Consider the following 72,089-nt stretch of genomic DNA (forward strand, 5'->3'; position numbering starts at 1 on the left):
CCTCATTGTTCTTGAGGTGTTTTATAGTCTATCACTGATCATAATCAATTACACAGACTTCTAGAGCCACTCTGTTGAATCTGTGGCTGGTAGACCTTTAATGCTCCTTCACTACAAGGTGCACATTCTCAGCTTCCTCCGTGTACTTGATCAGTGCTCCACTGTATTGTCAATGACATAAAATGAGAAGTGCTTCTATCACCTTGGGTTTCAGCCATGTCTTAGTGAACCAGAGGAGGCAGCAGTGCCAAATGCATCTCTGAACTGTGAATCTGAATCTTGGCCCTGAGATCATTAAATAGTTTTCCATGGTCTTGATGTTGGCTAACAGGATGCTGGGCAGGGGCACAGTGTGTGAAGAACCTCAGCCTGGTACTGACACCGGCTCGTTTTCCTCAGGGCTGCTGACCTGGCCATCATGGATCTGGTGTTTAGATAAACATCAGTAGGGAAGTGAATTGTTAATGTTAAGAGGTTAATGTAAGGATCAGTCCGGAGAAAAAGAAAAAACAACAACAAAACAATTAGCCAAACTCACAAACTTACTGGCACCAATCTATTAAATTCTGTGTTTAAACCTTAAGTACATATCTGATTACACTGAAAAAAATCTACTTTTTATAAAGAAAAATTATTATTATTATTATTATTATTATTATTATTATTATTATTATTATTATTAAGAGAGTGTGATGTGGCAGTAATGTGTTGTGTTCTCTCCTCCAGGTTGACCCTGTGTATCACACAATACAGTGACACAGAGCTAACTCTCTCCCATCTCAGAGTATTAATATTATACAACATTTTGCACGGTTTGTCTTTACGGTGTCATTAGGCGATGTATTGGGATAATTTATCTCTTCTTGTTGCTTTCGTCAGGAGGTTACAACTTAACTGGACTGAGACAGATCATTTAATTAGATTTTTTTGATTAATTATTTTGTTCAATATAATTATTATGTAACTTAACATATATACTGTACAATATTTTTCTATTATTTATATCCTAATATATTGTGTTTAAATATATTTAGTGTATTTACAATTATATATTTATATAATATATACATTTTCCAGCTCTTATTTTTTCATCAAAAATAAACCTTCATTTTTACACAGTTTGGAAATGTGGTCTAATATCATCATCATCATCATCATATCTCTGTTTAAAGATTCTTCACATGATTCTTTATACATCACTGACAGTGCAGGACAACATTTCCTAAACACACACATGAAAACACACCATCATGGGCTTCACTTACTTACTCACTCATATTTTATATGGCTTTATCCTGTATTCAGGGTCACAGGGACCTGGAGCCTATCCCAGGAGTCTTAGGGCATTAGGCGGGGTACACCCTTGGACAGGGTGCCAATCCATCGCAGGGCACACACACATACACTCACTCACACTCTACGGGCAATTTAGGAATGCCAATTAGCCTGTGGAAGGAAACCAGAGTACCCGGAGGAAACCCACCAAGCACATGGAGAACATGCATACTCCATGAATCGAACCCGGACCCTGGAGGTGCAAGGCAACAGTGCTAACCTCTACACCACCGTGCATCATGGGTTTATTTAAATTAATTATTATTATTGTAGGGTAGTAGACAAAAAATGACCATAAAAAGGCATTATTTGGACATTGTGAACTGCTGAAGTCGCTTCTTTGTAATTTTTAATAAACTCTCTAAGTCTTTGAAAATGGATGGATTTTGTAAATGGAGAAAATACAAACTAAAAACTGGAACTTCTAGTACCGATGGTACTTCTACTCATTAACCCAATGAACCATTGTAGGAATACTGTATATGAATTAAATGAAACTTTAGAACACTTACAGTGCTGTATTTTTACAATTGTTTTTTTTTTTTTTTGCATATTTGTTGCATTTAGATGATTCAGATCATTAAACAAATGTTGCTATTACACAAAGCTAACCAGAGTAAATACAAAGTGGTTTCTGTGGTAGCGGTTATCATGTTCGCCTCACACGCGAAAGGTCCCCGGTTCGAAACCGGGCAGAAACATGCTGAGGTTTTGGGGCAGTGGCGGCTCAGTGTGTTAAGGCTCTGAGTTAAGGAAGATCGGCCGTTTGAGCCCCAGCTCCGCCAGGTTGCTGCTGTTGGGCCCTTGAGCAAGGCCCTTAACCCTGTCTGCTCCAGGGGCGCCGTAAAAATGGCTGACCCTGCGCTCTGACCCCTGCCTACTAACAAGAAGCTGGGATATGTGAAGAATAAAGAATTTTACTGTGCAGTAATGTATGTGTGACGAATAAGGGCTTGACTTAACTTAACTTAAAATGCAGTTTTTCAATGATGTGTTCATGTATTAAGAGAAAAATGCTGTCCAAACCATATCCACACTCTCCTTACACATGACTGCACCAAACCCCAAACTTAACTCAGCAGAAGACCAGGCTGCATACAGGAACAGAGGCGGAAAAGATGCCATTATGGTGTATAAACAACAGCAATTCACACACAATGGGCATTTTTGGGAGTGCAAATTAGAGGAAGAGCTGACCTGAACCACAAACACCTGAGCACTGGTCCAGCATTACCATCTGCAGATCCTCAGAAAGAAGAATCTGACTAATACTGCTGGTGTCCTTCTACTGCTGCTCCATAAAGCTGACCGCTGGAGGAGGTTTACAGTTCCTCCTGCCTCAGCAAGGTCCGTAGGATCCTAAAGGACTTTAAACAATCACCCATCTGTTTAAACCATCAGGCAGATGTTACAGAAATATTAAAATATGAACAGACAGACTGAAAAACTTCTATCCTAGAGCTATCATTCTCTTACACAACACAATGTCTGAGTAACTTTAAGAAAGTACAACAAATTAAGTCAATGTTTTCATGTGAGTAGTTTTAGTAGTTAATGCTCTGGGCTTTTGTGTGTAATTAGTATTTAGTGTTTACCTAACACAGGTATCACATCATTTTGGAATTGTATTAAATTTTATTGTACTAGTACACCGACAATAAAGGAAACCTTGAACCCTAAAGCAACCTGGCATGCTCCAAGCCCAGTCACAGTCAAGCTAGAACGTAGAACAGTCTCTCCTATTCCAAGTTATAGCTCTAGCGAAATTTGGGTTCTCATACTGTAGCACAGTTTAAGTTTTGACCCAGTGCCCATGCTAATCTCCCAGTACAGTGCCTACCTCGTCACCATGGCAGGTTCTGGCCCAGAATCACTTATTTAGCTGATTTTGATCCTTCATTTCGCTGGACCTCTCTAACTCATCCTGGAGTCCTGCTTCTGGTTGGAGACTTCATCACATGGATGCCCCCGTGTGGTCTGCCTGGAATGCGTGTGGTGACTGGGGTTGGTTCCACTTTTCCATGAAGGTGGTCCTGTCCTCGACTGATGCAGACAGCTGTTCTCTGAGGACCTGTGACTTCAGTCGCTCAATAGTTCAGGACTGGAATTTCTCACAGTCTACCTGAGCCTCCAGGAACAAACTGGACTTTAATCTTACACATCTCCTCTTATACTGAACTTCCAGTCTCGCATATTATTATGCACATCAATCCCTGCTATCTGTTTCACCCAGATGAGGATGGGTTCCCTGTTGAGTCTGGTTCCTCTCAAGGTTTCTTCCTATTACCATCTCAGGGAGTTTTTCCTTGCCACTGTCGCCGTCGTCCTAGGCTTGCTCATCAGGGACAATCATATAATTTTGATTCATACACATTCACATTTCATACAAACTTAATTCTTTTGATTGTGTAAAGCTGCTTTGTGATGATGTAAATCGTTAAAAGCGCTATACAAATAAAATTGAATTGAATTTCCATAGTAACAGCTCAATTACAGGCACAGTAGACACTTCACCAATATAGATTATTGAAACAGTTGTTGATGTGATTATGTTTTCTGACATACACACACACACACACACACACAAAGGGTTTGTGACTATTAATGGTCCCTGTATTTATAATAATAATAATTGTTGGTTATTTTTCATGTTTTGTTTCCTGCACTTTATTTCCTACTACTGTTCATTCATATGGTATCTTTCATGCAGTGCAACACTCAGGCCATCTGTACAAGGGCTTTTAAACTGCAATATTTCTTAAGAGATCACAGAAATAATAAATTACAAAAGAACTTCATGAAGACGCCCTAAAGACAGCTTTATTATAAGGACTTTAGTAAATTATTCTTGAATATGTTGTTGGTGATAATATTTTCAGGTTGTAATGGGTCCTGCAGTCCTATCTGTACCCACAGAGATATTTTCGATATGACCAATATTTGATCAAATACTGTACAAGGTGATATATAACAGGAAACATGATTAAATTGTGGCTGTCTAACAGTAAGCATTGTGTCACTCTGTATAAGTCTGTTTGCTTTGTCTGTGTGAGTTGGTATAGCACACGGCTGTCTGTGTTCAGGATGTTCTCTACTAGCATTGTCTCTCAGTCTAACAATGGACGTAGGACGTGTGAGACTGCACTTCTCATTTTAGTTTGTCAAAACCACAGGGTACCTGTTCACTACTGCAGAGGCTGGCACATTTACACTCAACGCTGACTTTCTCAATTCCACTCTGACCACAGTGCTGTCACTTTTATAGAAATCTCTCATCTACACACACTGACTTTCTTTTTCAGAAGTGTATCCAGTTTACCTTCGATTTCATGTCATATGTTCATTAGTGTGACAGTGTACACTAGACTATACGATATTATATCACACACATTCAGATGTTGAATATGAATATGAATAAACAGCATGATAGTGGACGGATACTGTGTCCTATATTACTACAAATTCATCCCTAATATTTATATTAAACTCATTCTCCACTGAAAACCCCTACACACCATAAGTCAAGAGTACAGTGAAACCTTGAGCATAATTTGTTCTGGAAGTGTGTTCGTAAATTTAAACACTCGTAAACCAAAGTCAATTTCCCCACAAGTAATAATGTGAATTCAGATTATTCGTTTCACAGCCCAAAATGATTTACGTGTACATAAAAATAATTAATACAAAATATAAAGTAAAAATAAAACACATTACCCTGCACTTTAACTTACAAAAAAGTAAAAATAAATTGCGTGTTTACCATAAGTGTTACCAGTAGTGTTTGTGCTGTTTGTTTGTGTGTGGGTGGGTGTGACACAGTAACCCTTCCTTCTTGCTTATTTGTGCGGGACGACTTTACTCACACACACACACACTAATGGAAACATCGCCTCATCAGGAAAATTAACAAAAAATCTCTCTATTAACTCTCGTGTGAGCGACACACTAACGGACCCACTGCTGTAAAGTAAAAATAAAACAAATTAAACTGCACTTTACCTTTAAAAAGAATCGCAACAGAGCAGTGTTTCCATTAGTGTGTGTGTGTGTGTGTGTGTCTGTGTGTGTGTGAAAGAGAGAGGAGGAGGGGTGTGTGTGTGAAGGGTCATGGTGTCTAATGACCCAGCAGGGGAGACGATTACCCACAATTCTGCAGCAAAAGAAAGAGAAAAAACGTTGGCTCAGTTGTGATCACGTGACGCTCGGCATCAAAACAAGAAGCGCATGTGTGGTGCATGATACTCGGTGCTCGTAAACCAAGACTTAGTTTTTCAAGTCAGAATTTATTAAAAATCTTTGCTCCTCTTGCAGTAACTCGCAAACCGCGTTACTCGTAATCCGAGGTTCCACTGTATCGACAAATATAATAATGTATCTAAAAAACGAACACAAAAATGTCTGATCTTTTATGTTCTTATTGAGAACAACCAAAAAAAAATCCTTAAGTTAATGACCTCAAAAAAGCTAATTGAAGTCAGTTGTTAGCAGACAGTACCTGGACTCATGTTAAGAAAATGGAGGTGAGAAAGTTTGGAGGTGTGGGCTAGTTTATGTGAGCTATGCCTTTCCAAAATAGCTTTTAGAGGATCTACGATAAAGAGTTGTTCATTGTACATGAAGCTGGAAAGGGCTACAAAGTGACTTCAAAGACGATCTACAGTTAGGGAAAAGGAGACACTTTGGGACTGTGGCTACGCTATCAAAAAGTTGGCATTTAGTCCCGACCCAAAGAGCACAATGAAGAGGTGGCACAGTGAGGTAAAGAAACAACCCAGAGTGACAGACAAAGATTTGAAGGCATCATTAGAACTGGCTAACATCTGTGTTCAGAGTCTACAGTATGTAGAACACTGAACAAGCAGGGTGTCCATGGCAGAACACCACAAAAGAAGCCACTGCTTACTTAAAGAACATTACTACAAGTCTGAAGTTTGTGAAAGAGGACACTGACACTCCACAGTGGGACTGACAAAGTGTTTAGTGCACTGATGAAACTGAGATTTAACTATTTGGAAAGAACACGCAGCAGTACATCTAGAATAAAAAGGGGACTGCATGTCATGAAAACATCATCCTACCCACAAAGCAAGGTTCATAAAGTCACGTGGTTGGTGTGGAAGAACTTGACGGACTCCTGAACTCAACCCAATAGAAGACCTTTGTGATGCATTGGAGCGGAGACTCCGAGCCACGCCTTCTCGCCCAGCATCAGTGTCTGACCGCACACATGCTCGTCTGGTCAGGGGTAGCTCAGTGGTTAGGTGATTAGACTATGGTTCGGAAGGTCACTGGCTCAAACCTCATGTGTTAAGTTTTTATGGTAAAAAAAAGTGTTATTTATACATATATAACCAGAATACCACTTGAATACCATATGTATATATATATAAGAGTGAAAGCCTGTAGTGTGTGTGTGTGTGTGTGTGTGTGCAAGGCTACTATGGTTTGTGCAAATTGTGCAAATGATTGTTCATGATTATTATTAATAATATAATTATTATTTTCTGATTGTGGAAAGGCTGATTGGAATGAATGTCCAACCACAACCTCACAATCACCAAGTTGCCGCTGTTGGGCCCTTAAGCAAGGCCCTTAACTCTCAACCCTCCAATGCCTAAATTTAAATGTCTGACAAATGTCTAGATGGAAGAACGGTCAAAAATTCCCATAAACACTCTACTAAACCATGTGAAAAGCCTTCACAGAAGAGTTGAACCTGTTATAGCTGCAAAGGGCCAACATTATATTAAACCCTGTGAATTAAGAATTGGATGTGATTTAATTTCATATTCGTTTAAAGAAAATACGTTTGGCAACATAGTGTATTTGTATAGAATATAAATATAATATAATATAATATACAGAAATACAAGTTGATATGCTGTATTTTACAGGAAACATGATTGAACTGTTTTAAATGAGAATCGTGTGTGTAAGTCTGTGTGTGTGATGAACAGACTGTGAGTTATTACACCACACTACTGTCTGTGTTCAGGATGTTTTCTGGCAGCACTATCTCTCAGTCTATCATGTCAGAGCACACCACTTCTTTAAGTTCGTCAAAACCACAGAGCACCAACTGCAGCAGTCACAGTTTACACGCATCTGTCTTTCTCACGGCTCCTCTGACCACAAGCTGTGACTTTTAGTCTCTCATCTACACACTCTTATTCCAGCATGAGGTATTTTTCTTTAATAGTACAGACTGCTTCTCCAGATCCTAAGTATGTAACAGATGTACATGACGAGAGTGTGTTAGGTGGTGCATGTAGCCATGGTGTGTGTCACATGTACTATAATAAGTAGTGCAAAGAGCAAATTTTAAATAAATCATAACTTGGCTCAGTTCTAATAATTGCTGTTGCATGAGAGGTATAAAACACTTCTGCAACAGGAAATGAATCAATCGTAGGCTGATAGTTGACTGTGCTTCCTCATAACATATTATTGTAGATTATTATTAATTGCATTCTTTTATTTCCGTATGGCTAACTGTTTTGGTTTCTAGCACACATGGTTCAACAATTTCCAAATTCACTATAAGGGTATCGTTTGGGACTTTACTTAAACTTTACAGGTTTGGTAAGAGTAGACAGAGAATGTGTGTGGATGTAACCATTAATAATGAGCTAATGAATAAGACAGTAATGAAACAGAAGGGATGAAATCAAAATATGGAGATCATAGAGACACATAACACAGTAAACCTGGAAGCAGAAACACTTTTGTCATAAGGCTGGACCGTAAATAAGGAAACAAAATAAAAGTCCTAACACCATCCGGAGGACAACCATGATGATAGTCAGTTTGTTCCTGCCTTAATATTCTTTAAAACAAAACAAACAAACAAACAAACAAACAAACAAACAAACAAACAAACAAACAAACAAACAAACAAACAAACAAACAAAAAAACACTCAGTATATTGCAATCTCACTACAAAACCAAAACAAAAACTCTGTCCTAACAAAAACTTTTATAAAAAAGAAACGAGGAATGTATTCCAGAGCAATATCAAAACAGGTGTACATAATAATGACCCCCTGAAAAGTCAAAGGTGGGGAGGGAGGTCCCAAATGACACGAGAGGAGGAAGAAACAACCATGGCGGGGAGAGTAGGGGGGTATGACCAAGGCAAAGATGTGTGTGTGTGGGGGGGGGGGGGGAAAGGGGGTTGGTTGATAATAACAGCAAAGCTGAAACTTGGCGTCCATTTAAAATAACACAATTGACACACAATCAATTGGCACAATCTGGTTTTTGAGACATTGACCTTTGGTATGGGTATTTGTATAGTGACGTCCTTACCACACAGGGGACTTAATGGACACCGACCTAAGACTCTGAAGTCTTGCTTTTCCGTGCCCGCAGGACGCAAAGCCCCTTTGGCTGTTAGCTAACCTGCTCATTTTTTTAAAGAAGGTTTCTGTCTCAAATGCACGTCTAAATACGATCTTAAATACAGATCATTGAATTGTTCTCGATTAGCAGGATGCTGCAATAGTAGTATGCTAATGCAGCATCCTTTCTCACTTGTGCATCATGGATCTGGTGTTTAAAAAAACATTAATAGCCAACTGACGTATGGATCAGTACAGAAAAAACAAAACAAAAAATCAAAAACAAAAACAAGCACTTTGCATCAGGCTCACTGGCTCCACCTTGTGTCAGATTGTGTAATTTCACATGATCCATGTTAAGTTTGAAACTGAAACAAGAGCATGTGATTTTATATTATGCCACATATTTAATTCTTAAACTGAATTATATAGAATTAATACTACTACTACTACTACTACTACTACTACTAATAATAATAATAATAATAATAATAATTAATATTTTAGTAATGTGTAGGTTATGACTTGACTGAGACAGATCTTTTAATAAGACCATTGGAAACATACATTTTTATTTAATATAATTAATGTGTAACTTTTACATATATTTCTTATTATTTCTATTCTTATACAGTAGATTAGAAATAATAACAGTATATTTTATATACTGTATTTTGTACATTTAAAATTATGTTTTAACATTTTTAAGCTCTTTCTGACTAAAATATATATATATATTTTTTATAACAAAAATAAACCTTGGTTCTTATGCAGTTTTTGGAAATGTTGTGTAATATCATCATCGTCTCTCTACTTAAAGACTCCTCACATGATCCTTTATACATCACTGACAGTGCAGGACAACATTTCCTAAACATACACACACACACACACATACACACACACACACACACACGGAAACACATAATCATGGGCTTGAGCAGGAAGTTGTGATGGAAAGAAGGACAGATGAGAGTCAGTTAGTGTAATATTCACCATGGATGAGGTCCTGCGGCTGTGTGTCTGCGTCTCACTCACTTTATTCATCACTAACGAGGCCGTCGCAGGTAGGAAATTAACTTTAATTGGGTTTGAGGCATTTTGGTAGAGCTGCAGTGACTCAGCGCTCTTCTTAAATTTCTGAACATTAAAAATTGGGCTTTCATTATATGGCTGATGTAAATGTGTTCGAGTCATGTGCGACATTTAAACATATGTCAAAGTACACAAACAAAAAAAACATTAACAGTAAAGCAGTAAAAATAGAGAATAAACAAACGTTACAGATTGTTCTTTAACACAGAAAAACAAGTTAGAAAAACATTCAACTGGGGTAGGTCGACATGATCTTTTCTAAGACACACACACACACATACACACACACACACACACACACACACACGTCTGCATTTTTAAATAGGTTTTTAATTATAAAAATAGCATTCTTCATGTAAATTAAAAAATAAAATTTTAAATACAATAAGATATAAAAATTTTTTTAAATAATACCATAGATGATTTATTTTTTTATTTTTATATTTATTTATTTATTTATTATTTTTTTAAAACACAGAAACACAAGTGGTAAAAAAAGAAAACAAGGAACAACAAAAATGAGCAATAGACATTGACTATTTTTCCACAAATAAACATATTATTAGGGTTATTATTATTATTATTATTATTATTATTATTATTATTATTATTAACAATAATATTAACAACAATACTACTACTACTACTACTACTACTACTACTAATAATAATACATACACCTTTGATGTTTTACTGCTTGAGACACAAATATTAAATGTAAACAATTATCTATTAATCATTAAAGAAAATAGTGGACATTCAGGTAGCAGTTGTGATCTACATTTCTTTTATTTTACTTTTACTTTTTACGGTATTAATACATCATGTTCACTGAAAAGGAGAAAGCAGTTACTTGTGCAATGTGTGCATGTGTGTGTGTGTGTGTGTGTGTGTGTGTGTGTGTGTGTGCATGTGTGTGTGCGTGTGTGTGCATGTGTGTGTGTGTGCGCGCGCATGTGGTCCTACTGATTAAGAGAAAACATAAACCTCACAGGAAACACACAGTCATGCTTCTGTGTGTCTATCTGCCGTCAGGGCCATAAGTATTTGGACAGTATAAGACATTTCAAGTGTTTTTCTTTTTGTGAATTGTGATGATTATGATGATGATTACGGCTCACAGCTAATGAAAACCCAAAAGTCAGTATCTCAGAAAATTTTAATATTGTGGAAAAAGTTCAAAATCGGAGACTCATGATGTCCCACAATAACCAGCTGGTTAACTTTAGGACTGGACTGATGCTCAAAGTCCCTTTTTTTAGGTGAAAGCAAATTGTGCATTTCATTTGGAAATCAAGGTCCATGTGTCTGGAAGAAGTGAGGAGAGGCACAGAATCCAAGCTGCTTAAATTCCAGTGTAAAGTTTATACAGTGTGTGTGTATTGAATCAAAATAATATGATTTTTTAAATAGAAACTTTGTTCTATAGAATTGTCTATATTGTTGTCCAAATACTTATGACTGTTTTTGTGACTCCTGTATGCATGTGTCTTTATGAACCATACATGTCTCCATTCACTGTATGTTAATGTGATGTTAGTGTTTGTTATGATTTTCATGTTAAAACAAGTTTCTGTTCTTTAACTCGAAAAATTCATTGTTACAGCTTTATCTCTGAGTGTCGCTACAAGCACAGACAATGGAGACTCCTTCCATAAAAATGATAGAAACGCCCTCCTACAAAAAAAAATTAAATAAATAAAATACATCTCCATAATTTTAAATATACATTCATGTTTTAATCTGTTTAACTGTACACATCCCCATGAATGAGCTGTTACTATGGAAACCATAAGGTATTAAATAATACTGTAATGCATTAATATGAACCTGTGCTACTGTCAGAGCTATTAAACACTCAACACCTTCTGACCAATCAGAGCACAGGACCCAAGCAGCGCTGTGCTGTAGTGTAGTGTGGTACAGTGTGGGGTGGTTCAGTGCAATGTGGTGCAGTCAGGTGTGGTGTGGTGTGGTTTGATGTGGTGTAGTTTGTTGTGGTGGTGTATGGTGGTTTGATGTGGTGTGGTGGTGCAGTGTGGTGTGGGGGGGAAACAGTAGTTTGGTTTGATGTGGTATGTTGTGGTGTGGTGGTGTATTTTGTTGTGGTGGTGTAGTGTGGTTTAATGTGGTGTGGTAATGTCGTGTGGTGTGGGGGGGATACAGTAGTGTGGTTTGATGTGGTATGTTGTGGTGTGGTTTGATGTGGTGTAGTGTGGTGTGGTGTAGTTTGTTGTGGTGGTGTAGTGTGGTGTGGGGGGATACAGTAGTGTGGTTTGATGTGGTATGTTCTGGTGGTGTGGTATGTTGTGGTGTGGTTGTGTAGTGTGGTTTGATCTGGTATGTTGTGGTGTGGTGTTGTAGTGTGGTGTGGGGGGTACAGTAGTGTGGGTTGATGTGGTATAGTGTGGTGTGGTGTTGTAGTGTGGTGTGGGGGGTACAGTAGTGTGGTGTGATGTGGTATAGTGTGGTGTGGTGTTGTAGTGTGGTGTGGGGGGTACAGTAGTGTGGTGTGATGGTGTAGTGTGGTGTGGTGCTGGCGTGTGGTTTGATGTGGTATAGTGTGGTGGTATAGTGTGGTGGTATAGTGTGGTGTGGTGCTGGCGTGTGGTTTGGTGCTGTAGTGTGGTTTGATGTGGTATGTTGTGGTGTGGTGGTGTATTTTGTTGTGGTGGTGTAGTGTGGTTTAATGTGGTGTGGTAATGTCGTGTGGTGTGGGGGGGATACAGTAGTGTGGTTTGATGTGGTATGTTGTGGTGTGGTTTGATGTGGTGTAGTGTGGTGTGGTGTAGTTTGTTGTGGTGGTGTAGTGTGGTGTGGGGGGATACAGTAGTGTGGTTTGATGTGGTATGTTCTGGTGGTGTGGTATGTTGTGGTGTGGTTGTGTAGTGTGGTTTGATCTGGTATGTTGTGGTGTGGTGTTGTAGTGTGGTGTGGGGGGTACAGTAGTGTGGGTTGATGTGGTATAGTGTGGTGTGGTGTTGTAGTGTGGTGTGGGGGGTACAGTAGTGTGGTGTGATGTGGTATAGTGTGGTGTGGTGTTGTAGTGTGGTGTGGGGGGTACAGTAGTGTGGTGTGATGGTGTAGTGTGGTGTGGTGCTGGCGTGTGGTTTGATGTGGTATAGTGTGGTGGTATAGTGTGGTGGTATAGTGTGGTGTGGTGCTGGCGTGTGGTTTGGTGCTGTAGTGTGGTTTGATGTGGTATGTTGTGGTGTGGTGGTGTATTTTGTTGTGGTGGTGTAGTGTGGTTTAATGTGGTGTGGTAATGTCGTGTGGTGTGGGGGGGATACAGTAGTGTGGTTTGATGTGGTATGTTGTGGTGTGGTTTGATGTGGTGTAGTGTGGTGTGGTGTAGTTTGTTGTGGTGGTGTAGTGTGGTGTGGGGGGATACAGTAGTGTGGTTTGATGTGGTATGTTCTGGTGGTGTGGTATGTTGTGGTGTGGTTGTGTAGTGTGGTTTGATCTGGTATGTTGTGGTGTGGTGTTGTAGTGTGGTGTGGGGGGTACAGTAGTGTGGGTTGATGTGGTATAGTGTGGTGTGGTGTTGTAGTGTGGTGTGGGGGGTACAGTAGTGTGGTGTGATGTGGTATAGTGTGGTGTGGTGTTGTAGTGTGGTGTGGGGGGTACAGTAGTGTGGTGTGATGGTGTAGTGTGGTGTGGTGCTGGCGTGTGGTTTGATGTGGTATAGTGTGGTGGTATAGTGTGGTGGTATAGTGTGGTGTGGTGCTGGCGTGTGGTTTGGTGCTGTAGTGTGGTTTGATGTGGTATGTTGTGGTGTGGTGTGGTGTAGTGTGGTTTGATGTGGTGTAGTGTGGTGTGGTGGTGTAGTGTGGTTTGGTGCTGTAGTGTGGTATGTTGTGGTGTGGTTTGATGTGGTATAGTGTGGTGTGACTATGTGAGTTGTTTAAAGTAGAAAAAGGGAAGATGATGTTCGGCTGCAGTAATGTTTCCTCTCTGACTTCATTCTGTCCTTATTTATTAATAAACTCTCCTGGGAAAAAAGGCTTTTTGCACTTGTTACGCATTTGTTTATGTAAAACATAACCCTAGGACAATTTTAGCCTTTACATTTGGAATATTAATAACAATAGGCCTGTTAATATTACACACTGTTAGAGATGAAGAATGAGGCATTATGTAAGTGTGAACAAACAGTATATTTTATTAATATAAGAATAAAAACACCACTAATCCTATAGAACAGACCTGAGAATCACCTGAGCAACACAACAGCAAAATAAACAGTACTGTATAATAAACAGACGCAACACAATCAGTGTCTCTAGGCATTGATCCTGGGAACAACGAAAGGTTAAGGTGTAGCCTAAGTCTGTCAGGGTGCCCCCTAGTGGTGGACTACTGTGGGTGCAGCCTTTGAAACCTCTGTGTCTTGTCATTTAAGTGTCTTTCGCACAAGTGTGTTCCATTCGGGCTTTAATTAGTGTCTGCAATTATCAATTATATTCTAGTAAACTGGTGCCAGGATGCAAGACTCACTCATACATACCCACATGGACCAAATTCCATCTGGTCCCATCTGAACCAAACGAAAAGCCACAGTAAGCTGTCCAGTAAGCAGTGCATTACAGCTTACTGTACATTTGATCCTGTTCCTCTGTTCAGAGTATTGTTGCATTTAGTGTTATACTGTTTGTTTTGTTAATGTTTCCTATTAGCTTAAAAACAATGATGTCATCTGCACTCTTTCCCGTGCCTGAGACCATCAACTCATGATAAAGCCACCTTATAATCATTATATTATTCTGTAATAATGGTCGGATCTGTGTGTGCTGTGTTTATAATGTGTGTATGCTGTGTTTATGATATGTGTGTATGATGTATTTTTTTACTTTTATTTACTTTTTATTTATTAAACAACTATGTTTATGATCTGATGTCAGTGCGGAGAGTGTTTGTGCCTGAAGATCACTTCCTGGTGTTGTCATGTGACGGCCAATCGGACGTGAAGTGGAGACATGGAGGTGACAGGCTGATCAATGTGAACAGTTCCAAGCAAAAACTTTTTCCAGACGGCACGTTGTACATCGATGATGTGGAGATGAGCGACTCAGGCTTGTACTTCTGCAACGACGAACTCATGGCTCACGTCACCGTACTCACAGGTTCACCTCAAACCTCATTTGTCTCTTTTATTTCGCGCCTCATAATGCACTGATGTTCCCTGTGATTTTTGTGCTTTATCTGCTCTCTGTGCAGATTATAATGTGGTTGTGTGTGAAGGTGGAACTCTGTACCTGCGGTGTACGCTCCCTAAACAGCGCTGGGCTTTTAAAAACCCCACTGACCCGAGGAGAGAGTTCATCTCCACACGCTTCAAGAACGGAACGGTTTTAAAAGAACGTCCAGACCCGGACTCCCGCTTCACACACAGCTTAAAGCATCTACAGATCCAAAACCTACAGCAGCTCGACTCAGGGACGTACTTCTGCAGCGGCAAAGACATCGCGGTGGTCAATGTCACGTCAGGTCAGGTCTCAGACTCGACCATACAGTACACTCAGCTCTTAAACATAACGTCTGCTTAAATGGTCATCTAATATATTGTACAAAACAATCCTTTTAATTAATTATTGTATTTTTAAAACTCATTCAAAATATTTTTTAATAACTATACATTTTCTGAAATGTACTAAAAATGTCAACAAAGAAACAAATAATAAAATCCCTTTAAGGAAATAACTCAAATGAAAAATGTAAGAAAATAAAATTCAAATTTTAGAAATGATAAATAAATAAAAAAAACTGATACAGTATGTAGATGTATATAAAATTTTAATTGCAAGATTTTTTAAAACAATTTTGGATGTAATTTGGATTTTTATATATATATAAATTACATCCAAAATTGTTTAAAAAAATTTGGCAATTAAAATTTTATATACAGGTCCTTCTCAATAAATTAGCATGTTGTGATAAAGTTCATTATTTTCTGTAATGTACTGATAAACATTAGACTTTCATATATTTCAGCTTCATTACACACAACTAAAGTAGTTCAAGCCTTTTAATTGTTTTAATATTGATGATTTTGGCATACAGCTCATAAAAACCCAAAATTCCTATCTCAATAAATTAGCATATTTCATCCTACCAATAAAAGAAAAGTGTTTTTAATATAAAAAAGTCAACCTTCAAATAATTATGTTCAGTTATGCACTCAGTACTTGGTCGGGAATCCTTTTGCAGAAATGACTGCTTCTGTGCGGCGTGGCATGGAGGCAATCAGCCTGTGGCACTGCTGAGGTGTTATGGAGGCCCAGGATGCTTCGATAGCGGCCTTAAGCTCATCCAGAGTGTTGGGTCTTGCGTCTCTCAACTTTCTCTTCACAATATCCCACAGATTCTCTATGGGGTTCAGGTCAGGAGAGTTGGCAGGCCAATTGAGCACAGTAATACCAGGGTCAGTAAACCATTTACCAGTGGTTTTGGCACTGTGAGCAGGTGCCAGGTCGTGCTGAAAAATGAAATCTTCATCTTCATAAAGCTTTTCAGCAGATGGAAGCATGAAGTGCTCCAAAATCTCCTAACAGCTAGCTGCATTGACCCTGCCCTTGATAAAACACAGTGGACCAACACCAGCAGCTGACATGGCACCCCAGACCATCACTGACTGTGGGTACTTGATACTGGACTTCAGGCATTTTGGCATTTCCCTCTCCCCAGTCTTCCTCCAGACTCTGGCACCTTGATTTCCGAATGACATGCAAAATTTGCAGGTGTTTAGAGTTAATTACAGTAGTTGATTCAGATGATTAGGTTAATAGCTCGTTTAGAGAACCTTTTCATGATATGCTAATTTATTGAGATAGGAATTTTGGGTTTTCATGAGCTGTATGCCAAAATCATCAATATTAAAATAATTAAAAGGTTTGAACTACTTCAGTTGTGTGTAATGAATCTCAAATATATGAAAGTCTAATGTTTATCAGTACATTACAGAAAATAATGAACTTTATCACAGTATGCTAATTTATTGAGAAGGACCTCAATAAAGGTCCTGCAAAGTATGTATTTCTAAACATGTATTTTGAAATATTCCTAAAACATTTTAAATTATTCAGATTTATAAAATTTTAAACAAACAAAAAGAAAAACAAACAAACAAACAGATACATAATTAGATAGATAACTAAATAAACAAACAAACAAATAAATCAACAAATAAATAATAACTTTAAAAACACACCATAAGGAAAGAAAGCAACCCACACTACACACACACACACACACACACACACACACACTGTATCTTCACAGGGTAAATTGTTTAATCTGGAAATATTTATTTTCCAGGTAACATTTTATTAACTATTAAATTATAACAGCTTTAATTGATTTTAAATGTAAATAAATGATTTAATTCAAAACTCCCTTCATTTGGTTTCATTCACACACACTCCTCTGTCTGAAGTTTTCTACTTTAGACTGTGATAGAAATTAAATTATGTAAATTACTAACTGTATATAATCCCTGTAATTGTAATAACTATCTTTATTTCGAAGTACACATTTTATAGATCTTTATGTGGAATTTATGTTCTAGCTTTATATTTATTTATTTATTTTAAGTATATTTTATTGATCCTTATGTGAATCTGCAGAGAGCGACACACTCCACTGTCCTGCTGCAGGTACTAAACTCTACTTTTACTGTTTCACAAGTATGTGATGTCATCGTGTGTGTGTGTGTGTGTGTGTGTGTGTGTGTGTGTGTGTGTGTGTGTGTGTCGGGGGTGGGGGGAGATTATGAATCAGTAATAGTACACTGATATTAATGTGTGCTGAAATTTTACCTTTCAGAAACAACAGAATCAGGAAGTAACGTCCCTCACAGGCCTGGAAACGGTACACACACACTTCACACTGATACACACACGTCATAGTCCACGTCTGTGTTGTACATTACACACTACATACTCATCAGTCTATTGTGGACGTGCCCTATATAACACTTCTCTAGTCACTGCAGTGTTTACATCTCATCATAGAGAATGTTAGGTGCCCAATTCACAACGCACTCTGGATGAGGTTCTGCTGGGAACCCTTGGGTTCTGCTGTTTATCTGGATAGGACTTGGACACGTACCACCTACTATATCCAATCATGCTCGCAGACCGAGTTACACCCCTGTGTTCCCTGATGGTAGTGGCGTCATTCAGCAGTATAATCTGCCCTAACACACTGCACACACACTGTTCAGGAACGGGTTGAGGAACATGATAAAGAGTTCAAGGTGTTGACTCGGCCTCCAAAATCTCTATATCTGATCAAGTGTCTGTGCTGGAGAAACAAATCTGATCCATAGAGGCTTCACATTACATGGGTTAACATAAAGGATACTAAGATACAGAATACACAGTATTAAGGAGGAGGTTTTATTGTTCTGGCTGATCACTAAAATGGGACCGGGTGGATTCTATTTGCCCCACAGTTACAGTAAGTTAAAGAGGACACCCATAAGCCACTGGGACCATTAGTACTGAATTTAATGCCAATATACCCAACTATTTTTTAAATATTGCCTCACTTCCTGTTTGACCTTTTTTTTTTTTTTTTCGCACATGAAGGTCAGAGAAAGATAAATCATACTGGGTTGTATTGTAAACAGTTTTGCTTAGTTACAGTGCCACCTACTGGTTATTTTTTTAAACAGTTTTTGGAGTCCTTTAGGTAGGTAGTGGTTATTAAAAAAAAAGTTAAGAAAAAAAAAGCTTGGATGGTATATGTCACAGTATAATAATAATAATAATAATAATAATAATATTAATAATAATAATATATCAGTAACAATAATATTATATATTATTATTATTAATAATAATAATAATAATTATATATATATATATATATATATATATATATATATATATATATATATATATATATTATTAATATTATTATTATGATAATAATAATATCATTATTATTATATATATTTTTTTTAAGTAAAGAAAAAAAAACCTTGGATTGAATATGTCACAGTATAATAATAATAATAATAATAATAATAATAATAATAATAATAATATTATTATTATTATTATTATTATTATTATACTACTACTACTACTACTACTACTACTACTACTAATAATAATAATAATAATAATATTATTATTATTATTATTATTATTATTATTAACAACAATAATAATATACAAAACATTACTAAACAAATTTACACATATGCTGTTTGGTATCTGGAGTGTTTTGGTTTGCACATGTTCATGTGTGTGTGTGTGTGTGTCAGTGGTGCTGGTTGCAGTGCTCGCTCTGTGTGTGTTAGCCGTTGTTACGGTCGTCTTGCTCCTGGTAATCATGTGCCTGAAGTTCAGCAGCAGAAAAAAGCCCACAGGTAAAATATTCCTATTTATTATGAATCATTAAAACTTATGTCTGTAATTTAAAAAAAAACGTACATAAGCAAAACATCTACACATGAAAGCTGAGATTTGTATTTTCCTCATGTTGTGTGTGAATTCATCATCTGGTCTGATATTTAACCTTTCTGTCCATAATAAGAGGCCAGTGACTAAGCTCCACCCACCTGTTCCTTATAAGGCAGCTCTGAGCAGGATTACTCCTTTAATAACTTCTTTAATCAAAATACACTTTTATTTATTAGAATATTTAACATTATTTGACTCCACATGCTACCCAGAATGCACCGCTTTCTTTAAAGGACAACTGAAGTAGTTTATCTAACTGGAGGATTTAATTCAGGTTCTACTGTAGTGATTTTTAGCATGTTATTATTATTTTTTTTAATATTGTTTAAAAATGTATTTTAAAGTCGCATTAAACTTCTGGTTTGTTCTTCTTGCTGGTGTTTTATAGTTTTGAGTTATAAACGTTTGACTCTGTATATTTACATTCTATTTATTAGCCTCCAAGCCAGAGGAAAGTGAGAGACAGCAACTGCAGGAGACACACTCTCAGGACGCTGATGCAGTCACGCGTCTCTCGGCAGGTCAGTTTATATCTAAACACTTTAACCATTAGGTCTTATCTACAAATTCAAACACTTATTTAGATATTGTTAGGGTTTTATAGATTTTAAGATATAAGATAATTTAATTATTTGGGCTTGCACAGATTTCTTTTATAGATTGTTTTTGGTTCCCCACCTACAAATTTAGTTCCTACTGCAGTTAGTGACTATTTACTTAAAAATGTTATTGCTTCCTCTCTTTTTCCCCTTTATACACACCTTCCGTAAAAGTGTGCTAAAAAACACATGAAAAAACATTAGTTTGGATGGAAGCAGCAAAGATTTTTCATGTACTTAGTAATGGAGGGAATGAGAATAAGAAAGTATGGATCGAAAAGCAGAGATTGCAGCGTAGGGATTAGGGAGTAGGGAGTAGGGATTAGGATGTAGGGATTAGGGATTAGGGATTAGGGCTCCAATTTTTTATGAGGCTTGTAAATCACTAACGTGTGTGTGTGTGTGACAGATCGACTGCGGAGCGGTAATGATGAGGTAAGTATCTGTAGTCTTGTATTAAAGGTAATAGAGGAATATATACAGTAATCAATGATGTTGAAAGTATTGGCACCCTTCACTTACGTTACATTATTGTGCTATAACTGTGCGTGAAAATGTCTTGATAGCCGTATAAGTGTGTGTGTGTGTGTGTGTGTGTGTGTGTGTGTGTGTGTTTCAGATCCACTATGCGTCACTTGGGAGGCAGAACTGGAAACCACGAGGCTGGAATCAACAGAGCAGGCAGCAGGTCATCTACTCTACACTGCTGCTGACTCCTAAACACACACCTACACACACTCCATAGAACACACACCTACACACACACACCATAAAAAATGTAACACACAGTGTATAGAACACATACATATATAACCTGCAACCCCCCCACAACTACACACAGTACCCAGAACACACACACAAGAAGAGAGCACACATACAGTACTTATTGTACATACACTCCTAACACACACACACACACACATACACACTCAACTACAACAAAAACACACATCATAAATGCACCGTCGTACCTGAGAATCAGACATGTGCTCAATTTATTAACTTAAAGCTGATTAATTGTATATTAATATTCATCACACCACACTGATTCATAGATAGATAGATAGATAGATAGATAGATAGATAGATAGACATTACATCACACTGATACAGGCTTCAACGCCGCTACATCAAAGCTTTTAACACTGGCTCTTTTGTACTGTATATATAATGAAAGTCTTTTAAGCTACATACATGTTTTTATTTAAGCTACAATTAAAATAAGCTGAAATTGAATAAGCGTCTGCATTGGTGTCTCTCTCTCTCTCACACACACACACACACACACACACAAACAAACAGTTAAACTGAGGGGGTTTTGGTGAGCTTTTTCCCGACAGTATCATAGAGCACGTTGTTGTGGATAGCGGGCGGGGCGCGTCTCTCCCGAGGTGAGGTGCTGTGTCTGAGACTCGCATAGTGCAAATCGGCCTCCTACACACACACACACACACACACACACATGAACATAAAATGTAATTGGAAACAAAAGTGTCAATTTAATTACATCTAATTACAAGAGATACAATTAATAACAAAAAACTTTATAGATCAAAAAGGTATTAAAAGGTACAAAATTACAAAATAAAATAAACAATTCCAGTCATATAAAATAAATACAGTGCCATGTTTTATTCTGACACCAACACATTCACTTTAATGTTCACACATTTTAAGGGTGATTTAGGGACTTCCCCTGATTTAACCCTGCACTAACCCTGTGACGTTAGCAGCGAGTGACGAACTCAACAACACGTGAGTGTGTAACATGATTAAAGCTCATTTCTGTCTAAAATAGAAACAGAGGACACTGGAGGAAAGTCTAATTAGTAAAGAAAATGTCATGTTGTTCCAACTTTAAAATTATTAACTTATATACAAATTTACAAACGTTTAAAGTGTCTTTACCTGTTTATTCACCTATGAGTTTATGATTCTATTATTATTATTATTTTTATTATTATTGTTGTTGTTGTTGTCGTTACTGATTTGTACTTGAACATTTTAAAGGAGATTGTAAACTTTTCCTAAAAGTGTCTTCTGAAGTGTCAGACGATCTGTGTGAGGACAAACTGTCTCAATTTGCAGAGCTCACATTAGTTATTAAAATACACGGCTTTTACACAAAGAGTTGGTTTGTTTGAAGAATAAAACACTTGTGACATCATAATTATTGTTAATCAAATAAAGTCCAGTCAATAGAATTGTCTATGCCCTGAGGTCCGAATTTCATGTTTGTGTTAGGATTCAGATCTCATATACAGTACACAGTAGGCAGTCGCTGTAAATCCAGTTTCCTTGTATTTTGTATGAAATAGAAACAACTTTAGTATCTGGGCTGTGAAGTGAATGTGAAAGGACCCTGGTCGCTCAGTGTTCACAGGACATTTGTGAAGGTTTAGCTTTCAAAGTCTCTATTTCCCTTTTCCTGGAGTAAGCCTGACTCGGTCGCACTTTCGTTTCTGATTCTTTCACACACTCTGTCTATAGACAGTAAACTGTTGTCTTGACTGGCTCTGTTGAGTGATGCATGCACGGTAGTCACGCCCACCTCAAGGGCCAAATTAGCTAATTAAATAAATAAATAAATAAAATAAATGCTATGAAATAATTATCGGGTCTATTTATTCATGCTCTGTTATACACTCTCTCCTCAATTACTTCATATTTTTAATGGACTTACAGCACTGTAAACATAAAGCCCGTTCTCTGTACATTATTAATAAACCAGTGCTTGTGTGTGCATTTAGATTTTATTCATATACTGAACATGAGGATATGGTTTCCTGTTGAGTCTAGTTTCTCTCAAGGTTTTTTCCATCACGTCACTGAGATTTTCTCTCAGCACCGTCTCACCTACGTACGGCTCAGTCAAAAGAAATACCCTGATAAAGTTACAGTATAATCTATACTTTTCTTTCATTTTTTTATTTGTATTCATATTTTTTTTATTCTCTCAAGCTGCTTTGTAGCAATATGCACTGTTAAATGCGCTTGAATTGAAATGAATCTTCATAAAAATAATAATCATCATCTAAGATAATTATTTCTGCTCTGACCTCGCAAGCTTGTCGTTTTGTCTGCTTGTCTGCTGATGTTGTTTTTCTAGCACGCATGGAAGTTCCCTGAGAAACTGACTCACATTTGCATGCTGTGTTTTCTGGGTGAAACGAAATAAAACAGGCCTTTTTTGAATACAATTTAGCCTTGAGCTTATTAGCCCTGGGTTTCAGGTTACAGACATATTTTATAAAATTTTTAATGGTTTGTTCAATACATTGTGGGATTATACTGTACATTTTACCCCATAATCGGGTGAAGAAGCGCATTTAAAAACTTGAAAATCACATTTTTGATGTTAATAAGGTTTAGGGCACATTGATTTAAACATAACATTATGTAAAAATACAACATCTATTTTCTAATAAAATGTCCTCTAATGTTTTCTAAATGTTACAAAACTAAAACTTGTAACGTAAACATGACAACAATGAAAAAGGTACAGAGTTAAAAGAAAAAAAGGTCAGCGTCCTATAAAGAGTTAAACCTACCTGTGAAGTTTGCATCCATTGATGGAGAACAGCTAAACTTAGTGTAGAGAAAAAAAAGTGAAATGGTATAAATGTGCTATATTACCTTCATGTCTTCATCTTTCATACAGCAGCATGAAGGAAGGCCTGAAAAAAATTTAAATAAGTTTTTCACAAAAACTTTGTGTAACTAACTGACATAGTACCAGTCGAAGGTTGAACAAAGGTTTGCTTTTCTACATTCCAGAACAATACTGGCATTTTCATAACTAAGAAATACTGTAAGAAAAATGGCATTAAGCAATTAAGTAACAACAACAACAAAAGTACTCAGTTGTTACAAGATACAAAGGTCAGCTGTTTATTGTCAAGTGCATTTGCAAAACCCATCAAGCACCATGATGAAACTCTCTTATTTCCAAAGAACCAAACCTGAGCTCTGCTGCAGAGGAGAAGTTAATTTAGAGTCACCAGCCTCAGAAATCACCAATTAACAACCAGCACCTCAGATTAGAGCCGTTATGAAGGATTTACAGAGCAGAAGTAGAAGATCTGAATATCAACTAAATTTTAAACTGTTCAGAAATAAATTTAAATCAAGAAAGACCATGGAGTTAGAAGGGGTGTCCAAATTTTTGCTGGTGATCCACAGTGGGTCAAATTAAAGTAGTCCTGTTTCCATATTGCTAATACTAATAAGTTATCATCTCAAGGATAGTTCAAATGAAATCAACTCAAATATATGTTCAGTTGAAATGTAACTAATTGCAAAAATATTTTTTTAATTGCTCAAGTCAAATGGCAGTGAACTCAATTACAATTTAAATAAAATAAATCTTAACTGACAATAAAACTTAACTTAAATCTAATTTAGTTTAAAGAACTTATTGCAGTTGTATTCTACTATCGGAAAAAAAATATATATATATATAAAGAAATAATAATATTGAGCTTAAATATTGCTACAACTTAAATCGTAATGCAAATATAGTTTAAATTTAATGTATCTTAACTAAAGGTATTTCAGTGTTAATATATTTTGTCCTAAATATTGGTTCTACTCAACATAGTATAATTAATCTATATACAGTTCTTGGGATAAGTTCTTCTTCCATATACTTCATGTGGAATAGACACTATAAATGCACACGCTGTTTAGTGTAAATACAGTATACACGAAGTAAAGACATATTTTATTTTCTGCAGTAAACAAGGAACTGAGGCCAATAAGTCTTGTCTTTGAGCTATAGTGCATGCAGTGGACCAGGGTAACTTTACTTAAATTAAGGCATTTGCAGTTTAGCCAAAAACATCAAGTACAAAATGTTTATGACATACTGTAGTGTTCCAGGGAATTTGAAAGGCTCACCCCTCACCTCGTTTGTAGACGACCCCAAGGCAGAGCATGAGCATGAGGGCGAGGCCACAGCACACAGAGATGAGAGGCGTCCAGCACTGCACATCCCGTGGAATGTATTTCGCCGTATCTGAAACACAAAACCACAGAGTATCATGAGCGAAGAAAAGAAAAGCTGCATGCTGTGGCTGGAAACTGGTTTCCTGAGGCGGCATTTCTCAATAAAACCAGAGCACAATGCCTGAGTCTGACAAACAGCTTTTAATAAACAAAGTGTGGTCTGGAGTTTCGCTATGACTGCGGTGACTGAACACACGGACACATTTAATATTCTCTTTAAATGCTGCAGGGGTCTTCACACTTCGGTTTCTCAAGAACGAGTGAGAGTTTCGTTTCATTGCTTACTGTCTTACTGATTTTGGTCTTAAGGTGTGAATTTTTTTATAACAAAGGATTTCTCTATTTTACAGGTTTATATTAATGCACTCCATCTGCTTGTGTGGTGCATGCTCCAAATAAAGACACTGAAGAACATGAGTAATCATTGTCAGTGTCACTACTGTATAACAATTAGAGGTAAAGCTAGCTTTTAACTTCTCCAACGATTTGGGTTTTCCTGAAAAAATCCATTTTTTGTCTTTCTAATTTTAGGAGAACATGGAGAAGGAGAGGTTCCTGAGTTGATCACTGTTGGTGAAAACAGGGACTACCGAAGCACATTTAACACATAACACTTTGATCAATAAAAATTGCCATTATTAGCATTTTGATGTGGTTTAAGAGGAATAAAATGTTTGTAAAGCACAATATCAAGTGGCAGAGATTGCTTTAGCTGCAGGACAAATGACAAGCAAACAAATCTCAACTGTGATATGAATTTAAGATAAATATTCACTTGTAGAGGTCAGGCAATGAACAAATAAGGCAAGACTAGATTCGGAAACCAGAGGGCAAACTAAAATCAAATCCAGATATAAACAAGTGAGACAAGTGTTTGTTGAGCGATTTGTCAAGATTTTTTTGTGCGATTAAGTCCAAGTGTGTGTGAGCAGTATTGAGCCGAGCTTGAGTTTTGTCTGGAGTTGGAGTCCTTGACAGTCAGGTTTATAGGCCGCAATGTCAGATAGCGTGGCAGGGTGAGCTTGTTGATTTGTTGCACATTGTTCAATGGTGCTCGTTTTGCTTCATTAAAACCATGCATCAGTTGCAGGGATCAATTGTAGGGTTTAAAGGAACTTGAGAGATTGGTAGCTTCAAATGGACCAGAAGAGAGTGATATGTGTGGCAGAATGAAGGACTGAATTCTGGGTATTCTGTATTCTGCACAGAAGGGCTTCAGGGTTGTCCAGATCTTCTGGTTATCTCCCTTTATCTGTCCATCGTGTGCTGGTGATAACCTGAAGCAAGTTTAACATACAGTACACTCCCAGGTTCTCCACAACGTCAATCCATGACATCAGAAGATACTCTGGGTTGCTCAAATATTGGACCACATGGTTAAAAATTTGCATGGCTGATGGACGCCCAGAGAGAGGAATAATGTGCAGAGATCTGGAATTTTTTTTTATTGCTCTAGGTTGCTCTGGGGCCGTACCTATTTCTTGGCCACCTCCTCGGTTGTAAAGCCTGTGATCTGGGGGAATGTCAAAATAAAATCTTCCCACTGCTTCTAAATAGGGATGGGATGACAACTAGGTAAGAATCTGTTCATGAAGGTAAAGGATTAAATAAGAGTTTTAAAGCATTTTTACAGAGTATGCCATTAATAAAACATTACAACACTGCTGGAGCATAAAAAATCCCATATGCATCATGCAGCACTCAAAACCCTCTTTTAGAAGAGATGAGGTTGAAGGCAGATAACAAGTAAGGGAAGAAATATAGCAGTTTGTTCTAAAAGTCACTGACAATAGACCTGAGAAAACTCTGCACCCAAGACAGTCTACAGAATGCGCTCTATAAAACTCCAAACAGGATTTCGTGCATCTCACTATTCCTTTATCCATCTAGGAATCATTTGCGTATTCATATTTTTGCTTGTTGAGTTCTTCAGGACTTTTTGGAATGTTTAATCTTCTTCTACATGGAACGTTTATGGCTTTATTTGTAGATTTATTTAGTAAAACAAGAGTTTTACTCAAGAACCATTCTCATCAATATGATCTTTAAAGAACTCTTTGGGATACAGGTAAAATTTTTTGCCTCTACGGTAGCATTAAACTAGTATAAATGCAGCAATGCAGTAATTAATACCCTATTGTGCATATGAAGCATTTATTCCAAAAAGACATAACGAACATTTGAAAAAATAAAATCCCTGACCTGCCAAGTGCAGTTGAACAGCTCTTGAGAAGTTGAAACCCCCATCCTGTCTGGCGCCACAGTAATACTGGCCAATATCAGACTGTCTGATGTTCACGATGGTGAGACTCGGAGAGGCATTCTATAAATCGTGAAAAATTCATATTTGGTTAACTGTGAATTTTGATTGATCAAATGGTCTTGATTAAGCCTCTTTAACAGCAGCAGTCATGTCTATAATATAAGACACATAAAAAGGTTAAAAATACTTTATTATGTAGATTGAAAGTCAATATAATCTACAAGTTAAAATAAGGTAGGAATAGCATTCAGAAAAACACCTACATTCTGAACAAGTAAAATAAAGTGCTCAGAATCCTTGTTGTAATTAGTTTGCATGTATGTCTTGAGGTGTCCCCTTATGACTGATATGATCAACGTGAGCTCGTCATTGATCTGCCGGTACCAGACCATCTCAGTGCTGAGGAAGATGCTGCAGGGCAATGTGATGTTCTCTCCTGGTCTGACAGTGCGAGTCACGGCAGGTGAAGAGCTCAGACCACTGAAGGTGCCTAAAAATAACAGGCTTTTATACATTTAATAATAATAACAACAACAATAATAATAATAATAATAATAATAATAATAATAATAATAATGGCAATAATAAATGTGTTCATAATGCAGATTTATCCTGAAAACTTTTCAGATAACTTTACTTCCTTTAATGTGCATTAATCACATTTTATAATTTACTACTACATCAACTGTTACTATCAACAAGAACAATAATAATAATAATAATAATAATAATAATAATAATAATAATAATAATAATAATAATAATCTAGTTTCTTTAGCAATTTTGCTGATAATTATGTAAAAAAGACTGTATACTGTATATAAAATATATATCTGCATATTAACATCCAAACTTGCAGCATGCAACAATTATATAAATATACAGTATAATCAATTTAAAATACATTGTTTAAGATTACTTTCTATGTAAAATTTTATTGATATCGAATTCAGATTTGCTTTACAGATTTATTTTTTTACAAGACATTTACTGTATGAAAAAACGTTTATTAGAGACAAATCGAATTCTAATTTTCTGTAAGAAACAGGGTCAAAAGTTTGTGCCCACATTCACATGTCCAAATAAAGATCGTTAAGCCATAATAACAAAGTAACAAAGTATTTTACCATGCATATGTTATATCTTAATTAAACCGTACAACCTTTATAGAAACCTGAAACTCAAGGACATGGAGCTTAAAAATAATTAAAAAACTAAAAAAAAAAAAAAAAACTGAATGAGGAGGTTTAGATGGATTTACTATTAATCTCATTCTCATTTAGGTCTTACTGTTAATGCAAAAATCCAAGCATATAGGCATTTAACGTCTAAGTAATTTAACAATTAGAATAATCAGGATAAATTAAAATCTATTTACATTACATGCAATCAATAAATCAATCAATCTAAATTACTTAGATAACAATGCAATTAATCAACTAATCATAACTTTAGTTAATAAGGAGTCAGCTGATCAGATGTCAATCAATAAATTAATCAATTAATTAATCAATCAATCAATCAATCAACCAATCAATCAATTAATCAATCATACTCACTGAATAACAGCACCAGCAAATACACACACCTGCACATCTTAGACCACTAATCTACTGTATATCTGTGTGGTTTTGCATTTGAGTGTATGTGAGTGTATGTGTGCTCTCTCTCTCTCTCCTTCTCTCTCTCTCTGTCTGTCTCAGCTTCCTCATCACCTTCTTCATTGTCTCCATGTCTCCTCCCTTTCATCTCTCTCTCTCTGTTTCAGTTACTGTATCTGAATTTCTCTTTTCCTCTAAACTGAAACTTAACTGTGCTAACCCTAACCTCTGTGTGTGTGTGTGTGTGTGTGTGTGTGTGTGTGTTTGTTTGTGTGTTTGTTTGTGTGTGCATGTGCGGGGTGGGGGTGGGGGCAGTGGGAGTTTAAAATAACCCTTAAAGAGGTGGGAGAGATAGATAATGTGTTTCTATTAAAGCTTTATTCTTATAGACAGATACACAGACAAAAACAAGAGAAGAGTTGGAGAGCGAGAATAAAGATGATTTATTTATTTAATATATAAAATCCAGATTTTTTTTCAGATCCAAATTATGATTTAATTATTTTATATATAAAATCCTTATAAAGTGTTGCAGGGGTCCTGGAGCCTATCCCAGGAGACTTAGGGCACAAGTTGGGGTACACCCTGGAGAGGGTGCCAATTAGTCACAGGGCACAAACTCAACGGACAATTTGGGAACGCCAATTAGCCTTATCTGCATGTCTTTGGGAGGAAACCGGAGTACCCGGAGTAAACCCACCAAGCACAGGGAGAACATGCAAACTCCACGCACACAGAGACGGGAATCAAACCCAGAGCCTGGAGGTGCAAGGTGACAGCGCTAACCACTACTACAGTGTGTGTTTCTGTGTGTGTGTGTGTGTGTGTGCATAAATAGATACATCAAGAGCAACAAAGACACAAATAAAATTAAAAAATCTATAAAAGATGGCTTATTTCCTCTTTGCTCCTATGACGTCATAATGTCATTGTCAGGTAATCAAAAGGAAACTATTAAAGGAAATAAAGAATAAATGGGTTAAACTTTTTTTTTTTTTTTTTTTAAATATGACAAATATTATGTTTAAATGTAAATAACAACTCCCTCACCCAGCCCTTCCTCTAAACCCCTGAATCATACGAAACGGTTTCGTTTGTGGAGAAAAGAGTCACCAGTAGTGATTCAGGTGAATCGGTTCACAGTCGGGGGAATCATCTGTAATCCTTCCGCAGTTCTTTGTGCGTCACGTATAAAACAAAAAAATGAGGGTTATAATTATTAATATATGTTCATGCTTATGGTATATATTTATGTATATAATATTAAATAATCATATTTTAAAAGTGAATCAAGATGAGTCGATTCATTGCGCTCGGTTCATTGATTCAGAAGGGCTGGACTATTTATAAGGTACTGAGATGAGAAGAGACACACACACACATCGGTGAGAGTCATTCACTGAGTGATCTTCAGCATGGACATCAGGACTGAGGCGACATGGTGAGAGTTTATTGGACTTATTTCTTTACATGCAGATTATTTTAGTTTTTACTCTTTTTTTTCTTCCATTTTCACTTCATGTTCAAATGTTCACTTGTTTCACTTGTTCACGGAGTTTAAATGTACTGTGGAGTGTTTTGGACATGCTGTAATAATTACTCCTCTTGTTATTTTATCAAAGTAAAACGTTAAAACGGTTCTGGTTGGTGCATCACTTTAATGTCATGCACGTGAAATTTAAATTAAATGTAAAAACGGACTTCTGCACGTGCAGCAGAACAGGATTCCGCTTGCAGTGTGCAGGTGCGCGCGCGCTGTGCATTACCGCCCTCTGGTGGCCGTTAGATCAGTTTCGTTTCCACAGAAATCATACTTACTGAGGAGATGAAACTTAACATTGAAAATCCCCAGGAGGAGGGCGGTGTCTGCACCTTCACCATAATCCTATAGTTATCTCTAACCGAGACAGCAACATCACCATAATCACATATACAGAGTTACACTAAACATGTTATTTATTATTTACTTATTATTTATGTAGAGTCCAGTCTGTAAACACACACTAGTAAAAAATATTGAATTATCAATGTATTTACTAACTATATGTGGCTAACACTAAAAGTACATTACTATATACTATACTATACTATACTATACTATGCACTATATTATATTGTATGTTTGCATTATATTTTCATTACATTATAACATTAAATATGTTATTTAAACAACAAAATTCTTTGTTTTAGTGCCATAGATTAGAGTCGCTATGATGGCTTTATAGAGCATAAGTATCAGATATGTCTCAATATCAACTGTTCAAAGGAGACTATTGTGTATTTAAAATGCCGTCAGTATTGTTTTACAGTGTAAAAATAAATAAATAAAAATCAACAGTGACCATGGAGTTAGAAAGTGATCCCGAACTTTTAAGTGATATATAGTATAAAATATATATATCCCCAAAAATTATACACACTTCAGGAAAAGAAAAAAAAAACTGTATACATTATAATTGATTATACTAATTTACATTGTATAATAATAATAATAATAATAATTATTATTACGAATAATAATCGATAATAATGATTTCTCTCTATATATTTATTTTATTCTTACTATTTTTTATTTCCTGAAGTGTGTAAAAAATATTTTTATATATACTCTTTATATACTCACTATATATATATATAGTGATCCGATTTTATTTACAGGAAAAAAATGATCAATTAACAGATTGATTATGTGCGTAATATGGAACATGAGTATGTGGAAACTAATGAGTTTCATGTGTGTGTGAAGGGAGGGGTGGATGTGTGAAAAAAAAAAATCACACTAAAGTCATAGGATTGTTCCTCGTACTTGACATCATGCGGTTATGCAGAATATCAGCGTCACTGTGATGTAGCCTTAGACACGAGGGACCGACCCGAGTACTGATATTATCCTGCATTAACCATTCACTTTATACCCCCTTATACACTTCTATTTTAATTTACTTAATTATTATTATTTTTTCCCGCAAACTAGTCAATATTGTACATTTTTCAGCTCATTTTTTATTGTTTAAATATTTATTTTAAAATATCATATTTATTATCATCATATTACTTATTTTTTCTATTTAAAATTTGTTAAATTTTAGTCTCTTGGGACGCTGAGTGGTACGTATAGTTAAACAACCCAGTGCTGTTACTGTCCATTATAAGCACTCGTGGAACAGCTCTATTACTGTCACAATCTAATGTATAATATAATGTAATATAATATAATATAATATAATATAATATAATATAATATAATATAATATAATAATATTATATTTGTCTGACTTACAAGTGCCTCTTTGATTTTATTGTAAACAAGATGACTGAAATGATCAAAATCAATGTCAAACTGGCGAAAACACTCAATTTCAGTAGGGGTTGAATAATTTTAAACACAACTGTATATAAGAGTGCAGCTCTGTGGTTATAAATGGGATTTTGTTTTATCTTTTGTCTACGTGACCTATTTATAAACTCTTTATTTCACCATCAGGGCATTTCTGCTTGGCTTCATGGAGCTCACATTTGTTGGTAAGTCTGTAAACACTGTTACAACACCACACACACACACACACACACACACAGTCAGAATTTTAATGAACCTCATCAACACTTAGTATGAATGTATTTTCGTGATTTTTCCATAAGTTATTTTACTTTATCATCATTAAGAATATATTTATTACAATATACTAATTACAGCAGTTTGCTTACGGTTCTTAGTAAACATAAATGTGGTGACTTTTAATGTACATATTTAACAATAAATACATGTCTTTGTTTACTATTATTATTATTATTATTATTATTGTTGTTGTTGTTGTTGTATCTGTTATAAAACATATTTATAACATGATTAAACCTTGATAATTCATAAAGAAAACAAACATCAAATAAAAAAGTAAAACATCAATTTAAAGACTGACTTATTATTAATGAACTTGGTCACACACACACACACACACACACACTTATTCACACACTACAGGCAATTTGGTAGCACCAATTAGCCTAACTTGTATGTCTTTGGACTGTGGGAGGAAACCAGAGACATGGAGAAAACCCTCCGATGTGCCTGGAGAACGTTGAAACCCGAGGCAGAAATTAAATACACCCAGACCATGGAGGTGCAAGGCGGCTGGTGCTAAAAAAAAAAAAAAAAAAAAAAAAACGCTGTCGTGACGCGGTCATCCATCAGATGGAGCCTGTACACTACAGAACAGAGAACTGGTGTTGAGGTCATCAGCCTCTGCACCTTTTATTTCTACTCCTGAACGCCTTCTCTTTAGTCAGATGCAGAACATAAAGCTGCAACAACTGACACACCTTCCTGACAGTGCAACAAGAAGAACTACAGCAGATAAAACCTGAAAGACATTTGAACTTCCAATTTATTTGGAAGTGAAGACAGTGGTGCATTCCATCAGCCTAAATACTTAAGAAGCTTGTTGACAGATGGACTTAGTAAGAAGTAATTCTGCTCTAAAAAAAAAAAAAAAAAAAAAAACTTTGCTTAAACTTACAGTTCCAAAAAATTCTTGTGTTTGCACTACTGGGCTCCCACTGATCACTTATTTTTTTTCATGGCTGAAACCCAAAGTGGAAAACCTTGCCGACTATAGACCAACCAGGTACAACTTCAGACCATGAGAACGAGAGCAGACGCCATCACAGGTGATTGAAGTGCAGAAGGCCACCTGGAGTCAATGTAAGGAGCCACAGTGAAAAGATTAGAACAATGAAGTCTCCATTTTTAAAATACCATTCTTCAACATCAAATTCAAAATAACGAATGAGAAAAAATCCCAAAGAGAGAGACAAGCTCATCTCAGTGTCCAACAGAACATCTTCTAAGGTGGGCAACCAAGCATGCACTTCAGGTTTTTGACGGCCAACAAGTCTCAAACATCTTACCATGACCACAAACAAGTAAAAAACCCATTAGGATCACTGCATACCAGGGTTTTTTATGGTTTTGAATCTTTGAGCTTCAGTTGTTCATGAAGTGGCAGAACTATCTGTAAAAATACACTATTTTGTCTCACTATTGTGCTTAAGCCTAACAACATTTATAATTCTCCAAAGACTTCATGCCATGGGAGCTCTACCAGCATCTGCTAGAGCAAGACCTCCACCTTAACCCCGGCATAAACCATGTCAGCACGTGAGTATACAATTTAAAGTTCAAGTTCTACTGAAAATGTCCCTGCATCAAGGTTTTTGCATACACTAAAATCAGGGATAGGCTGTAGAAATGATGTTACTGGGGCAGTGGTGGTAGCTCGGTGTGTTAAGGCTCTGAGTTACTGATCAGAACGTCAGCAGTTCAGGCCTCAGCTCTATCAAGTTCTTGCTGTTGGGCTCTTGAGTAAGACCCTAACCCCGACCCGCTCCAGGCGTGTCTTATCATGGCTGACCCTGCACTCTGACCCTAACAAAGCCGGGATATGAGAAGAATAAAGACTTTCGCTGTGCAGTAATGTAGATGTGACGAGTAAAGGCTGACATTTTATACAGACATGATGCAGCCTTGCAATTGTATCAGCATTGTCAAAGAGCCATAGTTTGGTTTTGAAAATCCAGAAGTTCTACTACTAACACCAGCCGAGCCAGTTGCTGCCAAATGTACCTCAGTGTCCACTAGAGGGTAAGAACCAAGTGCCACCAGAAGCGATAGAGAGAGAAGATCCTGGAAGACACCCCTAAAAAAATAGATAAAAATAAAAGTATAAATAAAAACATAAAAGGTCAGTTAATTGGCCTTCATCAAGCACAGAAACCAACCACTGTACAAGCCTCTGGAGACAGTGTTATGATCTGGGGTTGCTTCAGTTATTCAGGTCTAGACTCTGCAACGTTATGGGGCAATAAAACGGGGCCACCTGAATGTACTGAATGACCAGGTTATCACATCTATGGAGGGTTTCTTCTTCCCTGATGGCCAGGACTCAGAGCGTGAAAGAGTGATTCAGACATCAACTGGACACGCTGATCACAGCTGAAGATGATTGAATGATATCTTAGATTGTTTTTTTTTGTTTTTTTTGCCAAAGCAGTGTGTTTTTGTCCTCTGTCAATGTTTGTTCTCTTTTTATTATCATTTTTTCTCATCTGACTGCAGCCATGTTTTTGCTTTTTATGACTTGTATTCTGTAGACGTTCAAATCCATTGTTACTTTTTTACTTTTGTCTGCTGTTCCTGCTTGTGTACTGTATTAAAGTGAACTCACTCCAACATATATGATTTATTTAGACTGACTTTTTTGTTTCTCAGGAAAATTTTCCAAAGCAACGCACCTTACAGTGGTAATCTTTCTTTCGAAGGCCCTGAGAATATTTATTCTTTACCTTTTCTGTCTTATTAATGTAACCTCCAGGCTCGAGTCCACTGTCGTTGCTCAGGCGCACTCGCTCTGAGGTGGGTCTGGAAGCTGTACTGCCATGTGACTGGGGCTTACACAGTGACGTGTCATCCGAGACGCCGTACATCCAGTGGCAGACTCTCAGTGAAATGGTGTTTGAGCGAATGGGGCCCGATCAGTTTCAGGCCGATGCTTACAAAAACCGTGCGGATGTTCCCGAGGGTGTGCTGGCGAAGGGGAACTGCTCACTGCATCTGAATGACATCCGATTTAGAGACGCAGGAATCTACGAGTGTTATCTGGTAGTTGGGAAAGAGGGGAACAAGAGGAGGATCTTCATCCAGAGTGTCCAGCTCGCCGTTATCGGTAAGGACTCAGTACATCGCCTTATTAGTATTTGGAAAAATGTGAAACGTCTACTCTGGCTCGCTGGTCAGTTTAAAGACCTGTAAAGTCATTGTACAGTTTAATGTGCAACGTATACATATGTTTATGTCAAAACAATACGTTATTTTGAAAATGTATACAATTGAATTTGTTTTCCATAAACATACTATTATTTATCTATTTACAGTATATATTATACCTGAGCGGAAAATTTTAAATGCATTAATTTAAATTTAAAAACATGTGAATAGGTGAAGGTCAGTGGGTAAGGTGTTGGGCTTTGCTCAGAAGATCCCAGGTTCAAACCCCACCACCCCCAAGGATGATTTCTCTTACAGCAGTTAAATTTTTTGTCTTAACACCAGGACAAACGTTTGTATTCTAATTAAAGTGAATTCATGTAGAATTAACCTGGTTTCCACTACTATCTTTATGCAGATCATAAGAGCACTCAGTCTGTGGAAATGGGGAAAGACCTGACCCTTGACCTCTACACGAAGCAGGCCGAGACTTTGGTGTTCCAGAGCTCACACTCCTCCCAGTGGACACAGCTGTGGCAGCGACAGATGGCCTGTAATGACTCTCGGGTGGTGGAGAGAAACGGAAGGCTTGTTATCCGGAATGTGAGAGCCGGCGATGAAGGACTGTATAAAGTGATGGATGCCGAAGGTCTCGCGCTGAGCACAGTGAAGGTTTCTGTTAAAGGTAAAGAACGTTTAGTGACTTCTGTAGATACAACAGGGTCCTAAAGTCCACTATCTAAACCTCTTATTACCAGAGTTTATTATTGAATAACAACTTTAATCACAGGTATTGGATTCTGATCAGTCACAAGGTGTTGATTAATTATCTATAACAGCCGCTCTGACATCTGGTGTCTCCATAGTAACAGCTTAATTACAAAAAAAAAAAAAAAAAGTCTGATAAGTCTTCCAAACGTTGCTAAATAATAATGAATGTTTTTGGCTAATTGCTATGCTAAAGAACAAATAAAAGCATGTTGGAGTAGGGATGTTATAGGAAAATAATCAACTTCGCATTGGTAGCGGTAACTTGAATAAACTCCATGTTAGAATGATCAAAGAATTCTGAAATCCAACTGTGATCATTTCATGAATGATTTAATTAAATATTGCACTTTGATTAGATCTATGGACTTAATACACAATTATCTTATATAAATATCTTCTGTATTAATTCTTAAACCATCTAATTTTCATCATTTATTGTTTTTCCTCTGATGTTTTAGATCCTCCTCCAACCACGAGGCCACAAGTGTGGGAAAAACATATTTCATTAGGTATGTAAGAAATAAAGCTTTATCACGACGAGATGAATTTATTGATGAATATATTTAATTTATATGGATTATTGATTCATAATGGTGCAATTTTTAACACAATTCATCAGACATGATGTAATAACAGATGGTTATATTTTTAATAGATAATTACACAGGAGTTTTTTCTTCTTTGGAAAGTATAAAAATATTTTTTGTTTAAATGCTGTTTAGGTTTTTACTGTATATTTTGCATTTAAAGTAAAAAAAAAAAAAAAACTCCTTTACTGTTGAAACTTTGCAAACGATGTGTATGACTGCCACTAGAGGGCGACCATAGTAAAAATGTTGCATTGAAAGACAGTACAAAAATCAGGGAGAGATGTGATAGATTTCAAATTGAGATTGTTTTTCATCTCTCCTCCTCTCTGTAGAAAGCAGTGTTGGTGTGATCTACCCCTCCCTCTCTCTCCCGTGTCTCCTCATCATGCTCCCGTATTTCCTCCGACCCTGAAGCTCATGAAGAGAATGCGATGATGATGGTGGCGATGATGGTGGAGATGAGTGATGAGCCAGAGGTCGTCCCTCACGCCGAGTCCTGCAGCGGCTCAGTAACCACAGGGTTAACGGTGCTCACTCAGGGTATCAGGGAGTAGGTGCACTAGAGGCAGGCGCCCTAACCCTTCATTTGCTCCAGAGGTGTTGTGGTGTGGAACATGCGATACAAAATAAGAGTTAATTTATTGTGTTTTGTATTGCTTCTTTTTTTTTTTTTTTTTGGGTGAATTTTTAATTTTGAGGAATATATACCAATATTTCAATAATAAAACATGAATAATTCTAATAAAAATTCCTTAACTACACTGATTTAAAAGGTATTTAACTAAAATGACATGCATAAGCATCTTATGAGATGAAAGATCCATGAAAGATTTGTATCTTTGATCTTTTTACAACTCAGCACATTTCTTTAAAAAGAATTCATACAGAATTCAAAACTCCTAAATCCCACAGAAGCAACAAGTTCACTCACGAGGAAGTTTATCCTCCAGAATAACCCTAATAAGAGACCCTTCTATTGCAGACCACACCCCGACTTAAGTCTGAGTACAGATACAAAATTGTTACATTTTTTATAATGTTATTTGATCTTAATAGTAAATAAAAAAGTTGGACTTAAAAAACTCCACTAAAAACTTTTTTTTAATGCGAAACAAAAAATAGAATGGACGTCATCCAGAACGACTTTATAAATGTTCTGGTGTCCATAACTAATAATGTATGTATAAACTCTTCAAACAGAGTGATCAAAATGCCTGTTTATATTTAATATTTAAATAAATTAATTTTTGCTTCTCTGCATGTTGTACTTACATAAGATGCACAATGCACTTTATTTTTCCATTTGATAATAAATCAAAGAATGTATGTCTCAGTGTGTAAATAATGTTTGCTTATTTATTGGAATAAATACACTTAATTGAAATACTTGTTCTGAATATGAAAACAGAAATATAAAATTTAGGTTATATAAATTTTTACAAGAATCCATTTTAGTATTGTTAGGATTAAAAAGAAAAAGCATGTCTAAAATAAGTTTTAAGCTGAATTAAGAGAAGAAGAGTTATGTCTTGTTGTGTCCGCCGCACCTTGATACACTTACCGGTCCGGGCTCAATAGACCGGGAGAGAAAAACACACACACATGCAGAATGATGTCATCATGATCTTCAGAATGATGTCTGAAGATTTCTGTTTATTCTCAGCAAAGAGAGCACATTTAAACGATGCTAGGTCCTGAACATCAAAAGAACCATCATTAACATGTCAGTCCTAGAGGGACCCGGAGACAGACAGGAGAGAGGAGATACATTTACATTCTCCTGATTAAACTAAAGGGTTCTAGCAGACAGGAGCCATTTGGATGAATACTCATATGGATACAGAATATAGAAGGTGTTACCACATAAGGCATAAGGAAGCACAGTGAGGGGTCTGTTCTCAGAGCACAGGAATCTTTCTATTAGATTATCATTTTTTACAATATTATAAAACCTTACAGTACCCTACAAGTATATTTAAAGACTAGTGTTAGTACACGTATTTGATGGTTAAAGAGTTTGTAGAAAGAGTTAAAAGGTTAAATCTAATAATAATCTGATCTGATCTTTAATGTAATCAGTGATATTATTATTATTATTATTATTACTATTATTATTATTATTATTTGAGGTTGAAGCCCACGTACATGTCTGTGTGTCTCTCTGTACAGCAGAACTCTCTGTCTAACTTATTAATACAAAGAAATCCCATTCTGTAAGGTTGAGGATCTTACGCCTTGTTTACACTAAGTTGTCCTTCTTTGGTGCTCAGACAAATACACTCCCTGTTCGGTAATCGGAGAGTGAATCACAGATGAGAAATGGAAAAAGTAGATCAAAGGATAAAGATGAAGTTTTGTCTTAAAACCACTCCAGCGTGTTAAAATTCACTTATACCACTTCAGCGCTGTTATTTCAGCCAAAGTGAAAATATGAACTAATCCCAGTAAAAATATTCACTTTATCTTTTCTAATTAATATCTATTGGTGCAGGTGTGTGTTTACATTGAGACAGTAGCGCATTAGTAGATTATTTTAAAGTAGATTATTAAATATGACAAGATACAGTAGCATGCAAAAGTTTAGGCACCTCTGGTAAAAATTTGTGTTAATGTAAATTATTAAACAATCTCCAAAAAGTTACAGATGACATGTTTATATTTTAAACAAAATAATTTATTTTATTTTTACATTCTTAGAATAACAGAAAAGGAAAAGGGCCTGCAGCAAAAGTTTGGGCACCCTGCATAGTTGATACTTACAGTAGTAGCACCTCCTTTGGAAAGCTTCACAGTCTTTCAGTTCCTCTTTGAGGGATTTTCACCCATTCTTCCTCATAACAGTCTTCCAGCTCTGGTCCAGCTCAGGTTCCTGGGCCGTCTTGCACACATCTCTCTTTTAAGGTCTATCCACAGATTTTTAATTGTGTTTATGTTTCCAGAGAGTCTACCAAATCTTCTTGGAGTCAAATGGGGGTTCTGACTTGCTTTTCTAGCAATCCTACGAGTAGTTCTCTCTGATACTTTTCCTTATATTTTGATGCATGTATTCTGATGTACTGTATATTTTCTTTAGTATTTTAGGTCATATGCTGTATTGTTTTTTGTGTTTACTGTCTTGTTTTTTAAATATCTGTGCAAAAAAACATGCATTTGGAAAACATCACTGTTCCTTATTTTTTATATTATGAAATATTAATGTAATGGAGAAGGGTCACTTTGGTGTGCGTGCCACCACCATGGACTATTGATCAAAATGTAGCAGGCACGAAAATCTTAAAAACATTATTTACAAACAAGCACTAGCACGTTAACAGGAGAAGACAACAACAGATGGTTTCAGTGGGCTATTATCTTGTGCTCACAACAGAAAAAGGTATAGTTTAATGAAGATCATGTATAATTCCCATCCACAATCTACAGTAGGGCAAGAAAGCTTTGAGAGGATCACATACAATACTGGTAAAATGACTACAAACACATCATCTGAAAGTGTCACGAGCACATGACACTTTCATAAGTCACTTTCATAAGTCACTTTTCATGCATATTTGCACAGCCATTGCCACTTTAAAACACTTTAAAATTATATATATATATATATATATATATATATATATATATATATATATATATATATATATATATATATATTTTTTTTTTTTCTCCCCAATATTCCTATATTTCTATATTTTGTAATATTTTTATTATGCCCTTATTTGTACAGTTTGTTTATTTTACTAGTTACATTAATTTTCTTTCATATTTATTTTTATTAATATTTATTCCTTATATATAGTTTTTATTTTTTTTTAAGGTCACCGGCGGTCGTACAAGCATTTCACTGCATATCGCACTGTGTATGACTGTGTTTGACAAATAAAAATTGAATTTGATCTTCTCGTTTTACATTCTTTGACCAGTAGGGGGGGTTTGTGTGCAAATGAAGCCTCGAAAAATGACTCCTTGTGTGAACCAATTGGCTGGAGGGCTTTAGAGCTTTATAAAGCTTCATCATCGCCACATCTCTACTACTAGTGAGTGCACGAACATAAAGTGAAATTATCTACAAGTATATACAAAGATACGAAGCTGTGCACTGGTGGCTCAGTGGTAGGTGTTTCGCTTGCCATGCGGAAGCCACAGGTTCGATTCCCAGCCACTGGATGCAGTGCCGGTCCCAAGGGAAAGTGACTTATGAAAGTGACTTATGAAAGTGTCATGTGCTCGTGACACTTTCAGATGATGTGTTTGTAGTCATTTTACCAGTATTGTATGTGATCCTCTCAAAGCTTTCTTGCCCTACTGTAGATTGTGGATGGGAATTATACATGATCTTCATTAAACTATACCTTTTTCTGTTGTGAGCACAAGATTTAAGAGGGAAAGTTGCAGCAAGGTGTTGATAATCCCTTTGTTGCTACACATAAATTAAGAAATGGTTGTAAAACCATTTGCAAACACTTTGAAGGTCATCATGCTGAAAGATGTATTCACAAGTAGACGTTTCAGCAGATTCACCCCAAGGTCAAGACACAGAGAAATATATATATATATATAAAGACCAGGAAACAAAGAGCTGTACATCTCAGACTCTACAGGCCTCACTGAGCATGTTAAATGTTTTAATCCATAAAAGCACGGTTTTAAGAGAACTGAACAAGTACAGTTTGCTTTAAGGGATTGCCAGGAAAAACCTTTTCTGTCTGAAAAAAGCAGGGATGCATGACTGAGGGTCAGACAAAACTAAATCTGAACAAACCAGAAGACTTTTGGAACAATGTACTATGGACAGATGAGACCAAATTGGAGTTGTTTGACCCTAATGCCCAACACCATGTTTGAGAAAAAACCAAACAGCATTTTAGCAGGAGCACTTTATACAGTACCGACGGTCAATTATGGTGATGGAGGGGTGATTGGGCTTGTTTTTCAGTCACATAACCTGGGCATAAGCCTGAGTTGTAAGCAAATGCTCAAAAATGATCAAAATGATGTGAGACACTGAAGAATTCATACAGGAAGGGAAACTATTTCTTCAATAATACAATATTACATACATATACTAGATTACTGTGCAATACTTACAAGTGGTCTTGAGTCATATTCTGATGGTACTTACTGTTTTAGGATTTTTTATTTTTATTTTTTTACTGTGAGCACCTGTAACCGAGCATAAGCAATTTCCCTCTGGGATTAATAAAGTTATTTGAATTTTTGAATCTTTGTTAAATAAATAATGGCATAGTAACACAAGTTAAATAGTGGTGTTTGTCTAAAGTTGTATTTTCCTAATACTGAGACCCTTTATGATCGGATGATTTGTATTATGTTTTTACACAAATAAAACATAGAATTAAAAAGAGGGGGGCACTAACTTTTACACATCACAGTGTTTCCCTATAACTGTAGCTTTCCCTGTGCTTTTTTCAACTAAAAGGTTTTGAGAGCTGAATGGGACCAAGTGTAAAAAAATCTGAATACATTTTGTTCCAGGATCTTTGAGGAACTACTCACTAGCTCTGCTCTCTGCACAAACGTGAGTTTCTGTTCATACTTCAGTGTGTGATAAAAACATATTTGTGTACAGACATGGCCTACAATATGCCATGGACTATTAACTAAAAACATGCCATGCCCTGTTAACTAACAAGTCACACCTCATCACTTTATATCAAGTTATTAGTGATCATTAAAGCAACCCTCATGTTGCTTAAATGTGCACAGTTGAAACATTATTTGTTCTCATTCATTTTGCCATGGTATTATTATTATTATTTTTTTTTAAAGGATTTTCTCATTCAGATATTACACATACAAAAATAAAGCCTGGTCATGCTGCTTGTTTGTTTTTAATTATATGTAATAAAATCCCGTCAGATTAATATTTTGTTGGATGCATGTGTGTCTATTGTAGAGGATTAACCATGGACATTGGGAGTTGGCCAATTTGAACTAACAATATGTTCACATCTTCTGCTTTAATCTGCGTGACAATGGCAAACCACATACTACACACCATACCGCATCCTGTTAGCACATAGCTGAGCGGTTAAAAACCCCTGCAATCACAGATAATTATATTCGTTTAAAATTCAATTTTTAACAAGATTATCTATAAACCATCAATTTAAAGATAATAGCATAATAGTGAACTGTACTGTATGAAGATAAAAAGTGTGTGAGATACTCACAGTGCAAATGCGGTCCCATCCCAAACAATGTACAGTCTGGTTGTTTGTCCCTTTACCAATGCAAAAACGGAAGTAAAACCTACAGGACCGGCACTCACTTAGTTTGACATGAAACTGTGACACAGAGATCGATCGACAAACCTCCAAAACGTTTATCTAAATCATACTGAATCCACAGAAATATTCTACCACCTTTAAACTCTCAGTTTTAAAATCTGAAAAAAAATATTTTGTAAATCATGATTTGCTCTTCCGGGTCAAAATCTTGGCAGCTATTTTGACTCGACCATGCGGCATGGTGCACGCATTCTTTGCAAGATGGTTAAACTGAGTTTCCTGATGCCATTTGTGCTTTCTTTTTGCCTTTGAAAGTCTGACATGCCTTCTGACTGTTTCTACCCTGGTGATTTTATCTGCACTTTTACATCGATCAAGTAACCCTGTAAGTAATTCTGTACTTGGGCTAGCTGCTAAGCTAATCTTTCTTGTTTGGAACCCCTGGGTAATTCGGTGAATGTAGAGTCGACTTGTGTCTATATTTATTTGAGACTGAAGCTGAACCTGACCTGCCCTAAATCATTGGAATTATAGTTTTGGTTTTGAATATGAAAATAACATGTAAATGCTTTGGATAACTAACCTGCGCTCAAAAAAAGGAAGTTGGCTATCTGTTACATGTACTAAAATGTAATATGTGTTTTGTACATAATAATTTCATGTTTCCAAGATGAACATGAATAAATTATGTTGTATTTGCATGAAATTTAACAACTTAACATGTATTAGATTTAATCATGTTGAGACAAACCAAAGAGATTTCCGGTTTCACTATGAAAACCGGAAATATCAGAGCAAACATCGCGAGAAAAGAACACAGCGTGTTGAGAACACAAACGTTTGGCGGGCGTGTGGAAAAGGTCAGCAGGAATTAATTCCTGCTGTTTAGCGATGTTTAGTCACGTTATTTTGGTTTAAGCTATTTCTTGTATTTTTAATCACACTTAAAATACCGACGGTTATATGCGCGTGCTTAATCTGCGGTTCGGTTCTGGTTTCGGTCTGTTCTCATGAGTTGTGAAGCGAGAGGAACAAAGTATAAATATTGTTCATTTGCTGATTTAAGTATCATGAATTTTAATTAAATATCTATCTCAGCAGTTTGTGAGTGAAAGTGTCCTGTCTGCATCTGACTTCAGGAGTTTCCTGACCAACCGTCTCTAACCGTCATATTTAAAAGTCATAACGTACAGTTATAAAGTACAAAGCGTTTCTGTTGGTGTTTAATAGTTTTTCTATGATTAATACTTATTTGTAGTGTTTTATGTTTTGTACATCTTTTTAAATTGAGACCTCATTTGTAAGTCGCTGCTGGTGTAAAACAGGCTTTTTATTAAATATAAAATAAAAATCTCAGTTTTATCCCGTTCGTCTTATGCTTCCTTCCTTCACAGAATTCTGTTGACCAGGTCTTGAAATTTAAATTTACTTAAGTTGGATCAACTTAATTTACAACTGAAAAATTAGTTGTACCAACCCTATTTATTTACAGTATGTTAACAGTATTTAATTATGTTGGACGCAGCTGTAAAAATAAGTTAAATAAGCCTAATAAAATTAATTTGACTAATTAATTTTTTTAAATTAAAATTACATTAAACATTTGAATAATGTAAGCACTAAAAATTTGTTAGATATTTCAATGATAATGGAGAATCATAGACATAATTCAATTACATTACAATTGTACAATCAATTGCTATTACAGTAAATGTCAAAGATTAATGTTAAGTCAACATGATTGGCAGGCAAAAATTGTGTAATTTGGCCACATTTTGATGATGTGGGACTGATGTACACATTAAAATCAAGTAAATTCAAAGGATAATTCTTTTCAGTGGCATGCTCTGACAGCACCTCCAAATTGCCTTTGAGCAAGGCCCTGAACCCTATCTGCTCTAACACATACTATCACATAAGACATTTTGATTAATCATGACTCATTATCTGTAAAATCACTTAGTTGTAATGTGACTTTTATAACTGGCCTTTTTTTTTTTCAGAAAAGTCACAAACTTTCTGCATGAGTCTTTCAGGCATCATGACCCTCCTCTATATTTGCATCTTATGTACCGCTGCCTGTGTAGGTGAGTTATAGGGTTCTTCTGTATGACCAACAAGACATAATGTCCTACCACTGACTACACCATGCTACAAATAAAAACATTTACCACAAATCATGTAGCCTATACCTACACCCCCCCCCCCCTCCACAGGCTTCATCAGTGCTGTTCCTCAGGTTACTGTATCAGCTCGAGTGGGTTCCACAGCTATCCTGCCATGTAAACTGACTGACATATCCACCAAAACATCACATGTTCGTTGGCGTGTCAATGATGAGATTGTGTTTGAGCGGAGCAGTGATGGTACGAGTGCAGGTGAAGGATATGAGGGGCGTGTGGACGTCCCTGAGGATGAGCTGCATAAAGGAAACTGTTCCCTGGTGTTGAAGAATGTGACAGTTCTCGATGATGGGTCCTACAGAACCTTCGTGGTGGAACATCTGGACAAAACTAACACTGACAAAATTCAAGAAATTAACAGGGTTAAACTCTCAGTTGATGGTAAGAAAATTATACGGCATAAAATATTTAAAAATAGAATTCAAAATGTAATAGATAACAGAGCTGGGATTAAGGATTAATAGACACGAGGAACCAAAAGCTGAAAAAAATAAGGTCAACAAGCTAAGGTTAGGCAATGGGTTAACATAACACGGGTATATATACTGTATTTTAAACAGTGGATTATTATTTGTATGCCTATTGTTATTTATGCCGTTATAATGTAAATACATTTACAATACATTAGGCAAGCAAAGGAGGAACAAGAATTTTTTTTTCCCTAAACTTTCTTTTTTTCAGAAGCAAATCTAAAGACAGTGAGGATAACTGATCAACTCGCACAAGTAAGTGAATATCAAAAACTAATTTAAATAATTAAAAATGCTGAAGATTGACATCTTTTTGATTTATCAGTTAATAGATTTATCAGTTAAAAGCTATATAACATTTTTTTTTCAAGACATCATTTAAAAGTGCTATTTGTTTTTTCAGAGTCCAGGTGAAGCTGGGTCGAGCTGCCCTCATATGATCCTCATCATTTCCCTCCTTGTGTGTTTATTCTTATCACATTAAGGAAACAACAGTGCAGAGACTTTATTGAGATGAAGAGGACTGCCCTACGGTATATATTTAATCAGGAAAAACGAAAACGGAAATGAAAATAAGACCATTGGGATTTGTTTAAATTTTCAACATCTGTGACGTTCATGAGAACGTTTCTGATTCACACTTACATTAAGATCTGGTGCTAAAATTTTACAATATCACTTATGCTGGCAGGATTCGATTTTTAAGTACACACGGGAACTGCCTTTATTACACACCTAATTATTTAATTTTTTTTATTGCATGTTACAGATAAAACACTCCTATCACATGCATGTCAAAGGCCAAACTTGGTGCTATTGCTGTCTTTAACAGAAATGTTTCCGAATAGAACAGCCCGCTTGCTATTTTTAAAAGCTTAAAAAAAATGTTTGGCAAAATGCTGGAGCAAAATGCCCTTAAAACCTCCAGGGCACCAGCAAGGAACTCTTAAAACTAGGATGCACTGCAGGCATGATATTCCAGATACCTACAGTATAGGAGGTGTCTGCATTGCCTCAAAGCTCAGTGGGCAGAGCAAGCACACCATCTCAAAAACCAGGTGGTGAAAGAAGCACACTGACACTAAAGCTTCAAATACTTAAACCTAGCTCCAAAGAGGCTGTTGGGCTAGACTGAGATGGTCCAGTGCCTGTATACAGTAGCCTGGACGTAACAGGTCATATGTCAGGCAGAATAAGGTGAAATTCAGGCACAGCATGGTATGAATCGGGCACAACATGCCATGGTATAGTATGGTATATATTCTGGCTTTCAGGAAATTTTACAGGCAGAGAAAAACAAGACTCAGTAAAAGCATTCAATTCAATGAAGTGCTATGCTGGAAGCAAATGTCTAGCTGTACATACTTATACAGGAATTTTAACTATTTTATTTTATGTTCTGTTATGTCGTGGTTGCGCACTATCACTTTGTTGTTGCTCTTGTTTGCACATTTGCACGTGCACTTTATGTTGACTATAAAAATGTTATACTTAGTTAGTTAGTTTTTGTTAATTTATGTTGTAATTTATGTTAGGTCTCTCTGTCCTGTCTCTGCTAGCCAGCTAACTAGGCCTCTTGGCCTCTTGGTTAGCTAGTTTAGTGTCCATGTTAATTTATGTTGTAAATTTATGTTGCATGTAGCACCTTGGTCCTGGAGGAACGTTGTTTCGTTTCACTGTGTACTAACTGTATATGGTTGTAATGACAATAAAGCCTACTTGAACTTGAACTTGAACTAAAAATGTTTATGTGTGTGCAAACTTCCTTTATGGCTTCGGCAGACATCATTATCCAGAATGGATAATTGGGCATGCGCCTCATCCTGTTGTCGCTCCTCACGCCCTCTGTAGGCTCCCTTCCCCCCCTTCCTCCCTCCTTTAACCTTTCCCCTTACCGTTTTTTTTTTTTTTCAAAATAAAATGACGACCTTTTCCGTAAGACCTTCCATGTGTCTGTGGTGCCACTTGTGCAAAAAAAAAAAAAAAAACATTACAACATCAAATAACTACAAAGCTCTCTATTGATTAGTTAAAGCGCTGCCTTGAACACTACATTTTTAACATAGTTACATAATGTTATTGACATTGGTAACTGTAATCAATTCAAATGTAACGTATTATCAGGAAAAGCAATTAGAATACAGTAAGATATCAGCTCAAGTGTCAGTCTGCTCAGACCACTCATGTTAAGTGGTATATTGATTCTGAGATTGTTTTTAAGCAAAAGGCTAAGGAGTTGTTACCAGGTGAAGAATATGAGGATCGTGTGGACGAGTGTGATGATGACACCGTGGCGAGTGGACCTTGTGGGCAGTAAGCTTGCCATACGGCGTAAAATAAAAAAGAAAAAAAAGCGTGAAGGATCGAAGTCATGCGGAGCAACGCGGAGAGAGACTGGACTAGGTAAGCGAAGGGTGCAACCGAGCTGGGAAGGCTACCGGCTCATGATTCGATGCGTACCTTTCAAACACGTCGAAGCTCGGGGTGACATGAGTCCGTGCACTGACCATGAGGTCTATGTGTGGCTGTGACCAGGGCGGAGAGGAACCCCAGACTGTGCATCATTAAAGGGCAAATCAAAGGGTTGCAAACCCTGCGGGAGCAGGTTGAACAGCTCCAGAGACAGCTCGCCCAGCTTAGCCTCAGTGGAGGCCCAGACCTGCCAGTTAGCCTCAGTGGAGGCCCAGACCTGCCAGTTAGCCTCAGTGGAGGCCCAGACCTGCCAGTTAGCCTCAGTGGAGGCCCAGACCAGCCAGTTAGCCTTAGTGGAGGCCCAGACCAGCCAGTTAGCCTTAGTGGAGGCCCAGACCTGCCAGTTAGCGTCAATGGAGGCCCAGACCTGCCAGTTAGCCTCAGTGGAGGCCCAGACCTTCCAGTTAGCCTCAGTGGAGGCCCAGACATGCCAGAGAGCCATAAAAGGCATGAACTCCCGGCTCTGCCCTGCTTTGATGACGTCATGCTTCTTTCTTCACCAGGCTTCAAAGACGTCGTGCCTGCTTCTCCGCCCTGCTTCGCCGACATTGTGCTAACTCCTAAAGGAAGAGTTTTGTTAATTGGAGTTTTGCTTGTTTATGCTCTGTTCGGTTAATTTGTTAAAAATGTCGTTTTGTCATGCTCCACGTTTAGTTTTTTTATATCATAGTTTTATGTTTGGTTTGTTCTTAGTTACTTGTCTATATGTTTGTTTTTCTTTATATTGCTAAAACACCTAAAGTTTTCACTTCTGCGTTTATGCCTCACCCACACACCCCACCTACTGTATACAACCGTGACAACAACCTTAAAATGAATATGGATAAAGTAAATCAGTGTCCATGTTCCAGTTGATTTGTGTTTTTAATTAAAGATATTGTGCCCACAAATTTTTTTCTGGGATTTTAATCGGAGTTGTATTAAGCAATATAATTTAATGTCATATTGATTAAATAAGGTCTTACACTGTTTGTGTGTTAGACAATCATGACAAAATGATCAAAGCCTAACTGGAACCTGTGTAACCTGCTCCCTGCTCCTTGTTCAACAATTTAAAAAATGTGGGCAAGCATTTGAGTAAGTGTAAGCTAATATTTAGTGTGTCACCAACTATGGCACATAAGGTGTCACTGGATAAAATCTATCTTTTAATGAGGTAAGTTCAACATTCATTAATAAAGTGTTTTATTTCTTGTATACCCATAATATACAGAATCTGTAGCATGAATAATTGCCTTAGAATGTAATGTTGACATGTTTTTGAAAAAGAACAAGAATCTTGGTTCACTGACAAGGGAAACCTGTTAGAGCAATATACAGCATGTGGACTGAATAACATTTTGTGCATGTTTCTTCTAATAGTTTAGCATTCCTAATTTTTCCTTACCAAATTTTTTACTTAGAGAATATAATCAATATAAAAATAAAAATGGAAATACTTTTAGAGAGAGTACTTTTACACAATAGTGCGTAAATACCACAGATCATTAATACACAATAATACACATCTCGAGTCTAAACACATTTTCAAGGTTGTTCTACCCCAAAACAACAGTATCAACTTATAATTTATTACTAGGTTTTATCAGTTTGTCAAAGCTAAGGAATCACACAACTGTGCTCTACAGTCTGTACAATTCTAATGTATCACACAATAAACTGGAAAAACATTTAACTGGGGAGATTTAAGGATTTCAATTTAAAGTGATGCTTGTGAGAAAATGTAAACTGGAACTTTTTTCTGACTTCTGATTTTTTTTTTTTCTCACAATTCTCACTTGAGTTTTAAATTCTGTAGTTAAAGAAAGTTTTTTCTTCCCTAATAGAATTTGTTGCATCAGTGATGCGGGTGCACATTAACAGTTATGTCAAATGATGCATATTGTTAACTTATTTGAACCCCTATTTTTCACAAATTAGAGTTTAAGTCATCTGTTAATTATAACAGCAAATTATCCATAACACCGATATGTTGCATATTGCCTTGACAGAGAACAGATTTTTAAATCAAACTAATGCTACAGCATATAAATCCATTCTGCCCCATTGTGTGCTTCCAATTTGTTGTAGAAGTTTCAAAAAAAAAAAAAAAAAAAAAACAGAAATGGGTGTGATGTTTAGGAGTCCCAATACGTGTCCCAATGCAGTGCCGATCCCAAGTCTGAATAAAATGGGAGGGTTGCGTCAGGAAGGGCATCTGGCGTAAAACCTGTGCCAAGTTGTTGTGTGGACTGGGTATTCCGCTGTGGCGACCCCTTGCCGGGAGCAGCCGAAAGACCAACAACAATGATCTTATTTTGATTTAAACATTTATGACTCCAGGGGCAATTCTGGGATCAGACTTTAAAGGGCTTCAGCCCCTAGTTAGAATGTAACATGTATAGTGTATTGCTAAGAAAACTAATAAATATTTTATTATGAATATTATTTTATTATTTGAATATATGGTTAATATATTTGATTAACAGCTATATTCAAATTACTAGTATGTAACATGATTTTGCCACTTTTTTATCATTATGAAAATGAAGAATAGAGTATTCTGTTGGTCATTAGGACTATAATAATTTCGTCTTCACATCTTGCCAACTTTCTGCTGTGCTTACCCCTCGCCCCCATTTTCTTGCTTACTTTGTACTGTCAACACATTCCCTTTGATACAGCACTGCTCAGCTGGTCCCACCATCTCCCAGAGATCAAGGAACGCTTGCGTCTCTGTTTTCTGTTCTGACACCTACTGTAGGTGGTAGAAAGAACTTCCTCTAGATGTCTATACAGCTGAGTCAATACTTAGTAAACTAGTGGCCCAGTGTAAGGATCTTCTGTATCCAAGAATAGAAAATTCAAAGCACTTTTGTAAGTCACTCTAGATGAGAGACTCTACCAAATGCCTACATTAGAGAGAGCAGAGCCAGGTGGTATTTATAGCTAGACACTATACATGTTAAATGTGCCCTCCTAAAGGGTCTTATCCAATTTTTAAAAATACGACAAGATGGAAATAGTCCCTTTAAGTTACTTTGTACAAGAGGGTTGAAGATGTTTTGCCTGGCCACCAACAGGCGTTAGGGGCACATAGTCTGTTGTGTTCGAAAGCATCATAGGGTGTTTCAGCCTTTTACTCACAATACACCCTCTGCTTAAGCAGGCTGATCAGACCTGGGTGTGTGTCCTTAACACCTTGGGGCCCAGCTACGATCTTTCCTCCTAATCCACAGCCATTGATACAGTGCTCAGCAGCCTCTAAGGTCTCTTTGATGGTGTGGGGCAGAGCTTGGCCCCAGATCCCCAGTTCTTTCAAAAGCCTAATGGTAGATGTGGCTATAAAGCCACGGCAGCCAACCTCCACCAGGTAGACCGTTGCTCTCCAGCCCCATTGTTCTGCCTCGAGCTTAACCTCAGCATGTCCATCATACCTTTTTCTCTCATTTGCCTCATCTCTTGCATTGAGCTCTATAAAATATACAGTGAATATGGATTTGGACCATAGTTAGAGGTCTGGTCTTAAGGTTGAGGTGACTATTTCCGATGGAATAACCAGCTGATGGCCCAAATCTGCCCTTAATAGCCAGTCTCCAATGATCCATCCCTAGTCAGTGAAGTTTTTTTTTTTTTTTTTTTGTCCTTGTTCCCCTTCACAGACAAATTATATCTTTTGGGCAACATGTGATTTTCTAAGGGGCATGGCATTCGTGGCTATTCTCTTAGATTCGATGGCTGCGGCTTTGGATTTTAGAACTTGGTTGTGTCTCCAAATGTACCTACCTTGGGAGAGGCTTACTTCACAGGAATGTGTCTGAGGGAGGCTGGTGTTGAGCGCAGAGGGCATGCGGGATCTTTACCCCTCCACTGATGGAGATTTTTGGGTGAGGGGAGGACGTCATGTGTTTCTGTAAGTAGAAAGCTAATTCTACTTGCTTCCAATTCTCACATGTACTTCTAGCTGATCTTCATCCACTGCCCCTGTTTGGCTTGTGACACCGCATTAGTATATCTTGCTGCCTCCTCCTGGCATCGAACTTCATGGACTACCAACCTTCATTGTTCTGATGGAGTTGCCTTGTTCCATTGGAGTCTGTTCTGAGCAAGGCCTAGTCCTCCTCTTCCTTGTTGTACCTGGCCCATAATTTTTGAATAGAAAGGTATTTTTACTATACTTATACTAGACACTAGATACTATACATGTGCCCTCCTAAAGGGTCTTATCCTAAAATCATCCCAGCATAAGAATAAGGGGATATGCTTTTTTTAAATGACAATTGTTCTGCATCTGTTTTGTTTTGGATAAAACCAAATACAGATAATCCGAGACTCATGGACACCATATCTTACCTTTATGTTTGCCTTTTCCTGTTCATCAGCTATGTGAGTAAGTTAAAACTTTATTGTAATAGAAAAAAAAAGCACAACTGATGACACAACTAAAAATAAACACATTAATATAACATCCTTACCAAAGAGTATTAAAATTCATATATTAATATATTGTATTGATTTAAAACTGCTCTACAGATTCAAGCCATCAGATCATCGTATTTGCCAAACAAGGATCTACTGTTCTCCTGCCATGTAAACTGAATGATCTATCCAACCAAACATTGACTGTTTCATGGCGCACTATTAAAAATAAAGTGTTTGAGAGGACAAATAACCAGACATATGAGGGTAAAGCATACAAGGGCCGTGTCAACATCCCTGAAGATGAAATTATTAAGGGTAACTGTTCCTTAGTTTTGAAACATGTCAACCTCTCTGATAGCGCTCGTTATTACAGCTACCTAATGAAGACAAACAGAAACGATCCTATTAACACTGTTCAACTGAGCGTTGAAGGTAAGTAAGTTCTCCATTGACTATAAACAGATATCAAAAAACATTTAGAAAGGCACAAAGCTCACTGAATAAAAAAAAGTTGTTGATTAGTGTACAGACATTCTCCCTTTATTTAAATTGTATTAGTTTTACTTATTTATTAATTCATTTTGTTAGCTACGTAGCAAGAATTTCTGCTAATTCTGTACAAGCTTAATTCTGACACATATAATTTTACTCAAGCTGTTAAAACATCAAACCAAAAGAAGTTAAAGTAGAAGATTTAAATATGAAACTTATGAAACTTATTTAAAAAAAATCAGCTACATTAAGTGAGTGAATATTTAGTATTTTAGTATTTTTTTATGTGATATTCTGTATGGAAGTGAAGTACGGAATCTCTCTTTCTCTCTTTCTCTTTCCCTCTCTCATTCTCGCTCAGAAGAACCTTAGAAACTGCTTTTCTGTGCATCATTTTAATTTTCTGACTACAAGCAAATCACAGTCGATGCTCTGTTATTGGCCGTACAAAAGACAGCAAGAGTCCATTTTTACCCATATTTTGTGAGAAAGCAAAAACACATTGGGTGTTGTTTAATTTTTTTAAGTTATCCCCAGTTTTATTTGTGTGTACCAACCATGTCATATGAGAACTTCTCAATGATAGGCAGTTTAATGCACTATTTGCTTTAAGACTGAAGCTCAAAAATGGATCAATTCCAAATTTCTGTGACTCGAATTCAGATCTTGAAGTTCTAAGTGTTGCTATTTTAATGTTTTTTTTTTTTTAAGCAGAATGAAGCTTTTGGCTAGTATTTGGAGAACAGTAAAAATATACAAAAAAATTTGTGTGAAAGTTTTTAGACCAATTTGAAATAGTAAAAGTATGGGTAGTAAGATTTCTAAAGATCTCTAAAAATGAATGGGAAAAAAATATTTATTTATTTATTTATTTATTTATTTATTTATTATTAACAATAGATCTATAATGTGTGGATGTAAGAGAGTCAAATTCTGATAACATTCTCAAGTGTAAACCATTACTGATATAAAAGATAAAGTGTGAATGACAAAAATCACCAGTCAGTTTGATGTTTAGGAGCTAAGAGGCCAGATTAGATGTCTTTTCAAACTAGTTAGCTAATGATTAGTGCTAACCGTGTGCCTCTTGCTAATGGCTAGTAATCTGCATTTTGTAGTTTTAATTCAACCCAAGCAATACATTTCATGTTAAAATTCTCAGCAGATGTTCACTTCATCCTGATTACAAGCAATATACACAGGATATATAGTTAATAGTTGCCCTTTAGCTTTGTTAGATCACATTTATGAATTACAGTGCTACAAATTTTTTTTTTCCTTTTTTAATAAAAAAAAATGATCAGGACAGAGGACAAAGCGAAGGTGATTAGGTTTTTATCTTTCTGCGCATCGGTCCTTGCATATTCAAACCACATAGATGAGATAGGGCTATAACAGCAGGAATTTTTTTTTTTTGGGGGGGGGGTAATCAGAGTTACACCCTATACTGGTCCCTGGTCTAGTGGACCAGTACATCCTCTATGTAATATAAATGTGTGGTCATTAAAAATGTCTTTACAGAAACGTCATCATGAAAAAATGCATTTCTATTCACACACAAAAAATTGGTTCTTAATAAAACTTTTCATGTTTAGCTGTTTATCAAATTTGCCTAAAAACAGGTGGCAAACGTTTAAAAATGGAAAATACCTGCAGAAGAATGGGTACTTTTTTCTGGTACTTTTACAATTCCAGGCCTGTACATTATATTTGAATTCAATTACAGCATTAAATCAGAATGTTAAACTTTTTTCAGCTGAACAGACACCTGAAAAGAGGCGAAATGAAAAGTCAGCTACAACAAGTAAGTAAATATTAAACAGATTGCTTACAGAGTATCATAAACATTTTACATGTAATTAGGCAATATCACATGGGATCACGTGAATAAACAAGCAAACACAGCAACCCAAAATATTACAAAAGCTACAACTGTATGAATGTCACGGCATTACGAAACAACATGCGGCAATTTTACAAGCGACACATACACTATAAATTATTATGGCATTTAGAATCAACTAACAATAATTAGTAAATAATTAATAATTTATTATTTGCCATAACATTCATGGAACTAATTATTTTTTGCTAATGTCTGTTTCCCTGCAGATGAAATCAGAGAGCAGTTTCCTTACCCGCTGATCTTGATAATTTTTCCTCTCTCGTGGATTCTTCTGTATTTGACACTTAGCAAGAAAACAGGACTGCAATATGTCTTTTGCAATATGCAATATTGTTTTTGTAAAGGCCGTTAGTTATGAATCTACATAAATGACAAAGGACTGTCTTTCATTTGCTTCTGCAAAAGACGGAGAAAATAAAATGCCCGTTGGTCTCTTCTGCACAGCTGACCCCTCAACAACGTCATTCAGCACTGTGAGGTCTTGTGTCTTTAGAATAGTCTATGTAAAGACCATTATGTGTTCAAAATTTATGTTTAAAACAAAAGTTTAGAACAAAATCTATTAAAATTATATAAAAGGAAAACTTTTTCTTTATTTTCCTCCAAATCAATTAATAACTTACTGCTGCTAAAATAAAACTTAAACCATGAAAAACATTAAACAGAAAACTAAATCAGAGGCTGGTGGTCAGAAATGGAAAGCTGTATTTGGTTGCATAATTATAATTAGATAATTCAAGATTCAAATAACTTTTTTAATCCCAGAGGAAAATTGCTTTGTCTTGGTTATACAGTTTCTTGGATAAATTTACCATGAAGAAAGGAAAAAAAAATAGATTAGACTAGGGAGAAAAAAAAATTAAAGAAATAAAAATTTAGAGAAAAATAGAAGTAAAATAAAATAAAAAAGCACTTTATTGCATCTACATCTAAGCATTTGGCAGAGCGACTTACATTTTTTTTTTTTATCTCATTATACATCTGAGCAATTGAGGGTTAAGGGCCTTGCTCAAGGGCCCAACAGTGGCAACTTGGTGGTTGTGGGGTTTGAACCTGGGATCTTCTGAACCGTAGTCCAATGCCTTAACCACTAAGCTACCCCTGACTGTGGATGTATTGCACTTGAAGTGTAGTGCACTTGAAGTGTAGTGTAAATGAAAAGAAGTATTGCACAAATGTACTGGTAATCTGATATTGCACTTGAAACTTATCTTGGAGTTGTGGGAACAGTAGCGTCATAAGTATTATTGAACAGTAACTACTGACAGTCCAAATGTGACAGAGATGAGTTATATAATTTTATGGCCACTGGGAGAAAAGGTCTCCTGAAATTGCTCCTCTGGTCAACGAGCACAAATATATTACAACAATATGATTATTTTAATTACAATATTTATTGCACTGTTTTATTTTAATCTCTACAACTACTCTCTGCACAGTGATATACTGTACAACAGGTACTGTATAAAGTCCTGTAAATTTATTTGTGCTGTTTTTATTGTGTTTATATCTCTAAAATTTACCTATTTCTATTTATTTGGTTGTGTAATTTTATTATTGACAATTTAAGAATAGTAATTATTGTAAAGATTATCTGGGTGTCACTGGAGCTGCTGTCTTAATTTTTTTTGGATGGCGCCTGGTGTTTCCTTTTGCTGTAGTGGCCCATACACCGTAAAGTCTGCTGTATTGTTCAGACTTAGATTTTTTTTCTGCTCATTCCGGTTGTGGAAAGCTATGGCTTGTTTAAGTTGCATTAGACTTTCAAAAATACAATTCTGATTATTGTCCTTAGATTGTCAGCACAAGGTATTTCAGCCTGCATACCCTTCATATACAGAATGTGTGTGGGAGCCCCAGGGGGGACTCAAGCCAACCCATCTGGCATGGGCAGTCATTCTATTGTAGTTTGTTTATAATGATTACTTTTGTGTAATTATGTGTTATTTTGTGCTAATGCCACTTGATTTCCCAGCCTCCCCCAGTGGCCCATGGAATCCCACAGGGATCAATACTTGGACCTACATTTTTTTCTATTTATATTAATACTGTAGCTGACTCGGTTACAGATTCATCTATCCATCTTTTACGCTGATGATACAATTCTTTACACTACAGGTCCTTCCCCTGCTACAGTCTTGCAGCAACTTTAACTTAGTTTTAATACTGTAGATTGCAACAGACTCTTTCCGATTTGTATCTCCAGCTAAATACTTCCAAAACTATCATGTGGTCATGTGGTTCGGAAAAAAAAGTTCCCATTCCCTTAAGCTCTCCAAGTACAGTATCTGCTCTCTTGATGGGACACCATTGGATCAGATTACTAAATATAAATATCTGGGAATTTGGCTAGATAACACTGTCTTTCTCAAAACACATTGATTATTTGTCTAAGATCAAATCAAAACTTGGGTTCCTTTATAGAATGCGTTCTGCATTTACAGTACATCATCTGCTAGGTCAACTTTGGTGCAAATGACCATTCTCCCAATGTTTGATTATGGTGACGTTATTTACAGATCAGCATCCAAAGGCCTGCTTTAAAAGCTGGATGTTCTCTACAACTCTGCTGTCCGGTTTATAACAAATGCTCCATTTAAAACGTATTACTGTACCTTATATTCGTCTGTCAACTGTTCTTCATTGCACACCCGCCACAAAACTCATTGGCTTATGGTCATTTACAAAACTCTCCTTGGTTTGTCACCTCCTTACTTACAAGAACTGTTACACTCTTCTCCTCCTTCTGGGTATAATACTCGTTCCACTAACCTGATTCTGCTGACAGTTCCTAAGGCTACCTCTGTATTTGGCCTGTCATCTTTTCAGAATGCTCCTGCAAAAGACTGGAATGACCTGGAGAAAATGTTAAAATTGGATAATTTCATTTTTAAGTTTGCTTTTTAGTCTCCGATCTCAACTTATTATAAAAACCCTTGTTGCTGTTCCAGTATTTAGACTAGCTGCTCCAACTCATTACTGCTCCATTATTTACATTGTTTATATAACATTTTATGTTTATTTTTATGTATCTTATTTTTATTTTGCTTTTATTTATTTATTTTACTTTTCTTTTGTAATTTCGTTTATACTCTACATATGCATCTTTCTTAAAATGCCTTATTTTTATTAGTCCCCCTATTTCCCCCAATAGCCTTCGCCTTTGCCAGGCTACAGTTGTAAATAAGAAACCTGTTCTTAATCTGTCTTGTCTGGTTAAATAAAGGTAAATAAAAAAATAATAATAAAGTGTTTTCCTTGTAAATGTTCTGTACTCATTGTTTTTTGTTTTATGTTCTACCCTCTTTTTGTATCGCAATAAAAAAGAAATTAACCTGACTTGATTTACATTAATAATAATAATAATAATAATAATAATAATAATACACTTGGAGTCGGCAAAATGGCAGATTAATAACCCAGATTTTTATATTTTTAATATTTGATAAACACCAAAACACGCCCTTACAACAACTGCAAGTTGTAGCTCATCCAATGTATGAAATATATTAGAATAAGATTTGTTTAATTATATAAACTGTTAGGCCTCAAATCTAATAACAATAGGAATTTACTTGTGCCAGGACGAAAGGTCCCATTGCACAGGTTGTGGAAAAAGCCCTACTATCTTGCTCATTTAATCTATTTACACGCACTGTGAATTTACAATGAAGTACATCCTCCCTTTCGTGCTCTTAGGGCCGTACTTGTGGCAGCCTGCTGCAGTAGCAGACGAGCTCAATATTAAGAACTCTGGGGTGTTTGAAGTAGTGTAGAGTGTAGAGAAGGATGTTGCACAAGCTGTTAACCATCATGCAGAACACCTCACATCCCCTTTACATTCTACAGGCTAAAAGAGGAGCACTTTCATTAACAAAATGCTTCAGTTCTGCTGTGATGAAAAAAAAAAACTCTACAGGAAGTATTTTTTGCCGAATGCAATTATACTTTACAATAACTCTGCTCTGTGTCAAGAGAGGTCTCCACTTTTCTGGCATCCTATAAATATACTCATATATAACTCATATATAACTCATCTCTTTTCATTGCACTATAATCAGTAACCTTTATATTCAGTAGATTCTCTCATTAGGTAATATTTCAACTTGCTGGTTCATTCTCTCTATTATTGCAATTTCAACTTACTGTTGCACTGTATGTATGTACTGTACAGTATAATAAAAACGCCGTCCCAGCTTTCGGGATGATTGCTAAGCTGCTTTGGTGTCCATTGTAAAATAAAAAAAATGCGTTGGTGCCTTTACTACAGTATTTGTAGGACATTCAAGGTGGTTAGTGCAGCGCCCCCCTGGGGCATGAAATTGATAACATGGAACTGCATGTAATATACAGTACATGACTGAATGACACCTCTCTACTTATGTAATATTTCTACAGCGGCAAGTAAAAAGTATCTGAATAATGAAGTTTTCTACATTAGTTTGTCGTAAAATGTGATCTAATTTTTATCAAGTCAAAAGTATAGACAAATATAATGTGCCTGAAATAAATAACACAGAAAATTCTGATATTTTATGTCTTTGAGAACAACCATATAAACCTGATAGTGCTAGTGAAAAAGATTTGTGAATCCTTGCGTTAATGACCTCAAAACGTTAATTGGAGTCAGGTGTTAGCATACCTGGAGTCTTGTTAAGAAAATAAATTTGGAGCTACTGTGACTGATAAAAAAAACATTCAAACATTTTGAGTTTGCTCTGCACAATAAAAATACACTATTGTGATTCATGCCTTGCCAAAAAAAAAAGCTTTTAGAGGATCTTTAATCAAGAATTTTTAATTTACACATAAAGCTGGAAGGGTTACACAGGTATTTTAAAGATTTTAGATGTTCACCAGTCTATAGTGTGGAAAATGGAGACACTTTGGGCCTGTGGCTACTAAAAAGTGGGCACCCAGGTCAAAATGACCCGAAGAGCACAACAAAGACTCATCAATTAGGAAAAGAAACAAACCTGAGCTAAAGATTTGAAGACATCATTTTTACATTTACATTTAGGCATTTGGCAGACGCTCTTATCCAGAGCGACTTACAAAAAGTGCTTTAATGTTTACAACATTGGATACATACTTACACTGGGTTAACTAGGTTAATAACTAAGTGCCATTAGTCCAACACATCTGAGAAGAGTTTTTTTTTTTTTTTTTTTTTTTTCGGGGGGGGGGGGGGGGGGGGGGGTTAGTCCAAGTACTGGAGAAACAGATGCATCTTGAGTCGTCGTTTAAAGATAGTCAAAGTCTCTGATGTACGGACATCTAGCGGAAGTTCATTCCACCACCTAGGTGCCAGAACAGAAAAGAGCCTGGATGAATGCCGCCCTCGATCCCTGAGAGATGGTGGGATGAGGCGAGCAGTGCTGGAGGATCGGAGGGAACGTGGTGCAGTGCGTGCTGTAATTAGCGCAGAGAGGTAGGTGGGTGCTGGGCCATTTTTGGCTTTGTAGGCAAGCATCAGTGTTTTGAATTTGATGCGGGCAGCTACAGGAAGCCAGTGCAGGGAGCGGAGGAGTGGGGTGGTGTGGGAGAACTTGGGAAGGTTAAAAACGAGTCGTGCTGCTGCATTCTGGATCAGTTGCAGAGGACGAATCGTGGACAAAGGCAGGCCTGCCAGGAGTGAGTTGCAGTAGTCCAGTCTTGAAATAACAAGAGACTGAACAAGCACCTGAGTAGCCTGTGAAGAAAGAAATGGGCGAATTCCTCTGATATTGTAAAGAAGAAATCGACAAGAGCTAGTAAGGTTAGCGATGTGTGGGGAAAATGACAGATGATTGTCCACGGTTACCCCAAGATTGCGGGCAGTGGTTGAGGGAGTGATTTGGTTGTTGTCCTTGGATATCACAAGGTCTTGACCTGGAGATGAGTCACAAGGGATAAACAACAGTTCGGTTTTACTGAGATTGAGCTTCAGCTGATGAGCAGCCATCCAAAATGAGATGTCTGCCAGACATGCTGAGATCCGGGTGGAAACCTGAGTGTCAGAGGGAGGAAAGGAGAGAACAAGTTGGGTGTCGTCCGCATAACAGTGGTATGAGAATCCATGCGATGATATGACCTTACCAAGAGACCGGGTATAGAGGGAGAACAGAAGAGGACCAAGTACTGAGCCCTGCAGGACACCAGTAGAGAGTCTACGTGGGGCAGATGTAGATCCCCTCCATGTTACCTCATATGACCTATCTTTTAGGTAAGAAGCAAACCATTGCCACGCTGTTCCACAAATTCCAAGGCTTGTAAGAATAGATAATAGAATCTTGTGGTTCACGGTGTCAAATGTAGCTGACAGGTCCAGGAGAATGAGGACAGATGAAAGTTTAGCAGATCTAGCAGCATGGAGCTTCTCAGTGACTGACAGAAGGGCAGTCTCTGTGGAATGTGCCACTTTGAATCCAGATTGGTTTGGGTCATTAAGGTTGTTCTGTGAGAGATAAAGAGACATTTGATTATAAACCGTTCTTTCAAGAATTTTGGAAATAAAAGAGAGCAGTGATACCGGGCGATAGTTGTTAACTTCTGATGGGTCCAGGCAGGGTTTCTTGAGGATGGGAATAACCCTCGCCTTCTTAAAAGCGGCAGGAACATGACCAGATGACATGGATTGGTTGATGATGGCTGTGGTGAAGGGAAGGAGATGGCCTGGAGCATTGTGGAAGGGATTGGGTCTAATGAACAGGTGGTGGGGTTAGATGACGAGATGATCTGTTGAATCTCATCAGATGACAGGTTGGAAAATTCTGCTAAAGGAGGGAAGGAAAGGTCCTGAGGTTCTGCCGTAGGAGTTTGGTTGAGAGCGAAGGACTGGCGGATTGCTGCAATCTTCCCATCGTAGAATGTGGCAAAATCGTCAGCAGTCAGAGAGGAAGGGGCAGGAGGAGTCGGTGGGTTGAGTAGTGAGGAGAAGATGTTGTGGAGTTTGCCAGGATCATGTGCAGACGCTTCCAACTTTTGTCTAAGGAAGGTAGTTTTGGCAGAAGTCACATCACATGAGAATTTGGAAAGAAGAGTCTGGTAATTTTTGTTCATGAGGCTAGAGTACTTAAAACATTCAACAAATACCCAATTACCCACATTACACCCCCACACCCCCCACCCCCATAAAATAATTACAATTTGTTGTCGGAAGTTAGTGCCCACTTTACCACTTGTACGGTACATTACAAGAACTTAGCTGGGAGTTATTGTCACATCCCCCATACAGTCCTGGGATTGCTCCAGGCCATTTTTACATGTTTAGACTGTTAAAAGAGCTCTTGGCAGGTCAGGGTTTTAGATATGAAGCATCAACGTACCTTGATGAAATCCAAGCACTAGTGAAATGCTGGGATAAGTAAAGAATGGGGCAGCAGGGCTCTCTTTGTGAGGGACTAGACAGGGAAACCAGTGCAGCCAGTCCTTTATCCAGAGAAAAATTAAGGAGATGGGGTACTAACAGCTGAGAAAGTTGAACTAGGGAAAACTGTTGTCCTGTGCACCAGATATTTGCTTACTGAGACATACAGTAGACCAGAGGTAGCCTAATAAAACCAGTATGCATTTTTTTCCAGTGTAATTCCTAGCACAGCCTAGGTAGGTGTAATTCCTACTGCACAGAATATTTTCCCAAAATAGCAATACATTGTCACACAAGCTGAGCACAAACTAAATGATTAAATAGAACAAAGCATGACATTTAATTGGGTTATTAGAGAATAACTTAAATAATAGAAGAAAAACAAATACAAGAAGAAGAAGAAGAATTAAGGCAGCTCCACCCACCCATAATGGATCACACCTGTAAACAATAGACAGAAAGAATGCCAATCAGCCTAAACAAAACTAGAAAACAGCCAACCATCAGGGAGGAGAAGGACAAAAACACTTTATCATGTACTTTCAATATTGAATAGATATCATGTTATTGCACCAAAATTGTCTTTACTTAAATCAAGTAGTCAAGTAATTTAGCAATATACAGTTCAGTACACAGTGCAACAAAATGGCGTTCCTCCAGGACCAAGGTGCTCATACATGCAACATAAATTACAAGAAACTAACTAGCTAACTAGGGAACCTAAAATGGTCCATTCCCATTAATGCTTCCATATACAGTACATCAATTAAATTCAATGCCACTGATTGGATTGCCATGGGTTTCTGCTCACAAAGACTCAGTACTACACTACAGACTCAAGACTCAACTATAAATCTATCAAGAAAAATGCACTGCCCCTTATCGCACCTTTTTGTAAGATTCTCAGGGCCATTGCTCTGCGTGGACGTTGATTCTGTACTAGTTTCCATACCTTATCATGTGGTATTATACCTTACATGACTCTGCAACTGTGCTGTTGGTGATGGTGAGTAGAGAAGAGCTTGCTTGGGCTCTTTAGAACCCTAACCATTAAATGTAATCAGATAGGCAAGGCATGGGGTATCAGGGCCGTAGAATTTGTCAACATAAACCATTATCATGGGAGCAAAACAATTAACCCAAACAGAACTGTAACAGAAACATGACAAATGCAACATAAGCTAAACTCTGATACCTGTAAACAGTGAGGAACTTAGCTTCAGTCAATAAATCACTGTACACCATCGTTTTCGTTGGAGCATTCCAACCAAATGTCAACATAATTTTCCGTAATTGCCTAAGCACAAACGCCCAAAAACAAACAAAAGGTTGCTAATGGCAACCTCGACATTAACCAATCAGAAGATTGAGGAATTAAAAAAGTAATTACTGGGTATGTCACACTCTGGTGTCAAACAAATGTGAACACTCTCATGAGCCAGCAACTTTATCCATAGTTATACTGTATGTCATAGGAAGTAAAAGCACCACTCGGATGGCAGTTTGAATTTATATTGCTCCTGTTGTTGCTTCTTATAGAAACTTCAAATTAGATCATACAATTACATATGTTTTTTTTCTGTTTTTAAAGGTAAGATCTGATTTAAGATTTCATTCATTTCAAACCAGGTAAAGGAGAAAAGGTGTTAGATGATATATACTTTATATACAATATACAGTATCTAACAGTCTAACAGAATAGCTACATAAAAATACATGATAGGTCAAAAACATTTATTTTAATGTGTAGCCTCATTGTTTGTTTGTTTTTTTAACCCAGGATACTTTCAGGATGTAGGTTAATAAGTGAATCCCAAGCATACTTTACTCCTGTTTGGTATATAAGCGCACTGTCAGGTTGGATTTGAGGCCGACGTTGGCAATTAATTTTTTGTTGCCTTAATTTTATCTGTAGCTTTGAAGAGGCGATGGAATTAGTTTGTATTGTTATTGTTTTAGTCATGTACATTTTGAGAGAAAAGAAAAGATTGAGTCTTAGAGCTCAGGGATCAGTGGTACTGCACCTTGAAGGGTGCAGTATGTTGTTTTATGGCCCCCCAAAAATGCTTATGGTACTTAACAAATGATGGTACAATGCACAGTCATACAGTATAACACCTAATAAATAAACTTAATACTAAAATTATAGCCTTTATACTTCAGTCAGCATGATGTTACTTGTTGCTGAACATAAATGATAATAAGTCAAGTATTTGGCTGGGAGAAAGAAGCTCAGCTGTAAGGTCACTTTTATTAAATACTGCCTCTTTTGCTTTAGCGTAATGGACACCACAGCTTCTTTTCTTTACATCTGTATCTTGATCACCTCTGTGGGTAAGTGACTTTCTGTAAAGTAAATAAAATACAAGTCTCCTAAAGTCAAAGATTGATAAAAGAAATCTTCAAATATGTTTTTATATAACCGCCCCCCCCTCCTCCCCAAACTACCCTTAGACTACCCTCATGCAGCTCCTCTGCCCCAACATGTGTCAGTGCGAGAGGGAGACACAGCTGTCCTGCCATGTAAGATAAGTAACATGTTGGACGTGTTGTATGAAATGCCACATATTAAATGGGACGTGAGCACTAAGTCTGTGTTTGAGCGACTGGGTGAGATACCATTTACAGATAAGGAATTTGAGGGCCGTGCCAACGTTGCTCTGGATGAGCTGCTTAACGGAAACTGTTCCTTGGTGTTGGAGGATGTGAGAAAATCTGATGCTGGTGACTATAAAAGTAATCTGATGGTGAACGTAAATGGATCAAAGATGTGGCGAGCCATCAACAATATTAAACTCTCAGTTGAGGGTAAGTCAAATATTCTTACAGCCAGATACAGTAACCTTGTCACATTTCAGAAAACAAAATGAAAATGATGCACTGACACGTTTAAAGTTCTTTAGTAAATGTGTGTATTTTTTCTCATCCTTAGCAGCAAGTGTAGTGTAACATAAACCACTGTACTGTACAACATAAACTCATGTGGGTTATATTTAACTTGAACTTTATACCTAGTTATGCCAGCCTCATAGCGGCTTTGTGAATTAGATGTAAAAAGTTATATGCTAACAAGCTATTACATTATGCAGACACTCTTATCCAGAGCGACTTACATTTTTATCTCATTACACATCTGAGCAGTTGAGGGTTAAGGGCTGCGCTCAAGGGCCCAACTTGGCGGTTGTGGGGTTTGAACCTGGGATCTTCTGAACCGAAGTCCAATGCCTTAACCACTGAGCTACCCCTGGCCCCCTATTAGGCTTTTTCACAAAAAAGAAAATGTTTTATTAGCTGTAGATGCACTAGAAGTACAGTATAACTTATAATGAGGGACAGTTAATATCGACTGCTTATTAGCTTTTTAATAGGACCATCACACCAAACCGTGCCTCTCTGTACATTCAGAGGAATGGATCATGTGACACAGATTCTGTTCTAATGCCAAACTACATAATCACAAAGTGTAGTATATCTATTTAAATATAATTACATGGTGAGGACAACATTCATAATTTTATAATTGTATTATTAATTTAAATATTATTTGATTTGAAGTTTATTGCAAAACAAACTTGACCTTATTTATTAATATTAGTATTAATAGTAGTGTTAATATTCATAATAATATTAGTAATAATAATATTATTATTAAAAATAATATTTTTTTATTAATTTACCACTTATGTGCACTAGAATTTCTACTGTTCAAATGGATACAGAAAATAAAAACAGAATTAAAATGCAGGTTAGGACTGGGAGAAACACCGGACTATTTTAATTGTAAGGCCTCTGATGCCCTAGCAGTCAGCAAGGAAATGAAAGTTTTCCACATATCCTTTTCACTAATCTTATTATTTTTCATTTATTTATCATTTTACACACAAGTAGAAAGTCTTTAGATCCATCACAGTGACAATGTGATAATGCTACAAGCTTGGCACAGGTTTCTTCTGGATTCATTTTTTATTCTTGGCAGAATCATTCAATCATGTCTGAGATCCTCTAGAGTACTCTAGAGAAGATTTTTACTCATAATATGTCTTTATTTTATATGCATTAATTTTCTGTTAATACTGACTAATATCCAGCCACAGTTGCAGAGAAATATACCCACAGCATTGTAGTGAGCGTTTCCCTGATTCTAAATAGTTCAAATGTGATATTCTTTAAATGTTTAAATGTGGTATTTTCTTTAAATGTGATATTTTAGCATTTATTTATTTATTTATTCATTAATTTTTTTATTATAAATTAACAAAAACACTTTAAACCCAAATGTTTTACCTTGTAATTGTGGAGAATTTCATTTAGAATTAATAAAGAAAAAGTATTTAAATTCATTTTAAGATGAGTGTAAAAACAGTAAAATAACAAAGTTATATACTGTAGGGTTATAACTGACAAGGGTCTGGAAACTTTGTTAGCACTGTATATTTATAACTGTAAAAAAGAGGAAAAGTGAAAAATAGAATGTTTAAAAAAATGTTTTTCCCTCTAAAGATGGAAGGATGATAATTGAAAAGTTACAGTCTGGTGAGTACATATCAATCCACTTTTCTTTTTTTTCTTTTTTTTTAAATGTGTGCTATTTTTTTTTTTAGATATGAAGTTTATCACTTTTTTTCCAAAGCTAATTTTATTATTTTCATTTTTCTGTCTCCAGGTGAAGTTGGATTAAAGAGAACTTGCTCACTGATCCTCATCATTGCCCTCATTGTGTGTTTACTCTTCTCACACTGAGAAACCAACAGTCGGATCTCTCTGAGTATACTGTAGAGACTCCCTGTGAACCCAGGAACAGCATCCACTATAGATCAGGAAAAAGAACCAGAATTTCAGTCCACAGTACTGTCTACATTAACGATAAGCATGATTGTGAGCTGCATGGGAACATTTCTGGTTGATGCTCACATAAATGACCAAAGCTGTGATGCTGAAACACCACCGTATGAGACCATGAGAGTCTCTGTCTCACCAAAATGGACTGGAACCCTATCCAGCATGTTTCCCGCCTTGTGTCCTGAGTCTCCTGGGATAGGCTTCGGGTATAAACCCGTATACAGGATAAAGTGGTATACACTTGGTGATTGCGTGAGTGAGTGAAAGTGTTTGCTCTCCGCTGTTTTTATTAGGTTAATGATGTTATTATGTGTGTTTAAGCCTGATCATGAAGGAAAGTAAATTATTCTAAACACTAAATTGGAATGAATGTAATCTATATTATTATTATTTATTTATTTGTCTGGCTTTATAGTATATTCTTTTATTTTCCTGATATTTTAATTGGTGAAATCCTTATTACTGCATGGTCTTGGTGTGCATGTGTCTGTGGTGGTCTTAGTCCTACTTAAATTTGTAACATTTTAAATAAGAATTTAGGATTATGACATTTATTTTTCTTAACTGAATAAGTAACTCAAATGGCGTTGTTTTCGTAAAAATAAATATTTTTATGAAAAAAGATTTTTTATATGCTGAATACATTTGTGTTGTATTTGTATTCTTTGTATCACATAGGGTTTTTAAGAAAACTGCAATTATGCATTAACGTTGTACCTCTCCAGCCGCTTGTAGGCCTACAGTACAATATTGCAGTATATCTGTTTTGTTATGACTGTCCAATGCTTCACGTATTACTGTCCAACAATAGTCCTGCTGCATAGACGGACTCCACTTTTCATGGTAACATTTCTCCATGTTGGTCTTGGGGAAACCTTTCGATGTGTTCATCAAGGTTGAATGGAGAAATAAAGAAAACGTTTCTTCAGTCAAGTTCAGTTAAGTTCAGCCTTTATTCGTCACATATATATTACTGCACAGTGAAATTCCTTATTCTTCGCATATTCCAGCTCATTGTTAGTAGGCGGGGGTCAGAGCGCAAGGTCAGCCATTTTTCGGCACCCCTGGAGCAGACAGGGTTAAGGGCCTTGCTCAAAGGCCCAACATCGGCAACCTGGCAGAGCTGAGGCTCGAACTGCCGATCTTCCGATCCGTAACTCACATAAGTAAGGTACATATTGCAGTTGACTGACTATCATGCCTAGAGCAGATGTTTAACCGGTTCAACTTAGATGTGTGCAGTGTAGTTGTCCAGAAAATTAGAAAGGACAACGCTGTACCTCTGGTATTAAATTTGTACCAGCAGCAGCTGCATGTTCTTAAACATTTCTTTCATATTAACAAGCCTGAAAAGTATATTGCCATTTTGAATTTAATCCAATATTCATGACAGCTGTGAAAAAAATGAAAACGTTTTACCGTGACAACTGGTTTCATCCTTGCAACCTTGCTCCAAGCAGCTCTGCCTGGCTTTTTGATTAATCCAAATCTCTGACAAGATTTTTTAGCTCTACCTGAGAAAGTAAATGTTCTTGAAAGACAGTCCTGAGACATTCCTAATGTAAAAGTAACAACCAATTGCATGGTCCTTCTACTCTCTTCAAATTAATGGGATGGCCAACGGCATGGATGGATGCACACTCTTCAAACAAAGCTTAATAGCGCAAGGGGGTCGAGTTGTAGGGTTGGTGCCCTCTGTTAAGCAGTTGGAAGAGAAATGGGTCCGGTGTGGAGGAAGGGCTACTTGCCATATGTCCCATGACTCAATGCTAAAAACACTTCATGTGGTAGGTGTGAGTGTGAAGGGCCCGTAGTCATTCAGGTAGGATACAGATGATTCCTTAGGTGTGGAAGTGATAGTGATAGAGAACTGCTACTTGACTTTAAAACTGTTGTTAGACCTCAGTCTAGGCTTGGGCATGGTAACAGAAACAATGTGATGTAAAAACATGACAAAAGAGGCTAGCAAACATATAAAGATTTATTTAAAAACAATAAATCAACACAACTTACACATTTATAAATGACCTAAACTTATAAAGGAACATTCATTCCCTTCCTCTTTATTCATAAATAACTGAAGATGCATACATGAATGCTATCATGCAAAGAACATAGTTCTGTTCTATAAACAAAAAAATCATATTATTCATTAAGTAAATCATTTTGAAATGCAGAATGTAAACTTTACAGCAGCAAAGGCTTTGCCTTTGCGCCTTGCTACAAAAAGTCCCTGAAATTACCATAATATATTCAGACATTGTCACGTTATATGCCTAATATATATGTAATTGTAAGTCTCCATACATGGCCATGAAAATTTACACAATGCCAACAGACAGCAAAATTAAAAGAAGTGTAAAAAATTTTATACCAATTTAAAAAAAAATAAAAAATAATTGTGCCAAAACAAAAGCACTTACTGCACAAGATGTGGAAAAAGCTTATTTGCCCTTCTCTCGTAGGACAACTTCTGGTTCTTTTCTTATTTTATCCATTTACAATCACTGCGTCTTAACAATGAATACATATTATTTTTCATAATTCAGAAAATGACAAGGAGGTTATAAGATACCTTCAGTTTTTCTTAACGATTTAAATTTAAATCTAAATCCACATTCCACTTGTCATGTAATGACCTGGTGTGTACAATGTAATAAAACAGCCTTCCCGACCCTTTGGCACAAGTTGCTTTGGTGTCTCTTGTAGAACCTTGAAAATGTATGTAACAGTATATACATGACTGCATGCTACTTCTTTATTTATATGATTACAGTGAAAAAGTTGACTTTATAATTTTATGCAAATGATGTGGATTTGACTTGAATGAAACTGAAGGATGATGTTGACAGTTGAGACTGCCCTGTGTTTTTAGGTTTGAACTTCCTCGAGCTAAAGTGCCAAGAAAAAGTATATGATTTCATTTATTAATGGCCAAATCACAAGTATTGGTGATGATTTTTTTTTTAATGTTTTTTGTTGTTCTACATGTAATACAGAAAATGTGTATGCCCAAAGAAGCTACCTCTGAAGTTTATGCAACAGGGAAGTGACCAATCTCGACCAAGTTCAGCAGTTTCGGGGAGATGATTTTATATGTTCCCCAAAAATGGCAATTGTCCAGCGTTATACTGTCTCCCTTCAAATTCAAATGAAAAACTTTTTAATAAAATCTTAAAAAAGCAAACGATCTGTAATGTCTGTAACCATGTCAAATTCATGTTGCAATATCTTAACAAATTTGCATTTTAGAATATTACACTTTCTCAGGTTTTCATGTGAAATCTAAATTTACCAAATTTCATCTGAATGACATTTAAGACCATTAAAAGATTCAAATAAAAAAAAAGTTACAGACAATTCATAAAAGGGCATGAAATTGTATTTATCAAATGTGTTTTTTCCTTTATCTGCTAAAAATATAAATGGTAATGCATATTTACAAAAAATAAAGCATCGATTGGGAAATAATAAGATTTAAGTATAATGAAAAATGGTGTTTCTGAAAATTCACTTTTTTTACCTACAGTATGTAAGACAATTTTTAGCACTAATTGCATACTTTAGCTGTAAAAGAAAAAAAAAAAAAAGCTGTCCAAACCTTCCTGGCCCAGTGTGAAAAAGTAATCCACATCATTGTGGAGCCACAACAAAGCCACACTTTGCTGATTTGTTTTAATATAGTCACATTTAGGGGTTTTCAAGCATGAATGGCCTGTTCGAGGTCAAAGCTTTTTAATTGGATTGAAGTCCGAACTTTGACAAGGTCACTCCAAAAACTTAAATTTGTATTTTTTTTGCTCATTAGAGGTTGACTTGGTGGTATTTTCTGCTGCCTAACTCAAGTGCCCTTAAGCGTGGGGTCACAAACTACGGCCAGACATTCTGCTTCAGGATTTTCAGAATACAGAGTACAGAATTCACGGTTCCATAAATTATGGCAAGTTGTCCATAGCTTTAAATCAGCACCCAGCCCATCACACGACAATCACCATGTATGCCTGTTGGTATGATGTTTTTTTCATGAAATGCTGTGTTAGATTTATTCAAAATGTAACAGGACACACACATTTCAAAAAAGCAAAAAATTTCTCAAATTTGCCCAAAAGTCTTGGGGATAATTAAGATGTTATTGGCAAGTGTAAGACAAGCCTTTGTGTTGATTTTGGTCAGCAGTGGCTTTCGCGATGGAACTCTCCCAAGGATGCCCTTTTGGCCCCCAGTCTCTTTCTTATTATTGAATGATGAACACTGACCTTAACTAAGGCAAGTTTTTTTTGTTTTTTTATGTTGTTCTATGAGCTCCTGGATGAGTCGTCATTGTGCTCTTGGAGTAATTTTGATAGCCTGTTCAAGCCTGGGAAGGTTCACCACTGTTCTAAGTTTTACACTTGCCTTCTTAGGAATCTGGTAGCAGCAAATGATGGCTTAGTCTTTCGCCCACATCCACATAGTGTAGCCACTGTTCCTTTAGGCCTTGTTCACACGGGCGTTAAGTTTTGGGATAAACGAACGCGCTCTGAACGTCCTAGACGTTTATGTTGCATTTTGTAGTGACGCTTGATTGACTTCTACACCGGCGTTCGTTTGTCTCCGTCTAAAGTCAGCCTGCAGCCCAATTTGTAGTTTGTGTGTTAACCTGTGGGGGCAGTGTGTCGGAAACTGGATATGAAAGCCCGCCGCTACCGGGTTCACTCTCTGACTGCACAACGTCGGATTAAAGGAAGTTTTTTTTGTGGTTTATGAAGAAATGCGAATATTTCCGCGTACGTTTTACAACAATTTTTTTATTTTATTTTGCCCTTTTCCGCATTTCCCTATGTATAGCATGTAGGATCCTGGGATATATCAGGTCCTCCGAAGCGTAAAATGAACACAAAGAAAGCGAACTAGAAGCG

At 36.6% G+C, this 72,089-nt stretch overlaps 2 protein-coding genes across 3 annotated transcripts; both read left to right on the forward strand.

Moving 5' to 3' along the window:
* Window positions 1-9,606: 9,606 nt before the first annotated feature.
* On the forward strand, window positions 9,607-20,693 carry LOC128542803 (low affinity immunoglobulin gamma Fc region receptor II-a-like). Of its 2 annotated transcripts, XM_053512847.1 has the most exons (9): window positions 9,607-9,743; window positions 14,673-14,894; window positions 14,989-15,258; window positions 17,394-17,423; window positions 17,593-17,637; window positions 19,043-19,147; window positions 19,679-19,762; window positions 20,250-20,275; window positions 20,460-20,693. In XM_053512847.1, the coding sequence occupies exons 1-9, from the start codon at window positions 9,674-9,676 to the stop codon at window positions 20,583-20,585; spliced, it is 978 nt and encodes a 325-aa protein (XP_053368822.1). In that variant the 5' UTR covers window positions 9,607-9,673; the 3' UTR covers window positions 20,586-20,693. The 2 variants fall into 2 exon arrangements, with proteins under 2 accessions (XP_053368822.1, XP_053368830.1); XM_053512855.1 differs by lacking the exon at window positions 17,394-17,423.
* A 9,387-nt stretch (window positions 20,694-30,080) lies between these two features.
* LOC128508759 (CD276 antigen-like) lies at window positions 30,081-38,158 on the forward strand. The gene is made up of 6 exons (XM_053480235.1): window positions 30,081-30,152; window positions 32,196-32,233; window positions 35,080-35,430; window positions 35,890-36,156; window positions 36,701-36,751; window positions 37,165-38,158. The coding sequence occupies exons 1-6, from the start codon at window positions 30,127-30,129 to the stop codon at window positions 37,242-37,244; spliced, it is 813 nt and encodes a 270-aa protein (XP_053336210.1). The 5' UTR covers window positions 30,081-30,126; the 3' UTR covers window positions 37,245-38,158.
* The last annotated feature ends 33,931 nt before the right edge of the window (window positions 38,159-72,089 follow it).

Source organism: Clarias gariepinus, chromosome 2 (genome assembly GCF_024256425.1).
Source record: "Clarias gariepinus isolate MV-2021 ecotype Netherlands chromosome 2, CGAR_prim_01v2, whole genome shotgun sequence".
NCBI classification, from domain to species: domain Eukaryota; kingdom Metazoa; phylum Chordata; class Actinopteri; order Siluriformes; family Clariidae; genus Clarias; species Clarias gariepinus.

Excerpts from the sequence above, each read along its gene's own strand:
- LOC128542803 (XM_053512847.1), top strand. The coding sequence starts at position 9,674 with ATGGATGAGGTCCTGCGGCTGTGTGTCTGCGTCTCACTCACTTTATTC. Across the intron at positions 14,895-14,988 it reads TCACGTCACCGTACTCACAG|ATTATAATGTGGTTGTGTGT; the intron begins GTTCACCTCAAA and ends CTCTCTGTGCAG. Across the intron at positions 17,638-19,042 it reads CCCTCACAGGCCTGGAAACG|TGGTGCTGGTTGCAGTGCTC; the intron begins GTACACACACAC and ends TGTGTGTGTCAG.
- LOC128508759 (XM_053480235.1), top strand. The coding sequence starts at position 30,127 with ATGGACATCAGGACTGAGGCGACATG. Across the intron at positions 30,153-32,195 it reads ATCAGGACTGAGGCGACATG|GGCATTTCTGCTTGGCTTCA; the intron begins GTGAGAGTTTAT and ends TTTCACCATCAG. Across the intron at positions 36,752-37,164 it reads GGAAAAACATATTTCATTAG|AAAGCAGTGTTGGTGTGATC; the intron begins GTATGTAAGAAA and ends TCCTCTCTGTAG.